The sequence below is a fragment of the Cricetulus griseus genome, chromosome 2, assembly GCF_003668045.3.
Source record: "Cricetulus griseus strain 17A/GY chromosome 2, alternate assembly CriGri-PICRH-1.0, whole genome shotgun sequence".
NCBI lineage: Eukaryota > Metazoa > Chordata > Mammalia > Rodentia > Cricetidae > Cricetulus > Cricetulus griseus.
The window spans coordinates 9,783,768-9,854,475 of NC_048595.1; the positions used below are offsets into that span (position 1 = coordinate 9,783,768).

The 70,708-nt window shown below is 46.6% G+C and overlaps 4 protein-coding genes across 4 annotated transcripts in view; all 4 read right to left on the bottom strand.

The window, feature by feature from the left end:
• Nucleotides 1-1,741: 1,741 nt before the first annotated feature.
• On the bottom strand, nucleotides 1,742-9,297 carry LOC100773383 (PRAME family member 8). The gene is made up of 4 exons (XM_027399001.2): nucleotides 9,170-9,297; nucleotides 5,261-5,573; nucleotides 3,977-4,570; nucleotides 1,742-3,136 (listed from the first exon to the last, which is right to left on the bottom strand). Exons 2-4 carry the CDS (start codon nucleotides 5,545-5,547, stop codon nucleotides 2,569-2,571), a joined length of 1,449 nt encoding a protein of 482 aa, XP_027254802.1. The 5' UTR covers nucleotides 5,548-5,573; nucleotides 9,170-9,297; the 3' UTR covers nucleotides 1,742-2,568.
• Nucleotides 9,298-26,972: 17,675 nt separating this feature from the next.
• Nucleotides 26,973-30,471, bottom strand: LOC113831948 (PRAME family member 8-like). The gene is made up of 3 exons (XM_027399989.1): nucleotides 30,188-30,471; nucleotides 29,160-29,744; nucleotides 26,973-28,431 (listed from the first exon to the last, which is right to left on the bottom strand). The coding sequence occupies exons 1-3, from the start codon at nucleotides 30,469-30,471 to the stop codon at nucleotides 27,861-27,863; spliced, it is 1,440 nt and encodes a 479-aa protein (XP_027255790.1). The 3' UTR covers nucleotides 26,973-27,860.
• Nucleotides 30,472-37,681: 7,210 nt separating this feature from the next.
• On the bottom strand, nucleotides 37,682-40,107 carry LOC100758729 (preferentially expressed antigen in melanoma-like protein 1). Its single transcript, XM_027399988.1, has 3 exons — nucleotides 39,815-40,107; nucleotides 38,925-39,491; nucleotides 37,682-38,075 (listed from the first exon to the last, which is right to left on the bottom strand). The coding sequence occupies exons 1-3, from the start codon at nucleotides 40,105-40,107 to the stop codon at nucleotides 37,682-37,684; spliced, it is 1,254 nt and encodes a 417-aa protein (XP_027255789.1).
• Nucleotides 40,108-62,316: 22,209 nt separating this feature from the next.
• Nucleotides 62,317-70,708, bottom strand: part of LOC113833884 (leucine-rich repeat-containing protein 38-like) — a 19,832-nt gene continuing 11,440 nt past the window's right edge. The window contains 1 exon segment of the mRNA XM_027399976.2: nucleotides 62,317-62,570. Coding sequence (XP_027255777.1) covers nucleotides 62,317-62,570 — 254 coding nt within the window.

The window sequence follows — 70,708 nt, forward strand, 5'->3', positions numbered from 1 at the left end:
ACAGAGATCTGCCTGCCTCTGCCTCCCGAGTGCTGGGATTAAAGGCATGCGCCACCAGCACCTGGCTCATTTTTTAATAATTTAGTGTTGTGTGTGCACACGACACAGCACTTCTGTCTCAGTGTGTGTGTCAGAAAGCACTTCCAGGAGAAGCCTGTTTTACTACATTAGGCTTGGTAGTGTGGGTCTTATGCCCAATAGGCTATCCCACCTACTCATTTTTTTTTTAATCCAGCCCCTTGAACTACAGTTACAGACAGTTGTGGATGCTGGGAATGAAACCCAAGTCCTCTGCAATTACTCCATGATCTTAATTGCTAAACATCCCCCCAGTCATTCACATTTATATAGATGGTTTTTTGAGAGACAAGGTTTCTTTGTGTAGCCCCTGCTGTCCTGGGACTCACTCTGTAGACCAAACTCAGAGATCCTCCTGCCTCTGCCTCTGCTTCCCAAGTACTGGAATTAAAGGTGTGTGTCACCACATCACCTGGCTCTCCCCTATATCCTTAACACATACACAAATGAAAAGAAAAACAGGGCATGAAACAAAATTCTTTATTGCTACCACAATATACAACGGGTAGACTTAGGTACTCATTAACAAAGTAAAATTTCTCCCTGGACATTTATAATGCAGTTCTTAAGGCCTGTCAATCCTTTAAGACAGGACAGGGACATTTGTCCATCTGCTAGATAACTTTCTGTTCAGGGACAGTCAGAGGGCTGGAAGCCCTGAAGAACAGGACCCCACAGAAGTCATTTACAAGCCGGCCATGGTGACATACTTCAGTAATCTTAGCATTTAGGAGGTTGAGGCAGGAGGATTTCAAGGGCAGCCTGCACAATATAAGACTATGAAAGAAAGAGACAGAGAGGGAGCAAGCAATGTGACTTATATCTCTGATTTTGTTTCAGCTGTCTGTGATACATCCACAGCATCTCCTAGTCTAAATGTACTAGACAGAATGCCTCACTCAGCTATCCCCCAAAGCCCTCATTGGAGAATTGCTCATTTTAGGTTGGACATTTTGTACACACAAAGCACTGAGCAGACACACAGTGGGACCTAACAGACACCCAGGCAGAAGTAAAGAAAAGACAATGTGAGGCTGGAGAGATGGCTCAGTGGATAAGAGCACTGGCTGTTCTTCCAAAGGACCCAGGTTCAATTCCAGGCACCCACATGGGAGCTCACAACTGTCTACAACTCCAAGATCTGACACTGTCACACAGATATACATGCAAGAAAAATGCCAATGTACATAAGGCAAAAATAAATAAATTTAAAAAAAAAAAGAAAAGACAATGTCTGAGTGCCTTCAGTTTACTTTGGTGATATATTACTCAGGATTCTCTAAAGGCTAAAGGAACAGAACTGACAGAAATATATATATACATATACATATATTACAAATACATGAAGTTTAGTAGACTAGATGGCAGGCTGTGGCCTAGGTAGTCGGACAATGACAATCACTGGCTCACAACAAAAAGACCTAGGATGTAGGAGTTGTTCATCCACAAGGCTGGAAGTCTCTGCCAAATCTTCCTTCCTTCTTTCTTTCTTTCTTTCTTTCTTTCTTCCTTTCTTTCTTTTTTAAATAAGAGATTTCTTTTTCTTTCTTTCTTTTTTTTTTTTGGTGTTTTGAGACAGGGTTTCTCTGTGTAGCTTTGGAGCCTATCCTGGCACTCGCTCTGGAGACCAGGCTGGCCTCGAACTCAGAGAGATCCACCTGCCTCTGCCCCTGCCTCCCGAGTGCTGGGATTAAGGCGTGCACCACCAAGGCCCGGCAGATTCCTTCTTTCTACACATGATGCCAAGGGAAGGCATGGCTTCAATTTAGGGTAGGTATTTCTTCAAATAATGTGGTAAAGAAAATCTCTCACCTCACAGGATTGCCCAGCAGTTTGGGTTCTACTGACAGTCATGCTGACAACCAGGTCTGTCTACCATTACAGATGTCTAGTGATCTTGGACAAGAGGGCAGACAACACAGGGTCTTTCCAGCTCAACAGTCAAAGGAAAACAGTGACCCTGAAATCAGGTTAATGGCAGGGAAGGACACCAGGAGAACATGCAGGTTTCAAAATCTGGCCCTTACTTTATCATGACCTGACAGAACTCTTTTAGAAAATGCAGAATTGGGGCTAGAGAGATGGTTCAGCAGCCAAGATGTTTCTGCAGAGGATCCTTGTTAGACTTCCAGCCCCCACATGGTGGTTCACAGCCACCTGTAACTCCAGCTCCAGGGGATCCAACCCTTCATCTGACCTCCACAGGCACCAAGCACACATATACACAGGTAAACCACTCACACATGAAATGAATCTTTAAGAAAGAAATACGAAATGCAGAACTATCTTTTTTACACCATAAACCCTTGTCCTCGGAGCCCCACTGTTTTCCATGTCAACCTCAGTCCTTGGGGTCTGTCCCTACTGCACACCATTTTGTTTCCTAAACACTGAGCAGTGAGTGTGTGGCCATAAGCTCTGGGTCCCCTTGATGGAATAAATACCTATTGCTAGGCTTTCATTTCTCAGCATCAAGCAACCTTCCCCCATTTACTGCCGACAACGACAAAGTCTGGTCTCTAGGTCATAGACACAGCGCTGACAACATTCATGGCAGACATATGTAGCAAAGGAGACTCCCTTGGGCTGCCTTACAGTAATGAGTGTATCCACGAGCTCAGAACAAAGTTGGGTGAATCTTCTCAAGTGGACATCACCCCTGTCATCATAGCATTCCAAAGGGGCAGGATACAGCTCCTGGGTCAGCTGTCTTAGGTTGGCTGTGTGATATAGGAGGTCCTTCAGGACAGCCATGGAGATGTCATTGTCATAGAAACTGACCCTGGTGAGTTGGGAGCACTGGCTCAGGGCAGGCAGGAGGGTAATGAGCTGGGAGTCCACCATCCAACAGCCCTCCAACTCTAGTGTCTTCAGAGTGTCTGCAACACTCTTTAGGAGATCATGGAAAGGCACGGGATATAAATCATTTAATTTCACAAGTCTCAGATTCAGGTGTTTGAGCTGATGGAGAGACTTACTCTGGGACAAGGAATTCAAGTCTAACTGTGAAAGCTTGCACATAGTGATGGACAGGGTCTCCAAAGGGGTCTTCAGGTACCTAAGGAGAGACCAAGTGATTAGTTGTGGCACAAAGGGATGGAGAGAGTTGGTGTAATGGTTAGCATAGACGTAAAGGTGACCATTTATCTTCAAGTCATGGGACCAATACCCAGCATGCTGCTTATTAGAGTCTCACTATTCTTGCAGAGAGAGGCCTGTCAACATCAGTATGGGACTTACCCAGTCCATGGGTGTACAGCTCCCATTACTATCAAGGAGAGCACCTGTGCTGGCCACATTAGCCCAAGGCACACACAGGAAGAACTAACCCATGAAAGATCTGGAAAAGTCTTCAACTATTTTCTGCCTCTCCCAGTACAGTCTCTGTCCTTATTTAAAGTTCTTCACCCCTACCTCTCACCCACAATGGCTACCACTCATTTCTACCCAGGCCCTACCTGGGATCAAAAAGGGATTTCACACAAACACTAAGCAGAGTTCTCCTGGGGATCTGTGTAGTGGGTGTGGGTCCTCTCCAGTTCTGGGCCCACTGTTCCGACCTACTCCCTTCCCCCTTATCTTAGACATAATGCCAAGGAAGAATACACAGCGCACGCTTTACTGTACACATCTATCTGACCCACCCAACTGACCTAGCAAGGTGGCTCTCTCCACACCTTCCACCCCAGCTCAGCCTCTACTTAACAAGTAGTCACTGAACTAACTGAGCTCTCCTCTTGACTCGTGTAAAATTGAAATAAAACCCTACTGAGATGCTCTAGTGACACTTGATTGTGAAATCCACAGTGGCTAGCTGACCTCACTCAGGTGCCCACTTCTCTCTAAGGAAGAGGAAGGTTTGCCATGGTAGCAGAAATCGTTCTCCATCCTACCTTACCTGAACAACTGTTTCATGTGCTCACTGGCAAAGTAGATGCCATTCATTGAGAGATGCTGGAGACAGTTGAGTTTGGAGAACTGAGAAACGAACTTGGTGATACACTTCTGTATGTCTGCAGGGGTATTTAGAACCTTGAAGGTGTTCTTGTGGCTCCGTGTTAAGAGGAGTTTTTGAAGGTTTCTCATCTGGTCCAGGTAAGATACAAAATGCACCAGAGCGGACAGACTCCAACCTGTATTCAGTTCCAGCTCCTGGATGCTGTCAGGCTGGAAAACCATCAAGACTTTCCTGACTGTGTACACGGGCAATGCCCAAATCTGCATCTTCACACAGCACAGCCTGATGAAACTTCTCCTCTGCTGGGCCCACTGCAGCAAGTATGTTTGGTGTTCGTTCAGATGGAACCTGAGGCAAAGGTTGGCGACCACCTTCAAGCGCTGCCTCAGTGCGTATCTAGGGCAGGGCTTTGCTGTTTGCTTTTTTTCACACACAGTCTCTTGTGAGCAGGCTCCACCCTCCTCCACTCCAGCACAAATATCCCAGAGACCGTGGTGCACACTCCTCAGGTCCAGCACCTGAAGCTTCCGCTTCCTGTGAGCAAAACAGGGAGAAACGTGAGAAGGGGACGCTGGAGAGACGGCTCAGAGGTTAAGAGCGCCGGCTGCTCTTCCAGAGGTCCTGAGTTCAATTCCCAGCAACCACATGGTGGCTCACAACCATCCGTTATGAGATCTGGTGCCTTCCCTGGCCTGCAGGTGTACATGCAGACAGAACATTGTATACATAATAAATTAAAAAGAAAGAAAGAAAGAAAGAAAGAAAGAAAGAAAGAAAGAAAGAAAGATGAGAAGGTACAAAAGACCAAAGCCAGGCCAGCTTTTCCCCCACATCTCCGCTGCTGCCACCTGTCCCCTGCTCTCTGCTATGCATGTTTCTGCTTTTCAGTGCTGGGTCTCCACATGGCACCTCAATGCCTGCCAGGCAAGGGCTCTTTGCCTGAGCTGCCCCTAAAAACCTGCACTGCTTCCTCCACTTAGTTAAACTCTTGACTCTGTCTCTTCCACTTCCAGAACTCATGTGAGAGCCAGGGAAAGGTTTATTCCACTGAGGCTACGGCTGTTTAAGCTCCACTCCACACCCAACTGGCCTTTATACTGGGGCTCAACAGGGGTCAAGGCTCCTGCAGTCTTCCAACATGATACCATCAGAAGTCTCTGACTTTTGACCCCATTCTCCCTTACCCCAGTGTCTACCATTCTACCTTACTTGGGTCTTGCTTACCTGGGGAGAAATTTCTGTGTCCATAGCATGTCTACTCCATCCAGCACAGCCTGCAAGGTCTCCAGGTGGGGGGTCCTCATCAGCGATCCCACAGGGAGGCAGGGGAAGGGCCATACTGCTACCATAGCCCTCAGGATGTTAGTTTGTCTGTGATTGAAGGCCTCCTTGAACACTGGCGGGAACAGGACCCTGGGTAGCTGCTGCAGAGCAGAGACAGCCACAGTCTCGTCCCTCAGCAGGCTCTGTACTGCCAGCTGCATGAGTATGGGCGGGGCTTGGCCACTCATCCTTCGGGTCTTCAGTCTGAAGGAACCTGATGAAACATAACAGAGGCTGTCTTAGGAAGCCCCACTTCTCACCTGTCTTCATTATTGTGTTCTATTGTGATAAGACATCAGTACTGAGGCAACTTATAAAATCATTTAACTGGGGGCTTGATTACAGTTTCAGAAGGTAAATCCATGACCATCGTGGTAGGCAGGCAGGCACTAGAGCAGTGGCTTACATCTCATCTGCAAGGGAAATGCAAAAAGGGAGTCTCGAATGGGTTTTTGAAACCTTCTCTCACAAGGCCCCATCTCCTAGTCCTTCCAAAACAGTGCACCAACTGGGAACCAAACATTCAAATACAGGAATAACATATGGCCATACTTTCTCAACTGTGCTATCTAAATCCAGCCACTGTTCCTCCAAATTCAATTCCCACTGGGAAGGGGTACCCAGGAACCTAAGAGCTGAACCCCATCCCTTTATGGCAACTTTAGGAACACTGATTATTGACAAATTTTGAGTCCCCGGTTATTGGAAATCCACTGACACTGATATAATAAGCCAATCAAACTGAAATAATAAATCCAGGTTTAATGAAGAGAGCAAAGCACTCCTGGGTGACCTTCAGGAGGGTGAGAAAGGTAGCAGGGGGCAAATATGGCTGCCAGGTCTTAAGTAGCCTACAGGTGTAGTCTTGAGCAGCCCCCCAGGGGAGGAGCTGACCTTTGGCGGGCTTTTTGAGGGGTTGGAGTTTGGAATTGGAGATTGGGCTTAGGGTGGAACTTGTATCAGAACATTCCAGACTCTGGGTATATGGATGCCAGGGGCTGGGGTGAAGCTTCCACCAAAACAATCATCTCTCATAGCTGCCCTGGGTGGAACTTACTATGTAGCACAGGATTGCCTGCAAACTCACCATCTTCCAGTCTATATTTAAGAGTGGATTTTGTGTTTTGGTTACAATGCCTGGCTAATAGACTCTACTTTGAAAATATTGCAGTGAAACAGGGCATGGTGGCAAGAGACTTCCCAGCATTTTGGAAAAAGAACTAGGAGGGTTCCAGGTCAGTTAGGTCTATATAGTGTCTGGCCAGGCCCAGTTTAGGGTCTCAAAATAAAAATAAAAACAAAATATGGTTTAGCAGTTAAGAGCACTGGCTGCTCTTCCAGAGGACCTGAGTTTGTCTCCCAGCACACACATGGTAGTTCACAGCCATCTGTAACTTCAGTACCAGCAGATCTGCCCTTTTCCAGCCTTCATATGCCTCAGGAATACACTCAGCAGGCAAAACACCTATACACAAGTAAAACTAAAAAACAGGACAGAACAAAAAATAATTGAGGTGAGGCTGTTTGGTACTAGGGGTCTGATCCTGGGGCCTGCCCATGTGAGACAAATGCTCTAGCAACAAGTTACATCCCAAACTCATTCATTTCATGGAGAGACAAGGCCACTTTGTGGACTCACAGAACAGCCTGGAACTGGAGTTCTTTCTCCATTGTGTCCCTAGTGCTGTGATTCTAGGAGTGTGCTAGCAGCCCACCTGGCTTTGTTTTGAGACAAGGTCTTGTCAAATTGACCAGGCTGAACCAACCACATTCCTCCAGCTTCAGTCCCCAGAAGAGATGGGACTTCTGTCATCAAACCTCGTTCCCAGGACTGTTTAAAGACATTCCAGTTTATAAAGCCACAAAACAGTAGCTTAAGGAGTATAATCTAAGGGCTTACAAACTAATTAATCAAATGTAGAGTTGGAAGGTCAGGAGTTCAACACAAGCCTAGGCTTAATAAGACTCAGTCTTTTTGAGACAGGGTTTCTCTGTAAAATGTTGGAACCTGTCCTGGCACTCACTCTATAGACCCAGCTGGCCTACAACTCATAGATCCACCTGCCTCTGCCTTCCAAGTACTGGGATTGAAGGAGGGCACCTCCACCACCCTGCAGGTCTTATAAAACTTAATACAACCAAAACAATACAGCAAATTCCATTCAATGGGCATTTCTCATTGCAGCCTGATCTACAGAGCATGTTCCAGGAAAGTCAACGATACAAATTGAAACTCTGTCTTGAAAAAACAAAAAATAAATAAAATCCAAACACTAAGGAGGTAAAATTAAGAGAATCAGCTGTTAACGTAAGGCTAGACCACATAAGACTATGTCTTCGGGCTGGAGAGATGGCTCAGAGGTTAAAGGCACTGACTGTTCTTCCAGAGGACCTGAGTTCAATTCCCAGCAACCACATGGTGGCTCACAACCATCTATAATGAGATCTGGTGCCCTCTTCTGGCCTGTAGGCATACATGCAGGCAGAACACTGTATACATAATAAATTTTTTTTAAAAAAAAGACTATGTCTTCAAAGTAAAATGAAATAAAAAGAAAATGAAAATTGAGTCAGATACGATGGGACAGTCTTGTAACCTGCATCCCAATTCTTGGAAGAAAAACCAAGAATTCGAGGCCAGTTCCAGATATATAGTGAGCTCAAGACCATCCTTGGCTACATAAGACTCCATTTCAAGCGAGATAGGGTTTTTCTATGAACCTTTTGAACCTGTCCTGGAACTCGATTTGTAGATCAGGCTGGCCTCCAACACACAGATACCCCACCTGCCTCTGCCTCCCTAGTGCTGGGAGGAAACTTGCGCCACCGTCCGCCTGGCTTCAAGCAAAAATTTTATGTGAGTTCTACTTCAACCTGTTGTACATGTGACTGTCTCCATAAAGAGAGGGAAATTTCAAAATAAGTCTTTAGCAGTGAATGCGGATTTTAACTTTTTTTTTCTTTCCGGAGACAGTTTCTCTGTGAATCTCTGGCTGTCCTGGCACTTGCTGTGTAGATCAGGCTGGCCTCAAACTCAGAGTTCTGCCTGCTTCTGCCTTAAGAGAGCTTGGACTAAAGGTTATGTTTTTGTTTTTCGAGACAGCGGGTGTGTGTGTGTGTGTGTGTGTGTGTGTGTGTGTGTGTGTGTGTGTGTAACAGTCCTGGAACTCACTTTGTAGACCTAACCCAGAGATCTGTCTGCCTCTGCTTCAAGTGCTGGGATGAAGACATGTATCACCACCTCCAGGCTCGGGTTTTTGTTATTTCTGTCAGGAGGATGAGGCGGTCTGAGGCCATCCTAGAGACTCTCTGTGAATAACCAAAGAACGTAAATTTTAAGTTGACACAAACCAAGGCATAATTCTATATATTCAAGTAACTCCCAGCTTGCAGTTTCAGCATACATGGGGAGGCAGAAACGGGAACTGCCAGGGTTTCAGCTACGAGTGGAGTGGAACCTTGTCTCAAAAAACAAAACAAAAAAAATTGAAATTAACTAGAGCTTGGTGAAACACACCGAGGTAGTCATGCACTACGGAGGCTGAGGCAGGGGGTGGGTGGTGGGTGTTTCTTGATTTCTGGCCCAACCTGAGCTACATTCTAGGCTAGCCTGGGCAGCATAGTGAGGTCCCGCCCCCCTCCCCCCAAATTAATAAAAATCAAAAGACATCTAAGGTGATGGCAAACTTCATTATTAGTAACCCCAATGCCAACAATCTGTCCGTGTGAAGAGAAGAAATCAGAGTTCCCTTGGCATCTTGAGTCAAACGCCCCTGAATCTCTGTGCCCTGATGGAGGTGGTTGACTTACCAGAAACAAACACTAATTACAGAACTGGGGAACCCAGAAGAACCAGGCAGCCACTCCGGGTTCGGGCTCCAAGGCTTTGAGTATCTTCGCCGGCTCCTCTGAGGATTTATAGTCCATCTTCACTTCACACTTCCGTCCTGAAGCTGTCTCATTCGTGTCCCGCCTTACACTTCCGGCCTGAAGCTTCCCCTCCCCCTCAGTATTCCGTCTCACACTTCCGGTTTGCAGCCCCGCCTGCCAACCACAAGCTGTCAGCCGATTGGATGATTGAGTCTCCGCCCTGTCGCCCTGTCTGAGCTCTTCCAGTCTCCCTGGATTCAACACAAATTCTCTGTGAGAAAGAAAAAAAAAAAACAAACAAGAAAGCCCTGCGAAATGGCTTATGCCTTTGATCCAAGCCCTGGAGAGGCAGAGGCAGGCAGATCTCAGTGTGTTAAAGGCCAAATTCTTTGAAAAAAAAAAAACAAAAAACTGAAAACCGCGGGAAATGGGGCATGCCTCTAATCCCAGCCGATTCAGGCAGATCCCAGCCTGCTCTAAGCACAAATTTCCAATATAGTCAGGTCTCTATAGTGAGACCTAGTCTCAGAAAAAAACAACAAAAACCTGAGATTCTGTGGAAGCCAAAAGCCCAGATGCACTCCCTCTTAGTTTGATCTTTATTTCTCTTATTTGTTTGTTTATTTATGCACTTGGCTTTGGATTTGTTCCTTGAATGAAAACAATAAAAAGGAAAGGAGGAGAAAGTTATTGTAGATAAAAGGGAGAGCATAGCCAGAGGCACAGTCTGGGAGAGTCCAGAGCCTATGTGACTGAGCCATGTGAGGAAATGGGAGAGGAAAGGAGAGAGAGGAAAAGGGGGAGCCAGGTGCTGCAGCCAAGAGGGCAAAAGGTTTAAAAAAGAAAAAGGGCAGGTAACCAAAATGGCTGAATTATATAGGGAAGTTCCCCTGGGAGAAGGGCAGCCGGATCCGTAGGTGGGAGAGTTCCGGGTAGAGGGTGCAAGCAGGAACTGAGGCATGCCACAAGATCCCAGTGGCCTTTTTGTTAAATCGGCACTTCAGCCATTTGTCCCAAGGTTTAAGACCTAAACTTTTTTTTTTTTTTTTTTTTTTTTTTTGAGACAGGGTTTCTCTGTGTAACAGCCCTAGCAGTCCTGGAACTGGCTCTGTAGACCAGGCTGGCCTGGAACTCAAAATCCACCTGCCTCTGCCTCCCAGTACTGGGATTAAAGGCATGCACCATCATGGCTTTTTTTTTTTTTTTTTTTTTTTTTTAGCTAGGGTCTCACTATGTAGACCTGGCTGTCCTGGAGTTCACTATAGCTCACTAGGTAGAACAGACATTGAACTCACAAAGGCCTGCCTGCTTCTGTGCCCCCTGGGTGCAAGGATTAACAGCATGGACCACCACCCCCTGTGAGATTTCCTTTTCTTTGAGATCTCAAAGAAATCCTACAACTTTAAGAAATTACCTACATTTAAGAAATTCTTCCAGGGAGGAGGGGAGGAAGAGGGAATTAGGATTGGCATGTAAAACAAGATTGTTTCTTATTTAAATTTAAAAAAAGGAAAAAAAAAAGAAATTATCCTACAATTTTAAGAAATTACCCTACAATTTCTTAAGAAGGAAGTTTATATTTGTTGCTGTCAAGTGAAAAAGGCCTGTTGGATTAGAATTTACTTTTATAGGGAGGAGACATTGTGGTTGTTATGTAAAATTAAGAAAAGAAACAGTTAAAGAAAAGAATATTTTTATTTTGGGGTCTTTTGTGAAAAAAGACCAAATCCACACATCCTATGCTGAGGATTAGAGACCTGAGCCACCAAGTCTGAAGGGATTTGTTTTCTTAAAATATATGTTCAACATGCACATGCCTTGTTACCTTGGAAAAGGATATCAGAGCATCCGCCCCCAACCAGAGTTACACACGATTGTAACCTGGCCTGTGAGTTCTGGGAACACAACTCAAACCCACCGCAAGAGCAGCAAGTGCTTTTAACCTCAGAACCATCTCTGCAGCTCTGTAGACAGCAGTTTTTGTTGTTTGGGGGTTTTTTTTGGGGGGGGGAGGGGGGCTTTCGAGGCAGGATTTCTCTGTGGCTTTGGAGCCTGTCCTGGAACTAGCTCTGGTAGACCAGGCTGGTCTTGGAACTCACAGAGATCCACCTGCCTCTGCCTCCCGAGTGCTGGGATTAAGGCGTGTGCCACCACTGCCCAGATACATGTGTTTTTTGAAAATACAGCCCTCTAGCCAGATGTGGTAGTTCAACCCCAACACCACAGATGGGAAAGCAAGGAGGTTACCAGACAAGAGCGATAGTTCAGACTTTAATCCCAGCATTCAGGAGGTAGAATGCAAGTGGATCTCTGTGAGTTTAAGGCCAGGATGGTCTACACAGTGAGTTCCATGCCAGCCAGGGCTTCATAGTGAAAATCCTGTCAAAAAACAAAAAACAAAAACAAAAACAAAAACAAACAAGAAAACAAAAAACGGAAGCGGTTAAGAGCACTGGCTGCTCTTCCAGAGATCCTGAGTTCAATTCCCAGCAACCACATGGTGGCTCACAACCACCTGCAATGAGATCTGGTGCCCTCTTCTGGCATACAAAAAGAAAAGAAAAGAAAAAAACAGAAGCAGTCAGGCGGTGGTGTCGCTTGGCTTTAATCCCAGCATTTTGGAGGCAGAGGCAGGTGGATCTCTGTGAGTTTCAGATCAGCCTGGCCTACAGAAATAGTGCCAGGACAGCCAGGGACCGGGCTATAAACCCAGTCCTGAGAAACAAACAAACAAAAAAACAAAAAGGTGGGGTGGGGTGATGCCCACCTTTATTCCCAGCACTCAGGAGGCAGAGGCCAGAGATCTCCATGAGTGTGAGGCAAGCGCAGAACACACAGCAAACTTCAAGCCAGATTCTCTCTCTCTCTCTCTCTCTCTCTCTCTCTCTCTCTCTCTCTCCCTCCCCCCCTCTCACACACACACAAAGTGTTTGAATCTGATCTGTGTTCCCCAAAGGGAAAGAATTAAGATGAGTTAAAGTCAAGACACATTCATGGATTCACTCCACAGAGATTTTTTTCAGTATGTGAGTGCCACAGTTTTGAAAGAAAGATAGCAAAGCTTTAGTCTATTTCTCAACAGAAAAAGAAAAAGCGACCAGACAGTGGTGGCACATGGCTTTAATCCTAGCACTTGGGAGGCAGAGGCAGGTGGATCTCAGTTCAAGGCCAGCCTGGTCTACAAAGTGAGTTCCAGGACCCACAGGACTATTACACAGAAAAACCCTGTCTTGGAAAAACAAAACAACAACAACAAAAAAGAAAGATATTTAGTGAATCCCAGGCCAGCCCTACTCCAGGCTGTAGATAACAGAATGGCTTAAAAAAAAAATGAGTTAAAGGCAGTGTTAGACTTACGCACTTCTACCCCAAGATTCCAGTGCAACATGGGAAGGCCTCTATGTCAGATAGCTTTAGAATCTCCATCTTAATCCAAAGTGAAGATGCAAGCACTCAGGAGGCAGAGGCTGGGGGGTCTCTGTGACCTCAAGGCTAGTCTATACTACAAAGGGAGCCCAAGGCCAGCCAGAGATACTTAGTAGGACCCTGGCTCAAACAAAACAACCACCACCAAGGCCCTCCATTTCAGCATCTGGGACCATGCTTAAAAGCAATTTTTCTTCCGTGCCTTCACAGCTGGCTTTTTGAAGACTGTGTAAAGGCACTTGCCACCGAGCCTGACAACCAGAACTCCACCCCCTGCATCTGAATGGTAGAGTTTCCCTCTAGCTCTTGCAAGTTGTCTGTCCTCTGCATTGGAGCTGTGGCATGCAAATGCCACACACATACACTGTTTTACCTCTGTACAAAATTAGAAAGCCTTTCTTTGTTACACTAAATGCACACACACACACACACACACACACACAAATGAATAAATGTAAAACCATTATACTGTCATCCCATTAGAGTTACATTCCTGTGTTTGGGTTAGAGGCTGTCTTGCTGTGTACCCAGACTGGCATCAAATTCACAATCTTCGTGCCTCATTCTATCGAATACTGGAATGTAGCTAAGCACAACCATGGCAAGTGGGCACCAGGAGCTGGAGAGATGGGTCAGCAATTAACAGCTTTGTGATTGCTTTTGGTGATATTTTGTTTGGGCTCTAACAAATAAAGCTTGCCTGAAGATCAGAGGCAGAGCTAGCCACTAGTTAACCATAGAGGCCAGGTAGTGGTGGCACACACCTTTGATCCCAGCACATGGGATCTCATGCCTTTGATCCCAGTACTCAGAGGATGGAGATAGGAAATTGGTGGCTGGGTGGTAAGAGGAATATAAGGTGGGAGGAGACAGGATCTCAGCCCTTCAGTCTGAGAACTCCTTAGAGGTAAGAGGTCTCTCTAGTGGCTGGCTCCTTTACTTCTCTGATCTTTCAGCATTTATTTACCCTGATATCTGACTCAGGGGATGTTTTTTGGTTTTTTGGTTTTGGTTTTGGTTTTGGTTTTTTTTTTTTTTTTTTTTTTTTTTTTTTTTTTTTTTTTTGGTTTTTTGAGACAGGGTTTCTCTGTGGCTTTTGGAGACTGTCCTGGAACTAGCTCTTGTAGACCAGGCTGGTCTCGAACTCACAGAGATCTGCCTGCCTCTGCCTCCTGAGTGTTGGGATTAAAGGTGTGCACCACCACCGCCTGGCCCTGACTCAGGGTTATTATTATTATTATTATTATTATTATTATTATTATTATTGGTTTTTTTGAGACAGGGTCTCTCTGTGTAGCTTTGGAGCCTATCCTGTAACTCGCTCTGTAGACAGGCTGGCCTCAAACTCACATAGATCTGCCTGCCTCTGCCTCTGAGTGCGAGAATTAAAGGTGTGCGCCACCAACGCCCGGCCAGGGGTTTTTATTATTAAGAACAATTAGAATCCATGCTACACAGTTTGTTTGTGCTACTCTTCCAAATGATCTGAGTTTGGTTCCTAGTACTCACACTGGGCAGCTCACACCCCCACATGCAACTCCAGCTCTAGTGTGTCCTACTCCCTCCTGTAGCCTCTGTGGGCACCTGTACCCACCCACATGCATGAGTGTGTACACACCACACACACACACACACACACACACACACACACACACACACAATTTAATTGGTAACTTCACCCATTTCACAGATTGTTCTCAGCTATGCTCAGCCAGGTCCCATTGGTTGAATAGAGAGTACAAGTAGACTGACCTTTGCCTTCCTTTGAAGGGGCATCAGAGAGGGTTCACCTTTAAGGGTGGGGCTCAGGATTCAATCTATTGTTCCTACAGGACAGGATTTAAAGGAGCAGAGGTTGGGATTGGGTGGAATAATGGTGAAGTCAGGCTCACAGGAATGATTGAGTCCACCATGCTGCCTGGGAGGGCAGCACAGCTTTGACACCATCAGAGGCTGAGTGGAATGGAGGTCACTTAACATGTTCTCCATTGTCACAGCAGGGACTCTCACCCTGGTATGTTCCTGTGATGAGAGAGAAGGGCTCCTAAATCTTAGCCTGAAAGGATGTCAGAAAACAACTTGCTTCGAGGCGGTGGTGGCGCACACCTTTAGTCCCAGAACTTGGGAGGCAGAGGCAGGTGGATCTCTGTGAGTTCTAGGCCAGCCAGATGTACAGAGTGAGTTCCAGGACAGCCAGGACTATTATACGGAGAATGGAGAAGCCTTGTCTTGGTGGGGGGGACAGAGACAGAGAAAGAACTTGCAAGAGTAACTAGCTAAGAGGAAACTTCTGCCATTCAAGTCATAGCCTCTTTTCACAGCAATAAAAAGTATCTAAAACACCTGGTGTCCCAGGAGGGGTGGCTTTCTCCAGGGCATCATTGAGACTATAAACTTAATTGAATATATATGTGTGTACAGGCCTGGAAGAAGGGTGCATTCTTACAGTCAGATTCCAGTCACCCAAACTTGTCACTCTCTGACATCTCTATATGTATGGTGTGCATTTCCTCAAGGCCCATCTGGACCAGGTGCTTAGATGAGGAAGGGTGGGAAACTTTCTCCACAGTCCAGAACTGAGCCCGTCTTTGTCATGTTAACCATCAGTATATACCTGTGGCTCCCTAGCCACAGGGATAAAACATGAGACAAATGGTTCTCGACCTTCCTAATGCTGTGACCCTTTAATACAGTTCCTCATATTGTGGTGACTCCCAACTCTAAAATTATTTATGTTGCTACTTCATAACTGTAAATTTTTTGTTATTGTTTTTTGAGACAGGGTTTCTCTGTAGTGTTTTGGAGCCTGTCCTGGAACTCACTCTGTAGACCAGGCTGGCCTCAAACTCACAGAGATCCACCTTTCTCTGCTCCCCAGTGCTGGGATTAAAGGCGTGCACCAGGGGCTGGAGAGATGGCTCAGCGGTTAAGAGCACTGACTGTTCTTCCAGAGGTCCTGAGTTCATTTCCATGCAACCACAAGGTGGCTCACAACCACCTTGAATGAGATCTGGTGCCCTCTGCTGGCAAGCAGACAGAAGACTGTATACATAATAAATGAATAAAAATCTTTAAAAAAAATAAAGGCGTGAACTATCAACTCCCAACCGTAACTGTAATTTTGCTATTGTTATGAGTCATAATGTAATATGTTTTTCTGATGGTCTTAGGTGACCCCTGTGAAAAGGTCATTTGATCCCCAGGTTGAGAACCACTGCATTAGACTAAGGAGAGTCATTAGACTAAAGTCATGTCCAGGTAGATGGCCTAGAAAGGGTCTCCAGCTGTTGGGGAAACAAACTCAGTGAGGCTGAGTTGTCATTTCCTCCCTGCGAAGTCTGTCTAAGCCAACGGGACAGGACAAGCAAGAGAAGACAGCACTGGGGAAGGAGGCTCACCTTCACAGCTCCCAGGAGCGGCTGCAAACAGGCACCAGGCTGCCTCAGTCTCCCATCTGTGAAAGGCTGAGCACAGCTGGGGGCCGAGCAGACTAGTAATGAGTGACACAAGGAGTGAGGCTGAGCAATAAAGGTAAGCCTCCTCACCAGGAGCAGAGACTGTGCTGCTCTGTGGAGGCAGGGCTCAGTGGGCCCAAGGTTGTCACACCCAGGGAGGGTGCCAAATGTCTCCTCGCTGGTCCTTCTGAGTTTTCCTGCTGACGTCATCCGTCCACTGGTTGTGGTTTTGTGCCAGACAGTGGAAAGGAACTGCAGAGCTGGGGACTAAGCCAGTCAGAGTGATGAAGTAGGTCTCTGCCTAGAGTGAGGTGACTTTCGTAAGCCCATCAGGGAGCATCCTGGGCTTGACCTTCATACTGGGGTCAGAATGTCCTTGAGGCAGGCTTTCCTCTTCCTCTTTGAGGTTGTATCCCAGTCTCCACTACTCTCCTTAACCAACCTGCTTTGTCTCTCTTCTCTCAAAATCACTCCCTGCATCTTTACAGTCAAAATTTGCTTGTGCAAGGACTCAAGTATCCATCAGCTCAAACACCTCAAGTAGAGTGGTGTCAAAAATTTCCAATTAGGCCAGGCATTGGTGGCGCACTCCTTTAATCCCAGCACTCGGGAGGCAGAGGCAGACGGATCTCTGTGAGTTCGAGGCCAGCCTGGTCTCCAGAGCGAGTGCCAGGACAGTCTCCAAAGCTACACAGAGAAACCCTGTCTCGAAAAACAAAACAAAACAAAATTTTAGACCCCTCTAAATTCTACTAGGAAGAATCACAGACACTCTGCAGACCCTGGAAGATTGTTGTATGCAGGACTCCCAGCTCAATGTCCACCTGCCAGCCCTGGACTGATGTTCCCAGATCACTAAGGTCAATTTCCATGGAAACTATATCTGCATGCTTGCCCTAAAGAACCTGATACACGGCACTACCAAGCAAGCCAACCGATCCTAGAGTTGTACCCTGACCTTTTCAAATGCTGTGATGGCACGAGTGGTTTCCTTGTAGAGAGATTTATTCAGGTTGGTCCCGAGCTCATGGATACACTGAGGGCTATAAGGTAGCCGGAGACAGTCTGCTTTACTACAAGTATCTGCCTTCGGTGTAATGGCCATTCCATCTATGACCTGGACATGGGTCTGTGTTCCTGTTGACAGTAACTAGAGGAGGGGTACTTCTGGGCATTGAGAAATGAAATTCTAGTCCATGTGTGGGAAAATCTTGATACAGCCTTTTCAGATTAGATGGGGAATAGTTGACATGGAGAACAATGGGCTGTTGTGGACACGTGTTTTCTGGAACCAGAAAGACAATCCTGAATTTGTAAATGTGTTACAGAGACAGCTCAGCAGTTTAGAGCTCTTGTTGCTCTTGCAGAGGACCTAGTGTCTTAGTTAGGATTTCTATTGCTGCAATGAAACACCATGAATAACCAAAAAACAAGTTTGTGTGGTGGTGGCACATGCCTCTAATCCCAGCCAGCACTCGGGAGGCAGAGGCAGGCAGATCTATAGAGTGAGTTCTAGGACAGCTAAGACTATTTCACAGAGAAACCCTGTCTTGAAAACAAAGCAAGTTTGGGAGGAAATGTTTTATTTGGCTTACTCTTCCATATCACTATTCATCATCAAAGCAAGTCAGGACAGGAACTCAAACAGAGCAGGAACCTGGAGGCAGGAGCTGATGCAGAGGCCATGAAGGGTGCTGACTACTGACTTGCTCCCCATGGCTTGCTCAGCCTCCTTTCTTATAAAGCCCAGGACCACAAGTCAAGGCACGGCACCACCTACAATGGGCTGGACCTTTCCTCGTCAATCACTAATTAAGGAAGTACCTTACAGCTGGATCTATGGAGACATTTTTTTTCTCAACTTGAGGCTCCCTCCTTTAACTTGTGTCAGTAGACATAAGTCTAGCCAGCACACCTGGGTTCAGTTCCCAGCACCCACACATATAAAACTCCAGTTCTAGGGGTTCTGACCTTCTCCTTCCCAGAGTACCAGGCACACACTGGCACACATACATACAAGCAGGAAAGTGCTCGTATAGTAAAATAAAAAGCCTAAAAAATAATTAACTATGGCTCCTAGCATGACTAGTAATGTGTCCCTGGAATGGTAGTGGTAAAGTCACAGCCAGATGTTGGACGCTGCCCCCTGGTGTCCATCACTCATTCCACTTGTGCAGCTGTTCAGTGGATCACGTGAACAAAGTCTTCACTTACGGTGAGTGGTGCAAGGTGATCACAAAGGAGGTTTTGTGAATGGCAAGGGGTTGAAATTCCGAATACTCAGGCTATAAGCATTCAAAGACACACGAAAGGTGCTTAGTTAAAAGGAAAAAAGACCCAACACAGGGAATGAATGGGATCTGCAAAAGCACATGAGATGTCATCAGGACTCAGTAATCTGACGAGTCATCCCCTGGCCCAGAAGCCAGTGGTTGATTAAGGAAGGTAATGCCACACATCCTTACCAGCCTTGGAGGAGTCACTGAACCAGCTACAGTTCAGAGGGCTGTAGTCATTCCCTGGAGGTCTGAGGTCCCTGCCATCTGGCCCACATTTGGTGACTGGATGCCCTCAAGGAAACGTTACCCAGTATACTCTCAGCCAGCCTCCAGGTAAAACACAGAACATTCCTGAGATTTTTCGTGTGTTTTTATTTTCAAGACAAGGTTTCTCTGTGTAGTCCTGGCGATCCTAGAACTCACTCTGTAGACCAGGCTGGCCTCAAACTCAGAAAACTGCTGGCCTCTGCCTCCAGTCAGAGTGCTGGTATTAAAGGTGTGTACCCACAAATTAGAATTTTCTGTAGTATTCTGGGGTGTATTGTTTAGATTAAGGCATGAGAGAAGAGTAGGTTTTGATACAGCTAAACTCAAAGCCGCTCTACCTTAGGTATGCAATGGTTAGATGTTTTAAATGTTTTTAAATATGTGTGTGTGTGTGTGTGTGTGTGTGTGTGTGTGTTCACTTGCATATGCAAACAAAATCCATACAACAGGTTTGGAGGTCATAGAATAACTTGCCAGGATCTGTTACAAGATCCAGACCACTAGGCTTGACACTATCTGCCTTTGTCCTCTGAGCCATCTCACTGCCCCAAGATGTCACTTTAGACATCCTTCTTTTATGTCTTAAAGAAGACAAGTGCTGCCAGGCATTGGTGGCATATGTCTTTAATCTTAGCACTCAGGAGGCAGAGGCAGGCAGATTTCTGTGAGCTTGAGGCTAGCCTGGTCTACAGAGCAAGTTCCAGGACAACCTCCAAAGCAATACAAAGAAACCCTGACTAAAAAAAAAAAATAAAAAAAAAGGGTCCTGCGGCAGGTGCCCGAGCCTCAGGTGAGTCTGGGCACTTCTCTGACCACCCCCCCAAGCTCCCCCATCAACCCCTGCTCACTTCTGCCTGAACCCCACCCCCTGACAAGAGTGGACCTGCCCAGACCAGAAGACCCACCTGAGTCTGGACACACCTCACCCCTGTCTACACTCTACCCTCTGTCCTGCAGTGGGCGCCCAAGCCTCAGAGGCTGAGCCCTCCACCTGCCACTGGAGAGAGGGAGAGACCCAAACTGCACTCACTGGAAGAAAGGGTGGGAAGACAGAGTAAAAACACACTCAACAACAGAAAAACCAATATGACACCACCAGAATTTAGGGACTCCACACCAGCAAGATCTGAAAAGCCCAATACAGAGGATGAAGAAGAGATGGACCTCAAAAATTATATTAGGAAGATGAAACCTTTAAAGAGGAAACAAGAAGATCCCTTAAAGAAATAGATGAAAAAACAATAAAAAATTACATGAAATAGAGGAAAAAACAAACCAAAAAAAAATCAAGAAGTAAACAAGTCTCTTAAAGAATCTAAAGAAAGCCAAGAAAAAAACAACCAAACAAGTGAAGGAAGCACTAGAAACAGTTCAAGGCATGAAAGCTGAAAGAGACACAATAAAGAAAACACAGAACGAGGGGATGCCGGAAATAGAAATGCTCAGGAACTAAAGATGTGAGTATAACCAATAGAATTCAAGAGATGGAAGAGAGAATCTCAGTTGTTGAAGACTTGCTAGAGGATATACAGTCATCCACCAAAGAAAATCTCAAATCCAACAAATCCATAACACAAAATATCCAGGAAATATGGGACACCGTGAAAAGGCTGAACCTAAGAATGATATAGAAGGTGAAGAAATACAGCTCAAAGGTACAGAGAACATATTCAACAAAATCACAGGAGAAAACTTCCCCAACCTACAGAAGGATTTGCCTATGAAAGTACAAGAAGCGCCAGGCATTGGTGGCGCACGCCTTTAATCCCAACACTCGGGAGGCAGAGGCAGGCGGATCTCTGTGAGTTCGAGGCCAGCCTGGTCTCCAGAGCGAGTGCCAGGATAGGCTCCAAAGCTACACAGAGAAACTCTGTCTCGAAAAACCAAAAAAAAAAAAAAAAAAATTATAAGAAGCTTACAGAACACCAAACAGATTGGACCACAAAAAGAAGTCCCCTCCGACACATAATCATCAAAACACCAAACCTACAAAATAAAGAAAAAAATATTAAGAGCAGCAAAGGAAAAAGGCAAAGTAACATATAAAGGCAGACCTATCAGAATCACACCCAACTTCTCAATAGAAACTTTGAGCCAGAAGGTCCTGGATAGATATCCTACAAACACTAAAGGAGCTCGAATGCCAACCCAGAATACTGTACCCAGCAAAATTTTCAATCACTATAGATGGAGAAAACAAGATATTCCATGACAAAACCAGACTTAAACAATACATATCCACAAATCCAGCCCTACAGAAAGTTCTGGAAGGAAAACTCCAACCCAATGAAGATAACTACACTCACAAAAACATAGGCAATAGATAATCCAATTTTACCAAACATGAAAAGAAACAGGAGGGTGAAATACACACACAATGACACCACCAACAATAAATCCAAAACAAACAATAACCAACCATCAATGGACATTAATATTCCTCAATGTCAATGGTCTTAACCAGCCCATAAAAAGATACACGCTAACAGAATGGATACGAAGACAGAATCCATCCTTCTGCTGTATACAAGAAACACACCTCAACATCAACGACAGGCGTTACCTCAGAGTAAAGGGTTGGGAAAAGATTTCCCAAATGAGACCAAGAAACAAGCTGGTGTAGCAATCCTAATATCTAACAAATTAGACTTCAAACTAAAATCAATCAAAAGAGATTAAGAAGGGCATTTCATGTTCATCACAGAAGAAGTCCATCAAGATGAAGTCTCAATCCTGAACATTTATGCCCCAAATACGAAGGCACCCACATTTGTAAAAGAAACATTACTAAAGCTCAAACCACACATACTTATAGTAGGAGACTTCAACACCCCCTTTCATCATTAGACAGGACCACCAGGCAGAAACTTAACAAAGAAACAAAGGATCTAACAGAAGTTATGACCCAACTGGGTTTAACAGATAACTATAGAACATTCCATCCAAACACAAAAGAATATACCTTCTTCTCAGCACCACATGGCACCTTCTCTAAAATTGACCACATAGTTGGCAACAAAGCAAACCTCCACAGATACAAGAGAATTGAAATAACCCCCTGTATCTTATCAGATCACCATGCTTTAAAGCTAGAATTCAACAGCAATACAAATTGCAGAAAACCTACAAACTTGTGGAAGTTGAATAACACCTAATTGCACCATTCCTGGGTTGAGGAAGAAATTAAAAACTATCTAGAATTTAATGAGAATGTAGACACAACATACCCAAACTTATGGGACACTCTGAAAGCAGTGCTAAAAGGAAAGTTCATAGCACTAAGTGCCCTCATGAAGAAACTGGAGAATTGACAGAACAACTGAAAGCTTTAGAGCAAAAAGAAGCAAACTCACCACGGAGGAGTAGACGCCAGGAAATAAACTGAGGGCTGAAATCAATAAAGTAGAAACTAGGAAACCATTACAAAGAATCAATGAAACAAAGAGTTGGTTCTTCCAGAAGATCAACAAGATAGACAAACCTCTATCCAAACTAACCAAAAGGCAGAGAGAGAGCATGCTAATTAACAAAATCAGAAACGAAAAGGGGGATATAAAAACAGACACTAAGGAAATCCAGAGAATCATCAGGTCATACTTTGAAAACCTGTACTCCACAAAATTCAAAAATCTAAAGGAAATGGACAATTTTCTGGATAGATATCACTTACCAAAATTAAACCAAGAACAGATAAGCAGTTTAAATTGACCTGCAACCCCTCATGAAATAGAAGCAGTCATCAAATGCCTTCCAACCAAAAAAAAGCCCAGGGCCAGATGGCTTCACTGCAGAATTCTACCAGAAATTCAAACAAGAGTTAATACCAGTACTCCTCAAATTGTTCCACACAATAGAAGCAGAAGGGACATTGCCAAACTCTTTTTACGAGGCTACAAACACTTTGATACCCAAGGTACACAAAGACACGACTAAAAAAGAGAACTACAGACCAATATCCCTCATGAACATCGATGCAAAAATACTCAACAAAATATTGGAGAATCGAATCCAAGAACACATCAGAAAAAACATCCACTATGATCAAGTAGGCTTCATCCCAGGGATGCAAGGATGGTTCAACATATGAAAATCCATCAATGCAATCCACTATATAAACAAACTGAAAAAGGAAAACCACATGATCGTTTCACTAGATGCTGAAAAAGCCTTTGACAAAATCCAACATCCCTTCATGATAAACATCTTGGAGAGAACAGGAATAACAGGAACATATCTAAACATGTTAAAAGCAATATACACCAAACCAACAGCCAACATCAAACTAAATGGAGAGAAACTCAAAGCGATTCCTCTAAAATCAGGAACAAGACAAGGCTGTCCACTCTCTCCATATCTCTTCAATATTGTACTTGAAGTTCTAACTAGAGCAATAAGACAAGAAAAGGAGATCAAAGGGATACAAATTGGAAAGGAAGAAGTCAAACTTTCACTATTTGCAGATGATATGATAGTCTACATAAGTGACCCAAAAAACTTTACCAGGGAACTCTTACAGCTGATAAACACCTTCAGCAAAGTAGCAGGATACAAAATTAACTCAAAAAAATCAGTAGCCCTAGGCCGGGCATTGGTGGCGCACGCCTTTATTCCCAGCACTTGGGAAGCAGAGGCAGGCAGACCTCTGTGAGTTTGAGGCCAGCCTGGTCTACAGAGCGAGTGCCAGGATAGGCTCCAAAGCTACACAGAGAAACCCTGTCTCAGAAAAAAAAAATCAGTAGCCCTACTATATACAGATGATAAATGCAATGAGAAAAAAATCAGAGAAACATTACCCTTCACAATATCCACAAGCAAAATAAAATATATTGTGGAAACACTAACCAAAAAAGTGAAAGACCTGTATAGTAAGAACTTTGAGTCTTTAAAGAAAGAAATTAAAGAAGATACCAGAAAATGGAAAGATCTCCCATGCTCTTGGATAGGTAGAATCAACATAGTAAAAATGGCAATCTTACCAAAAGTAATCTACAGATTCAACGAAATCCCCATCAAAATCTCAACATAGCTCTTCACAGACCTTGAAAGAACAATACTCAACTTTATATGGAAAAACAAAAAACCCAGATAGCCAAAACAACTCTGTACAATAAAGGATTTTCTGGAGGCATCACCATCCCTGACTTCAAGCTCTATTATAGAGCCATAGTTCTGAAAATAGCTTGGTATTGGCACAAAAATAGACAGATAGAACAATGGAATCGAATTGAAAACCCTGATAATAACCCACACACCTAAGAACACCTTATTTTTGACAAAGATGCTAAATCTATACAATGGGAAAAAGATAGCATCTTCAACAAATGGTGTTGGCACAACTTCAGACATGCAGAAGATTGCAGATAGATCCATATCTGTCCCCATGCACAAAATTTAAGTGCAAATGGACCAAAGATCTCAACATACATCCAGCCACACTGAATCTTCTAGAAGAGAAAGTGGGAGATACCCTTGAACGAATTGGCACAGGAGACCGCTTCCTGAACATTACACCAGTAGCACAGATACTGAGATCTGCAATTAATAAATGGGACCTCCTGAAACTGAGAAGCTTCTGTAAGGCAAAGGACACAGTCAGTAAACAAAACGACAGCCCACAGAATGGGAAAAGACGTTCACCAACCCCACATCTGACAGAGGACTGATTTCCAAAATATACAATGAACTCAAGAAGCTAGCCACCAGAACACCAAACAATGAAATTAAAAGATGGAGTACAGAACTAAATAGAGAATTCTCAACAGAGGAATCTGAAATGGCTGAAAGACACTTAAGAAAGTGCCCAAAATCCTTGGCCATCAGAGAAATGCAACTTAAAACAACTCTGAGATACCATCTTAAACCAGCCAGGATGGCTAAAATCAATAACACCAATGACAATCTATGTTGGAGAGGATGTGGAGAAAAAGGAAACTTAATTGCTGGTGGGAGTGCAAACTTGTAAGACCACTTTGAAAATCAGTATGGTGACTCAAGAAAATGGGAATCAGTCTACCTCAAGATCCAGCAATTCGTCTCTTGGGCATGTACCCAAATAATTCACGTTCATACAACAAGGGCATATGTTCAACCATGTTCATAGCAGCATTGTTTGTAATAACCAGAACCTGGAAGCAACCTAAATGGCCCTCAAGTGAAGAATGGATAGAGAAAATGTGGTCCATTTACACAATGGAGTACTACTCAACAGAAAAAAGCAATGGAATCTTGAAATTCGCAGGCAAATGGATGGAACTAGAAGAAACCATCCTGAGTGAGGTAACCCAGTCACAAAAAGACAAACATGGTATGTACTCACTCATATATGAATTTTAGACATAGAGCAAAGGATTACCAGCCTACAATCCTCTTCACCAAAGAAACTAGGAAACAAGAAGGACTCTAAGGGGAAAAATGCATGGATCCCAGGAATGGGAAGGGGCAGGAACTCCTGAGCTAATTGGGAGCGTGAGGGTAGGGGAGAGAGAGCTGCCAGAATGAGAGCAGGAGAGAAGTGGAGAGGATGAAAAGGAGGAGCAGAAATGTTGAGTTGGGGGAAGAATAGAGGAGAGCCGGACGAGAGATACCATATCAGAGGGAGCCATTATAGGTCCAAGGAGAGATCTGGCACTAGGGAGACTTCCAGAGATCTACAAGGATGACACAAACTGATAATCTAGGCAATGGTGGAGAGGATAACCTAAATGCCCTTCCCCTATAGTGAGACTGATGACTGTTTTTTTATGCCACCCTAGAGACCCTCATCCAGTGGCTGATGGAAACAGAGGCAGACACCCACAGATATACCCTGAACTGAACTCTGGAATCTAGTTGCAGAGAGGGAGGAATGAAGATCAAAGTGGTCAGTACAGGCTGGTGAAACCCACAGAAACAGCTGGCCTGAACAAGGGGGAGCATATGGACCCCAGACTGCTGTCTGGGAGGCCAGTACAGGACTGATCCAGACCCCTGAACATGGATGTCAATGAGGAGGCCTCTGCACTCTAGGGGGCCCCTGGTAGTGGATGAGTCTTTTTCCCTGGTGTAAGGAGGGACTTTTGAGAGCCCATCCCATGTGAAGGGATGCACTCTTGCTTGGACACATGGGGGAGGGCCTAGGCCCGGCCCAGGATGATGTGGTGGACTTTGAGGAGCCCCCATCGAGGGTCCTACCCTGCCTGGGGAGTGGAGGGTGAATGGGGTGGGGGTAGGTCTGGGGTAGGAGGTAGGGGTGGAGAGGGAGAAGGGATTGACATGTGAAACAAGCTTGTCCCTAATTTGAACTAATAAAAAAAAAAATAACAAACACCAAAAACAAAACAAGGTAAGTCTGGCCTGGTGTTGGTAGCACACACTCGGGAGGCAGAGGCAGGCAGATCTCTGTGAGTTCGAGGCCAGCCTGGTCTCCAGAGCAAGTGCCAGGATAGGCTCCAAAGCTACACAGAGAAACTCTGTCTCAAAAAAAAAAAAAAATTAATAAGTCTGCATGAGTGTAGTAGTTTCAGACCCTAGTCACACTGAAGACTGAGAGGCTTCATCTCCTACTCAATATCCCTGATGGTTTTTGGTTTTCCATCCTTCAGATAACTGTGGATGGTAGTTGTGAAAGAGGAAACATCTGGCCAGGCTTGGTTTGACCAATCTGTAATTGTAGGAGTTGGGGAGCTGAGGTTTAAGATTCAGGTATCCATGCCATGACAAGTTTAGCTACATAGAATTAGAGGCCAGTGTGGGCTTGAGTTTTTATCGCAAAAAGGCAAGATACAAAGCCATTTAGAACCAAGCCTGCCGGTGCATGTGTAGTCCTAGAACTCAAGAGGCTGAGGTAGGATCATCTTGAGTGCTAGGCCAGATAGAGGTCCATAGAGACCTGGACATTGTGCCCTTCCCAAACCATTCCCACAAAAGTATAAGGTCACAGAGCAGTGTGATGACCAGGATGAGGGACTGACTCCCCTTACTAAGACAGACAGTGATCTCAATGGAATAGCTGATCTTAAAAACCCACCACAAGTTCAGAGGTCCAATCAATACTTTAGGAAGGCCACAAGGGAAATCTGCCCATCAGTTTGGAGGCCTTTGTGCTCAGGTGGCCAGCTAGAGGTGGGGAACAGTATAGCCCCACAGAAATGTAACTTATGGTCTAGGCATGGTGGAACATGCCTGCGATCCCATACAAGAAGTAGAGGCAGCAATTTTTTTTAAAGATTTATTTATTATGTACAGTGTTCTGCTTGCATGTATGACTGCAGATCTGAAGAGGGCACCAGATCTCATTACAGATGGCTGCAAACCACCATGTGGTTGCTGGGAATTGAACTCAGGACCTCTGAAAGAGCAGTAAGAGATGTCTCTCCAGTCCCTCGGCAGTAGATCTACACAGCTGCATTCCAGTTTATCTTTTCCACAGCCCTCGTGGATGTGTGAGCTTGTCTGGGTTACAGTTGGAGAAGACACAGTTCATGGAGAGAATGGCACAGTATCAAGAGTCTGAGGCAGCTGGGCATGCAGTGTCCAGTCAAGAAAGAGATGAATGTGAATGTTCTACTCACTTTTCTGTTCTTAATTGACTTCAGGGTCACACCCCACAGGGTGGTGCCACCCACACTACGGTGAGCCTTTCTTCCTCAGCTAAATTTCTCTGGAAACAGTCTCTCAGTACAAACCCAAACTTGGCTCCTGATGATGCTAGGTCTTACCAAGTTTACAAGGTTTATGTCACAATGGGCAGATGGTCTCTCACAGTCTCCTGCTCCTCCTCCATACTGGCCCAGTGGGCCTTACTCCCAGCTTTCAAGTCTGTACATGATGCACTAAACAGAACAAAAATATGTGACTGACTGTGTATTTTGATGCTAAGGATTCTTGGGCTTCAGTCTCATTGTGTTTTTGTCTTCCTTATGGTCACAAAACAATATCCATAGGGCCATTGTTCTATGTCAACACGACCTCTTTTTCTTTTTTTACTATTTAGCCTTGACTGGCCTGGAATTCACATAGATCTACTTGCTTCTGCCTCCCAGGTACTGGGATTGAAGGTGTGAGCCACCATTGTCCAGCTTATAGCATGACTACTCCTAATAAAAAAATCCAGTGTTATTTTTCTTTCAAAGAAATTTAACAGTGCCTAAAGCCTACTTCTCTGTGCCCCCTTGATGACACAAGAAACCCCTGGATTTCATTTCTCAGTGTCCAGGAGTAACTTTTTCAATCGGACTGCCAGCAGGAACATAGTTTAATTTCCAGGCTATAGACACAGCGTTCATTACACCCAGAGCAGAATCCAGCACCAAAGCTGACCTTCTCAGGCTGCCTTATGGCCCGTAGTGTAGTCATGAGTGAAGAACAAAGTTGGATAAATCTATCTAAAATGAGGCTACCATTATCATAGCACTCCAAAGGGGCAGGGTATAGCTCATGGGTCAGCTGCCTCAGTTTGGCTGTGCGATGCACAAGGTCCTCTAGGACGAGCATGGATATGCCATTGCCGTAAAAGTTGATCTTGGTGAGCTGGGAACACTGGCTCAGGCCAGGCAGAAGGGCAGTGATGTGGGAGTCATTCAGCTCACAGCCTTCAAATTCAAGGGTCTGCAGAGTGGCTGTAATGCTCTCTAGTAGAATTTGGATGGGCTTAAAATGGAAAAAAAATAATGGAATACCACTCAGATTCAGGTGTTTGAGCTGCCAAAGGCTCTGACATTGAGGTAAGAGGTTTAAGTCTGACTGTGAGACTAGGCTGAGAGTGATGGACAGGGTCTCCAAGGGGTTCTTCAGGCACCTAGAGAGAGACCAAGAGGTTAGTTGTGGCAAGTGGTATAGGAACATGTTCTTGGCAGTGTTTATCTTGTGTAGAGGGGACCACTTGATCAAAGGTCAGTCTGACTACATATTGGAGGTCAGTATCAAGGATACTGCCTATGAGAGTCAGCAGACTCAAGTTACCCTTCTAGGCTAAGGGGTCTAACTATCACTGTGATACTGGTACAGCCCATGGCTCTACAACTCGCTTTAATATTCAGAAAGCCATGGTGCTGTCTACATTAGGCCAAAAGGACACACACACACACACACACACACGATGGACCAACTCAGCCAAGACCTATCATGGTGTACCAACTGTGGGGTTCAATGACTCCCTATATCCTAAGAACAACACTGTCCCTGTTCACAGTACTTCTTCTCTGTCTCTTACTCTCAACTCCAATGTCACTCATTTACCACCTGTTCAGATGTCATCCGGGCTCAAAACAGCTTTTCACACTTGGGGAATTAGAGTCAGACACAGCTGCTGGCCTGGAAACTGCAGGAGTATTAGCTTCTTTCTGTGCTCCGTTCTCTTCCCTGTTCTCATCCCCTTAGCTTAAACACACTTCCTATGGAGGAAATCACAACCCACCCCAGCTCTGGCCTACCCTCCTGGCCATCTGTCACGACCACCAATCTCTACTGCAAACGAGAAAGGTCTGCTGTGGTAACAGAAACAGTTAGCTCTCCACCCTTCCTTACCTGACCAAATGATCCATGTGGCCACTGAAGGAGTAGACCTGATTCATGTAGAGATGCTGGAGACAGTTGAGTTTGGAGAACTGAGAGAGAAACTTGTGGACATACTCCATCTCTGTAAAGGTCTTTCTAAGACAGTGATCCACATAGACTCCTGCCATAAGGAATTTTTGAAGATTTCTCATCTGGCCTAGGTAAGGTGCAAAGTGTGCTAGGGCTTCCAGCCGCCAACGTGAATTCAGTTCCAGCTCTTGGATAGTGTCTGGTTCAAATACTTTCAGGATCTCTATGATAGTACAGACAGGCAATACCTTCATCTGCAACTTGGGGCAGCAGAACTGTAGGGACTTCTTCCTTGGCTTGGCCCACTGCAACAAGTGGGTATGACACTCATCAAGTCTGCAGAATTTGAGGCAAATGTCTACTATTATCTTCAAGGGCTGTCTCTCCTCTGATTTTGGAAGGTCCTCCAGTTTTTGCTGCTTCCTTATGACCTGTGGTGAGCAGGCATGATCTTCTGCTCCACCCCATACATGCCAAAAGTTGTGGTTCACGGCCCGAAAATCCACCACTTTTAGCTTACAACTCCTGTAGTTAAAACAGGTGTCAGTTTCAGAAGACAGGCCAACATGGTTCTCAGCCTCTGGCTTTAGTCCACATCTCAAAGTCAGCTGTTCCCTTTGTGCACTGCTTCCGGGGAATGCTTAAAGGTTTTCATACATGGGCTTTTGTAACCCTTTATTTTATTCTCTCTATTCTATCACCCTTGAACCCAGTCTGGTCCCACTTCTGGTTTGAGTTTGGGAGGAGGCGTGGATAGGCTCTTTTCACTTTGGCTGCATCTGTTCTAAGCTGTCCCCCATATCCAGGAGCCCCTTACCAGATAGCTCAGCAATAGCCAATACCGCTACAGTTCAGCAAAATATGCCATCAGGTATCGGGTCCATTTTTACTCTTATTCTCCCTGACCCCAGTTATCTCTTCCTGGCACTGCCAGAGACCTCCTTCTTCACTACCTGAGTCTCACTCACCTGGGCCAAACCTGTGTGAGCAGCAAGTCTACTCCATCCAGCACAGCCTGCAAGGTCTCCAGGTGGGGGTTTTTCATCAGCGATCCCACAGGGAGGCAGGGGAAGGGCCATACTGCTACCATAGCTCTCAGGATGTTAGTTTGTCTGTGGTTGAAGGCCTCCTTGAACACTGGTGGGAACAGCACCCAGGGCAGATCCTGCACAGCAGAGATGGCCAAGGCCTCGACTCTCAGCAGGCTCTGCAACGCCAGCTGCACGAGTGTGGGTAGGGTCTGGAAGCTCATCCTGATGACTCTTCAAGAAGTATCCTACAGAACTTTCCAGAAAAAAAAAAAAAAAAAAAAAAAAAAAAAAAAAAAAAAAAAAAAAAAACATGCTTTCTAGCCAAGGGCTCAGGAAAGTCTTTTACTTCCTCACAGCAACCAACTCAGGGCCACAGTCACTACTATGGCAATGAAGAAGATCTCATTGGTTTAGTCCTTTCCACTCAGCATCTCTTGGTCTCAAGGCCAAACCCTTCTGAATGACAATTTGGGGATCCTTTCACAAATACCCACATTCCCCACTATGTATCCAATCAACCACTGTTTCCCTGAATCCATCCTCACTGAGAAGGGGTTACCTGGGAGCCTGAAGGCTGAGGCCTGTCCTTTGATTGTGAATAGACTGTGCTGAGCATGTTTTTAAGTCTAGCACTCAGGCCTGCGAAGGAGGTAAAGGAAACACCCTGTACTAAACCTTCCCCCAGTGTCCATCCACCCTGCTGACCCTGTCTGGAACAACTGAGAGAATTTGGGGCAGCATTCTAGATTATCTTCTGATACTCCCAAGTCTGCTGTGGTGGTCCTCACCTGAACCAGCATTTGGAATTAGGCAGGAAAACTGTAAACTCATGCTAACCTGACACAGAGAGAGTCTGAAATGTAAAACCAGCAACAACAACAAAAACTAAAGAAAGTCAGTAAACCAAGAAGTTAGAAAAGGAAATCAGTTACATACAGCTTCGAGGTGCTATGTGGGTGCTAGGAACTGAACCTGAGGCCTTTTCAATAGTAAGTGCTCTTAACAGCTGGGCCTTTCCTCCGGCCCGCTCCCAAAATAAGTTGGGTGGGCTTTTTTGTTGTTGTTGTTGCTTTGTTTTGCTTTGTTTGTTTGTGTTTTCGATTTTTCAAGACAGAGTTTCTCTGTGTAACAGCCCTGGTGGTCCCGGAACTCAATTTGTAGACTAGGCTGGCCTCAAACTCACAGAGATCCGACAGCCTCTACCTCCAGAGTGCTAGGATTAAAGGCATGTGCCACCACCGTCCAGCCAAAATAAGATTTTAAAAAAGTCCTCAGGCTGGATTGGTGGGGCACGCCTTTAATCCCAGTACCCAGGAGGCAAGTGAATCTTTGAGCTGGAGGCCAGCCAAGTCTTCATAGACAGTTCTAGGCCAGCCAGGGGTCTCTCTATTAATTAAAACTCCCTTAGTCCCTTGGGCTTTTGGTTCCAACACAGGATGGAACAGGTAGAGTAAAGCAAATTTTGAGGCCAGGTTGGACTTCACAGTGAATTCCTGTCCTTCGGTTCTTCTGGTATTAAAAACAAGGAAATAAACTGTAAAATGCTTGGGGATTGGGCCTGGTGGCAATCAGAAGGCAGAAGTAGGCAGATCTCTTGAGTTTAAGGCCAGCCTGGTCTACACAGAGTTCCAGGATGGCCAGAACTACATGGAGCAGTGGTTCTCAACCTTCCTAATGCTTCAACCCTTTAATACAGTACCTCATGTTGTGGTGACCCTCAACCATAAAGTTATTTTCATCGCTACTTTATAACTATAATTTTGCTACTCTTATAAATTGTAAAACTGGAAATAGAGAGTCACCAAAGGGTTTGATACACCTAGGTTGATAACCACTGACAGAGACCCTGTCTCACCTGGCAGTGGTGGTGCATGCCTTTAGTCCCAGCACTCAGAAGGTAGAGGCAGGCGGATCTCTGAGACCAAGCCTGGTCTACAAGAACTAGTTCCAGGACAGCCTCCAAAGCCACAGAGAAACCCTGTCTCTCTACACAACCTCTGCTGCCCTGGAATTCACCAGGCTAGCCTTGAATTCAAAGACCTCGATGCCTCTAGGATCAAATGCATACCCCACTGTGCCGCACACATTTTTAATTCTAACACTCAGGAGACATAGGCAGGAAGGATCATGGCAAATTCCAAACAGGCTGAGCTACATAACCAGTCCCAGGTTAGTATGAACAACTTATTGAAAGGGAAAAACGAAACTCAAAGGCTTCACTTCAAATAATTTAAAAATAAATTTATTTTTAAAGCCCTCTGCTTTAGCAGCCATGACAGGCTACAGAACAGACACATAGGCCTCTGACACAAGGAAACTCTAGATCCTCTGGCCTCCTGGAGCCCAGGGACAAAACTGAACACAAAGAAACTCCAGACCCCTCCCCCACCCCAACTTTGTAGGTACTTGGATCCTGGGAACTGTTTGGCCACAAAAGAAACTCCAGGGGAGACCAAAAACCTCCAGGATACAGTTCTGAAAACTATTGATATCCATGAACAACAGGCCACCTACAAGTAACAAGACAAAGCCATAGGAACTACAGAATGTTCCCTCTCAGCATCGACCAATAAGAATACCTGGTACACAGGTATTTCATGCCAAAATATGACTTTGAGAAATTTCTTGACTGTTCACCAAATGTCAACCAATCAGAAACCAACCCATACCTACTGATGTAATCCTGTAACTTTTTTCTTTAAAACCTAGCAATAGACAGGGAACTTCACCCCCTCTGGAGGCTGCTGTGTCAGCTTGCTAGATGGGTCCCTCCCTCAGTGTAGGATAAACAATTTAATAAACCTTATACATTTGCATCGGTGGTCTGTCTCCCTGGTCTCTTTGGAGATCCTTGTGACTCAGGCACAACACTTATCATAGCAAGACCCTGCCTCAAAAACATAAAACACAGCAAAATACCTGAGACAAAGGCGAGCCGCATTTACAGTCAAAAGCAATGTCTACAATGTACTCATCAGAAGAGAAATCAGGATTTCTTGTGCCAGCTTAGCTCTCATATGCCCAGTGGAGTGGCTAGACTGGGTGAGACAGAGTGTCCTGATAGAAGAGAGTGACTTACCAGATTGGAACACTGGCGGCAGGTTTGGAGATCCCAGCAAGGACAGGAAGTGACTCCTTTGAGCTTTTGTCTACCTTTTTCCTCTCATCGCATATCCTCTTTGCAGCCCCACCTACTACCATCCGGTTGGACGTCTGAGTCTCCACCCAGTTCATCCTATCTAGATAGTGACTTAATAATATACCCATGCAAGAAAGAAGACACACTGACTCAGGTGAAAGTCCAGTTTATGGACTCATTCCGTAAGGAGGTTTTATTGTTGCTGCTTCTGGACTCACTCCACATTGAGTAGGTGTTTTGTTGTTTTTCCTTTCTTTTTTCTTTCTCCCTCCTCCCCCTTCCTCCCTCCCTCCCTCTCTCTCTTCCTCCCTCCCTCTCTCCCTCCTTCCTTTCTTTCATTTTTTGTTTTCCAAAACAGGGTTTCTCTCTGTAGCTTTGGAACCTGTCCTGGAACTCGCTTTGTAGACCAAGCTGGCCTCAAACTCACAGAGATCTGCCTGCCTCTGCCACTGAGTGCCGGTATTAAAGGTGTGCGCCACCACAGTCCGGCCACAGTTGAGTTTTATTAGTAACTAATGTTACAGTTTTGAATATGCCAGCGAAAGGTTTAATCTGTTGTGATAATTAGAAAAAGAAAAGCCTCAGGCTGGAGAGATAGGTAATCAATTAAGAGTACCACTGCCTGCTCTTTCAAATAAATTCAATTCCCAGCAACCACATGTTTGCTCACCATCATCTGTAATGAGGTCTGGTGCCCTCTTCTGGCCTGCAGGCATACATACAGGCAAAATAACACGGTTTTTTTTTTTTTTTTTTTTTTAGTTTTTCGAGACAGGGTTTCTCTGTGGCTTTGGAGGTTGTCCCGGAACTAGCACTTGTAGACCAGGCTGGTCTCAAACTCACAGAGATTCGCCTGCCTCTTCGAGTGCTGGTACTAAAGGCGTGCGCCATCACCACCAGGCTACAGAGAAGGATTTCTGTCCATCCTGAAATTACAGATGTGTTCTGGAGTTAAAAGGTTTTAAATCCCAGCACTTGGAAGGCAGCGGCAGACAGACCTCTGAGTTCCAGGCCAACATGCTTTACATAGTAAGTTCCAGGACAGCCAGGGCCATGTAGAAAGACACTGGGTTTAAAAAAAAAAAAAAAGAAGCCAAAAAATAGTAAGAAGGAGGGAGAGAGGAAGGGAGAGAGGGAGGGGAGGAGGGGGAGGGAGGAAGGGGGGAGGAGGGAGAAAGAAAAAAGAAAGGAAAAACAAAACACCTACTCAATGTGGAGTGAGTCCAGAAGCAGCAACAATAAAACACCTCCCATTCAGCATACTAAGGCAAAACTGCTGGAGCCCACTATCCTTGTGGAACAAAGGGAATACAACCTCGGTCTCCCCAGAAAGTAGATGGTGTTTCGGATGGCATTAGATCAGCCCAGGCCCTTCGGAGGGTGAAATCATGGGGCCCATGGCAAAGAGCATCACGACTCAGAGAAGTGGATTGTGTCCAAACCTTGAAAGCTCCTGAGAGTGCCAGCTGTGGCAATTTGGAGTGTTGGAAGGATAAAAAATGAGGAGTATATCCCAGGCACCCTGATGGCCACCACCTGGAACCTTCAGATGTAGCCCCACAGGGGATGAACCCTGGCAACAATGAGTCCCAGAGTCTGTTGCTCTTGAACCTACAAGGATGTTCTTTCCAACCCAGGTGAATGTTAATTAATGAGAGCAGGACTCAGAGATACAGGTTGCGATCTAGGAAGAAAGCTGAGGCAGGAAGAATGCAAATTCAGTAAGTTCAGAGTCCAGACTGCTCTCAGCGGAAAGCTCAGAGGGACCCTGCGAGATAGCCCAGAGTAGCTGGACAGAGTTCACCTCTGTGCCTGGCTAACGACTGCAAGATGCTTCAGTGGTAAAGGGCACTTGTGTTCTCGAAGAGAATCTGGGTTTGATTCCCAGCACCCACATGGGAGCTCACAGTAACCCCAGTTCCAGGGAAAGACGCCCTCTTCTGGCTTCCCAGGCACTGCAAGCGCATGGCACACATACAGACACGCAGGTAAAACACTCATACATGCTCGCAGTGAGCACACTTTTCAGAAACAGATACACACAGTCCTTAGAAAACATCAGAATTTATTGACTAACAATAAATCCACATAGTACATCAATTTTGTTGTCTATAATACACTAAATACTATGATTTCACCTGATAGCCATAGCCACTAACAATCCAAAAATTTTTCCAATTTAATTACTCATTATACTTCAAACAATGATATGCAGGCTACAGTGTAGCTAATGGTGAAAGAATTGGAGATGCCAGACTTGGTGGAACAGGCCAGCACTGAGAGGCAGAGGCTAGCCATGGTTTTCTGTGAGTTTAGTCCAGCCTGGTTACATACCAAGTTCCAGGACTACCAAAAGAAACAATCTCAAACACACACACACACACACACACACACACACACACACACACACACACACAGAGGCAGGCTGTAGATGTAGCTCATCGCATAGGATGCAGAATGCTTGCCTGGCAAGCATGGAACTATATAGGTTTGGGCCAAAGAGTTGGTTCAGTAGGTAGACAGTGACAACTGAGTTCAATTCCCAGGTCCCTCTAGGAGAACCAACTCCTGCAAGTTGTCCCGACCCTGACCCTCCCCTGAAACACACACATACACCACTGTACATGTAAACACACACTGTGTCAATGGAAAGCTCTGGGCTTCTTTTGCCCAGAAAAAGCACAAAAACCAAGTATAGCATTTACATTTGTAACCCAACAGGCAGGAGGCAGAGACTATCAGAAACTAGAGGAGAACGCTAAGAATCTGGGCATAGGAATACAGCTCAGTGGTACAGCTCTTCCCCACAGCCAGGGAGGCCAAGTTCAGTTCCCACCACTAAATTAGGAGAAGCCAGTCAGTTGCAGCGGTGTGGCGTTCACAATTTGACTCCGAGGCCAGTCTAATCTACTTAGTGAGTTCTAGGACAGCCAGGGCTATGGGGAGATCCTGTTTCAAAACAAACCAAAGTTCAAGCATGGATGCGTGAGGCTATAACCCCAGCATAGGGTCGGTAAAAACAGGCAGACCCACGGGAGCTCTCGGGGCAGCAGGTTCTGTGAACCATCAAGCCTGTTTCCATGAGACCCTTGTCAGGGGAATCAGAGTAAAACACAGGACACCTGATGTTTTCCACAGCCTTGTTTTTAGACATACACATTCAACACACACACACACACACACACACACACACACACACACACACACACACACACACACGCACACACACACACACACACAATTAAAGAGGTCTGTCAGTCAGAGTACTGTGCTGTAGCCCAGGGGCAGAGTTGGGAGCTCACTGCTATCCATGGTCTAATGACACACGTCAGTGGATACCGCCATGGCCCAGTGCTAGATGCTCCTCTTTACCTGATTGTGTGAGGGGGAGAGAGCTGCCGTCTTCAGTGTTCTGGAGTGTTTAGTAATGTCATAAAAGCTGACTTTCTGCTAGGGTTTATGTATCCTTGCCCATATATTCCTGGTTCCATTAATAAGTGCAAAGGTGGCAGTATTTTATGAGTGTCAATGCATGATGGATGGTGTGTCACAGTAATGCTGGGTGTCGGCTGACTCACAGACCAGACAGCCATCCGGCCTCAGCAGTACAAACCAATTTTGAAATTATTTTAGATGTATGTGTTGTGTTTTGCCTGCATGGGTGTCTGTGCACCACATGCTTGCCTCGCGCCCCCCAGAGGCCAGAAGAAGACATCAGACCCTCTGGAACTAGAGTTAGGGATGATTGTAAGCCACCATGTGGATGTGGGAAATCCAACCTAGGTCCCCTGCAGGAGCGGCAAGTGCTCTAAATGGGGGAGCCATCTCTCTAGCCCCCAGAGTACTGCTATATAAAATGCTACTCTTCCACTGAGGAACACAAGACACAGCTACAGAATCAGTTAAAGGGTAGAGAACCAGGTCTGAAGGTACAAGCCTATATATATACTCAGCACTAGGAAGATAAAGGTAAGACAACCAAAAGTCATAGGACTTTAGTAGATTTGAAGGTGGAAACCAGCTTCAGCATCCAGGCAGAAATGATGGTCCCAGTCTAAAATCATGTGTTAGCTATCCTCCCACCAGACACCTGTGTGTTGCCTTTTGCCTCCCAGTGTCCACGGGAGAGCCTGCTGTGTATGTGCACCTCATTGAATAGGTGGCCAACAAGTCCCAACATGTCATACACATAGCACGACTCAAAGGGGGAAGACAGGCTCTGGCTGCCCAATAGTTCTCCCTGCAGCTACACACTCGACACAGGCTCAAAATTCACCTCGAGGCCCTGGTCACTAATCATCACAGCTTGGGACAAGGGTTATCTGTGACCCTTGGTGTCTCAGCTTGATCTGGTGATCTGTCAAATCCCTCAAGAAACGCTTGGAGGCATAGTTTCCACTCAAGTTGAACAGGGTGAGCTGGGTACAGCGTCTCAGAGCCGGCAGGATGGCACTGAGTTGGGAGTCCGTCAGCTGACAGCCCTCCAAGTCCAGGGTCATCAAAGCAGGTGCAGTTTTTAGCAACAGAACTCGCAGGGGCTCTGGGCTGAAATGAGTTAGTTTGACGCATTTCAAAATCAGGTGTTTTAGCTGGCTCATGCACAGGAACTCAGCCAGATGGGTCCAGTCTGATTTTGAGAGAAAGCAATGGGTCACCGACAGGGTCTCTAAGGGTGCCCTTAACCACCTAAAAGAAAGCAAGAAGACAGTTCTGGGAATATGCGTGTGCTCCAAGGTCTTTCTAATCACATGGTCAAAGCCAGTAGCCACAGCACTTCATGACAGCCTGCTCCCTCAACTCGCTACTGAGAGGCCTGTCACTGTCGCGGTAGGATCGGCCCAATCCCAGATTGCAAATGCCTTTCCACACATGGAGGACCAACCAAAATCAATGCGGGCAATATCTGGCGATGTGCCTGTGGGTTCACTGACTGGTCTCTTCACAGCCGGTTCCTGTTCAGAATGCTTCACCTTCACCCCGATTCTCAACTCTTGACGTCACATTCCCCATCTACTCAGCCTCTGAGGTCAAAACAAAGCCAGGTACGGTGGTACACACCTGTGGTACTACCAGGGAGCCGAGACAAGAGGAGGACTGCAGGGAGGACAGGCCTACACAGGATGACCTCGCCTCAAAAAACAGCCTGTCCCTGATGAGGAACTGGAGGCAAGCTGAGCAGAGCTCAGCATGCAGTGCTCCCCTCTACAATGCCCTCCTCTTTTTCCCTTTTCCAATGTCCCTTAGACACTTGCTAAGAACGAAATCTGAGCCCACTCTTACTAAATCTCATTCCTAAAGAGGTTTCCTAGCATGGTACCCCTCTCCAAACCACCAACCCCAGCTTGGCCCTACTCCTTTGTGTTAGTGGCTATGGGAGACCCTGCTCCAGGACAGCAGACACAAAGCGATGCCTTGATATTCTAATGCTTTGGCAGCACTAATCTACCAGTAGCTGCAGCGAGCAGGTAGCCACTGTTGAGAGGCACAACAAGGCTTTGCTTTACTTCAACGAGACCCCTGACCATCCCTCCTTACCAGAACAGCTGGTCCAGGTGGCCCTCTAGGAAGAAGACATTATCCAGGTGCAGGCTCTGGAGGTGCTTCAGCTTGACAAACTGCGAGGTGAATTGGGTAATGATCTGATCCTTCTCCACTGGGGTGAGAAAGACACCCGACCAGAGGCTGGAGAGAAGGAGACTACGCAAGTTCCTCATACGGCCCAGGTAAGGGGAGAAGTTTAGCAGGCAGGTAGGATTATTCATGCAGAGCAAACTCAGTTCCTGGATAGAGTCCAGATCCAACCTCTCCAAGACTCCTCTGTGGTAGCTGATGGCCATAGACCAGATCTGGAGCTTGTTACAGCACAGGCGCGTCTGACCCTCCCTCTGACCCACCCACTGAACCAGGAAGGACTCTGCGGATGTTAGTGGACCTTCCTTGAGGACCAGGTCGATCACCACCTTCAGCAGTGGCCTCGCCTCGGTTCCTGCCTCACCCACCGCTGCTGGATTCTCACTGGGGTCATGAGCCATGAACACGGACCACGTGTCCCACATCTTCAAAGGCATACCGCGTAAATCCAGCACTTGGAGTCTGCACCTCCTGTGGGGAAAGCAGGGAGGAGCCTCAGCACGATGGCATTAGCCACTGAGCTAGTCCCATGCCCTTCTGCTTGGGTCCAGCCCAGTCCCACTTCTAGGGCCTGTGGAAAGCAGGGACAATCTTTGGCCCTCTGCTGATTGCGATTGCTGCACACTCCACAGCCCTTTCCCAGACGGCTCAGCAATGGCCAAAACGCCTGTAGCTCTCTAAGTTGGTGCCACCAAAAGCCTCTGTTCCATTCTACTGTCAACTCTCTTCTCCCCCATTCTATGTGACCCCAGCTGGCTGCTTTTTTATTCCTAGGGCATGTGGGTCTCACTCACCTGTGATAGGCCTTCTGGAAAAGCAGACCATCAAGCCCCAACAGGATAATCTCTAAAATTCTCCTATAGGCAGCTTTCCTCCTGATCATGGCTCCCAGTGGGAGGCAGGGAAAGGGCCAGGCCTGCACCATTGTCACCATGATGTCAGAGCAGTTCTTTCTGCAAGCCTTTTTGAACAGGGATGGGATGAAAACTGAGGGCAAATCCTCCAAAGCAGAGATAGCCAAGGCCCGGTTCCTCAGGAGGCTGTTCTCTGCCAGCTCCTGGAGTGAGAGTGGGGACTTAAAGCTCATCCTGACGAATCTTCCGGAATAAGGTACCTGGGGCAACACTGAGAAAGACGTCCTTTCAGAGGCAGGCAGATCTCTGTGAGTTCGAGACCAGCCTGGTCTACAAGAGCTAGTTCCAGGACAGCCTTCAAAGCCACAGAGAAACCCTGTCTCAAAAAACCAAAAAAAAAAAAAAAAAAAAAAAAAAAAAAAAAAAAAAAAAAACAGGCAAATTAAAAAATAATAATAAGAAGAAAGACGTCCTTTCAATCGATTGCTGAGGATTTTCTCACCTATGGCGGGAGCTAACTCAGGGCCACAGTCAGGGCTCTAAGAGCGAGCAAGCAGCAGAAACCTCAGGTTAGCTCCCTCCTCTCAGTGCTCCAGAGGACCACAAAAGCCACTGAACTTCCTGCTGGCCCCAGGAGTATGGTCTCTCAAGGATCCACGGCCCCAGCTCATCTCAATACTATCCATTTCCAGCTTTGGCACTGGATTCCATTCCCAGTGAGAAATGAGTCCTATGCACTCTAGAAGCTAAACTCCAGCTCCCTGGGGAAATGGCTGGGAATGGTGGCGCACAGCTGCCATCCCAGCACTAAGGAGGCAAAGGTTTACCTTCAGTAAGAGCCCAGCTTTTTTGCTGGGGTGGGAAGAGGGAGTAGCAATAACTATTAGAAAGAAAGGGCAGTGGGCTGGAGAGATGGCTCAGAGGTTAAGAGCACTGCTTGCTCTAGCAGAGGTCCTGAGTTCAATTTCCAGTGACCACATGGTGGCTCACAAGCATCTATAATGAGGCCTGGTGCCCTCTTCTGGCCTGCAGGCAGAACACTGTATACATAATAAATAAAAAAGAAAGTAGTGAGAGTGATGATAGGCCTGTAATCTCAGCAATCGGAAGTTAGAAGAAGCAGGGGTTCTGGGACAGCCTCAGCTACATAGAAAATTAGATGTTAGTCTAGGTTACATCAGATCCTGTCTTAAATATGAAATTGTAATACTATGTCTCCAAGACAGAGAGTTCTTAGAACGTAATTTAAGGACATACAAACTAAACACAGCACTCAAGAGTAAGAGGGATCACCTGAGTTTGAGGGCAACCAGGGCTCAAACACAGCGATACCTGATCTCAAAAAACAAAGAAATATCTTCCTTAACTCAAGTCATAAATAGAAAACATTATGAATCCCCAGGCAGTTTTAAGAACAATGAAGAGGAAGGTTCCCCTTCTCTGTTGCCTTTGCTCAGACACCCTGGGGTCTGCTGGTGATCAGTGATGCAGACTATTCTAAAACACAGCTCCTGCATCCATACTGGCAGCTGGATAGCTATGCTAAGATCGAAATTTTTGTTTCTGTTTGAGACAAGGTCTCCCGATGTCTCCTTGGCTGGCTTCAAGTCACCATGTGGGCTGGACAGTTAGCTCAGTGGTTAAGATGACATATTGCTCTCGCAGAGGGTGTGGGTTCAGTTTCCCCAGTACCCACCTGGTGGCTCACAACCATTCATAATCCCAGTTCCAGAAGATCTGATGCCCTCTTTAGATCACCAACATTCATGTGGTGCCCGTATTTTTTTTTCTTGGTTTTTCGAGACAGGGTTTCTCTGTGGCTTTGGAGGCTGTCCTGGAACTAGCTCTTGTAGACCAGGCTGGTCTCGAACTCACAGAGATCCACCTGCCTCTGCCTCCCGAGTGCTAGGATTAAAGGCGTGCGCCGTATTTTTAACAAATGCAGACAAAACACTCACACATACAGTGAATGGCTTTAAAAAAAAACCACTGTGTAGACTAGTCGCCCACGCCCCACCCCCCAACCCCCAGTGCTGGTATTAAAGGCTTGAGCACAATTTTTTTTTTTTTTTTAAGACAGGGTTTTTACTATGTAGCCTCAGGGGTCTGGAACTCAGGTATCCAACTGCCTCTGGAATTAAAGGGAATATTTTGATCCAATGTGTTAATTGTTTTTTAAACATTTATTTATTTATTATGTATGCCTGCAAGCCAGAAGAGGGCACCAGATCTTGACAGATGGTTGTGAGCCACCACGTGGTTGCTGGGAATTGAACTCAGGACCTCTGGAAGAGCAGACAGTGCTATTAACCTCTGAGTCACCTCTCCATCCCTAATTGTTTTATTTACCTGTGGTAAATTCTGTTGTTGTAAACTTCAGTATTATACGTGAAATGGCAATCCTACCTTGACTAGGAAAGTAGGTGTGCACTAACAGCTAAACTGAATTGTTACTAAAGTATTTGAGTAAGTACATTTATATTATTTGTGGTGATGAGCACTGTCATACATGTGAGAGCTTTTTTTTTTGGGGGGGGTTTTCGAGACAGGGTTTCTCTGTGTAGCTTTGGAGCCTATTCTGGCACTTGCTCTGGAGACCAGGCTGGCCTTGAACTCACAGAGATCCACCTGCCTCTGCCTCCCTACTGCTGGGATTAAAGGCATGCGCCACCAATGCCCGGCTGAGAGCATTTTTACTAGTGAGCTACATGACCAAACTCCCAATTCAATATTTGTTTTTCTAGTTATTTGTTTATTGGTTCTTTGAGACAGGGTTTCTCTGTATAATAGTCCTGGCTGATCTGGAACTCACTGGCTGGCTTCAAACTCAGAGGTCAGCCCACTTCTGATTTAAAGCCATGTGCCAGGACTCCTGGATCCAACAATATATTTTAAATACCAGGGATTGAATTTCTGTCAGAGCAAAAAGCTTCTTGAAAGACCAGAGTGGTGATTCACGCCATCACACAAACACTCATAAAGCTGAGTTAGAGGGACCTACACAAGTTCCAGGCTACCCAGTGTGTTGGTACAAGCCTGTTACCTCAGCACACTCTGGGGAGAGATGCAGGATTGGAAGGAAGCTCAAGGTAATCTTGCCTAGTGGGTTCAAGGCCAGCATGGGCTGTAAGACTGTCTCCAGGAATAAAACTGGAAATAATCAAAGTGTGTTTAAAATGAAGGCTCTTGGGGCCAGTGGCAGAGGCAAGAGGATTTCTGTGGGTTCCAAGAGGACAACCAAAGAGACAAAGTGAGACCCAGTCTCAAAAAATAAAATAAGGCAGAGTTCCATGACAACCAGGGCTACACAGAGAAAGCCTGTCTCAAAAACCAAACACACAAAACACAAAAACAAACAACAACAAAAATTAAAAACAAAAAAGATGGGAGCTGGGCGTGATGGTGCAAGCCTTTAATCTCAGCCACCCAGAGGCTGAAGCGGATCTTTCAGTTGGTGGACCACCTGAGCTACAGTGAGGTCCAGTCTCAGAAATACATAAACCTGGCCTCGCAGTGGTGGCACACACTTTTGATCACAGCACTCAATGGTAAAGGCAGTCGGATCTCTTGAGTCTAAGGCCAGCCTTGTCTGCAGAGTGAATTCCAGGGCTACACAGAGAAACCCTTCCTAAGAAAATGAAAATATACACAAATCTGTAAATATATGAATTAGATAAACAAATAACATCCCATCTTCATAGATCCACCTATCTCTGCCTCCACCTCCATTCTGGGGGTTAGAATTAAAGGCTCCTGGCAATATGCCCACTTTTTTAAAAAGGCAAGTACCACCTCACCTGGCTTGCCTAGAACATTGGGAAAACATGAACAGATAGATATCTGCTCATCTCAGACAAGATTCCAGCAAGAGACCAAAGTCATGAAGGACCCTACCCAGGTCAGGCTTGGTGAACCCAGTGAACTGAGCAGACTCATTGTATCGAAATGTAAATATCTGATATGTACTCGACCCACAAGTCGGGAACCTGACTGGCACCTTGAACCCATTAGCAACCAGAGCAGTACACATCCCTGGGTGTGTGTGTGTGGGGGGGCAGAGACCCAGGTTCACATGAAGGTCTGAGGACCCAGCTCCTCTCCATCCTTCTAGGAGGGAACAAGCACCTATCTAACGAGGACCTTAGCATTAAAACGGTAATGGTTTTTGTCTAAGAGGACAGAGTTCTAAACAAGCAATCTGTGATTTCGGATGCAGCCTGGTTGATTGAGTGCAGGCCTAAGGTCCAGCACAAACAGGATGTGCTAGTCCACACCTATAATTCCAGCAACTGTGCAAGGTACAAGCTGGGGAATCAGAAGGTCAACTCACGACGGGTGGTGGCAGAGCTCACCTTTAATCCCAGCTCTCAGGAGAGAGAGGCAGATAGATCTCTGTGAGTTCGAGACCAGCCTGGTCTACAGAGCAAGTGTCAGGACAGCTAGGGCTACACAGAGGAACCCTGTCTCAAAAAACAAAAATAAAAAGGTAACCTTCAACTCATTCCTCAGTTATATAGGCTCAATGACCCAGCATTTAATGCGCACTCTGGAGAATCTCGTTTGGATAGTCAGTCTCCAGTGGGCACCTAGATTAATATGGGACGATCAGGTTTAAGTAATCCTCCCGCCTCAGGGAGTAAGTAAAATTATCGTCTGCTTCCACTACAGTCTTGACGAGGTAATTATGGAACAAGGTGACTTACCAGAGATGGACAGAAGAGAGAGGTGTCTCCTAATCACAGCAGGACGAAGATGCTACTCCTGGCTCGAGAACTCTGCCTTCTTCGGTTCCTCTGTTGCCCTGGCTGGCCTGAAACTCAGTACGTAGACCAGGCTAGCTTCACGCTCTCAGGGCCGTGCTCGCAAGCAAGCCTCGGGCGCACTTCAATCGCCTTTGAAGCTTTTCCACAGCTTTCCACTTCCACACCCTCTAAGCAAGCCGAGGCCCCAATATAAACCGCCACCTGATTGGATATTTTAGTCTCCACCCACTTCGTGCGGATTTTGTTTTGTTTTTCTCCGATAGCTTGAATCCAGAGCCCGGTGTGATGGAAATACCTTTTAAGACCAAGGCTCAGGAGGTTGTCGACCCCTGCCTGGTTTTAACTAAATATTAATTTCCAGGCTCTACCAAGGGATATTTGATGAAACCCTGTCTTAAAAAAAAAAAAAAAATGGGATGGCCGGTGGTGGCAAGCGCCTTTAGTCGTCCCAGCATTTCCGAGGCAGAGGCAGATGGGTCTCTGTAAGTTCGAGGCCAGACTGGTCTACAGACCAGTTCCAGGACAGCCAGAGCTGTTATACAGAGAAACCCTGACTCAAAAACAACAACAACAAAAAAAAAAAAAAAAAAAAAAAAAAAAAAAAAGAGTGGGGCGGGATGGTGCCGGCCTTTATTCCCAGCACTTTATTCCCAGCAGAGGGGCGGAGATCTCCGAGAGTGTGAGGCAAGCACAGTACACACTGCAAACTCCAAAGCAGATTCTCTCTCTCTCTTTCTTTCTCTCTCTCTCTCTCTCTCTCTCTCTCTCTCTCTCTCTCTCTCTCTCTCTCTCTCTCTCTCTCTCATCCCCACACCCACCACCCACCACCCACCACCCACAGAGAATCTGATCTGTGTTCTCCAAAGGGAAAGAATTAAGATGAGTTAAAGTCAAGACACATTCATTCCGCAGAGATTTTTCAGTATGGGAGTGCCACAGTTTTGAAAGAAAGATAGCACACCTTTAATCCTAGCACTTGGGAGGCAGAGGCAAGTGGATCTCTCAGTTCGAGGCCAGCCTGGTCTACAAAAGTGAGTTCCAGGACAGGCAGGACTGTTACACAGAGAAACCCTGACTTGAAAAAAGAAAACAACAAAATACAAAAACAAGAGGAAAGGAAAGGAAAAGGCTTTGAGGATAATGACAGAGCACTTTGCTACATAGGTCCAAGAGGATCCAGGACATACCAAGCTACATGCTAACAGTCCAGCCTGGGCTACAGGAGACCCAGTCTCAAAACTAACTGATACACCTGTCATCATTCTTGCAGGATTCTTTGACCACTTGGAAACAGTAAAGATATTCCACAATGAAGCAGCGTGAGGAGTCTGTCCACAGAAAGCATTAGCAACTCTTCTATCCGACGCCATTGGGGCTTTTCTCTTTTATTTGTGTTACAGAGACAAGGCTTTAGTATTAGCAATTCAGGTTGGTATGGAATTTGCTATGTAGATCAGGCTGGCCCCCAGAGGTGATCCTCCTGTCTCAGCCTTGTGTAATGCTGGCTCACAGAGTAGAAACATCACAGCTGACGAGCCAGGTTTAGGGGGCACGCTTCACCGTGCCTGGTGTTTTTAGATGCTGGGTGTTAAATTCAAGGTTTCCCCAATGCTAAGTGAGATTTCTCCTAACTGAGTACAATCTCAGGATGTAGGCGTTTATAGAGGAACAGAGATGCAGGGTAAAATCTGCCCAGAGGTAGACATTAGAGCCTTGGTAGCTGTGAAAGGACAGCTTTTTTTGGGGGGGACGGACAGACAGACAGGGTTTCTCTGTGGCATGCGTCACCACACCCACCTTAGACTTGGTTTTTAAATATTAGTGTATCAGCCTTTTAGAGTAATACTAGGGCAAAGATGGGATGTAGCTGAATGGACGTCCTTGCCTAGCACGCCTCTGAAGCTTGTTGACCAACTAGCCTAACCAGTGAGCTCCAGACCCTCTGCCTCTTAAAAATAAGGTACACATGACCAGGGAAGATCCCTCGTATCAACCTCTGGTCTCCATATGCACACACACACACACACACACACACACACACACACACACACCCTATTCTTTAAGTGAGAGCCTTGCAGTTTGACCTGTATAAAAGGCAATGAGATGATGCTCATTTAGGGCTTGATACACAGTGAGAGCTCACTAAGGGCGAATTCTTTCCTTCTGGCAGAAATCCACACATTCCCCATCCTTCAATCTCACCTCTATTCCTAATAATGGAGAAGAGAGCAGAGCCACAGGCAAAGGTTGAACTCTGCCTCAACGTTCCCCATTTAATCATCTTTCACTCCCAAAGCAGGCTATCACCAGCCCGCTGAGGTGGAGCAGGGAAGAGGGCTCAACTCGGCTTGTACCTCCAGGAAGGCCAAGATGAAAGTTCTAAGATGTAGGCTTTGCTCGCCACCTGCTGGACACTCGGAGCATAGTTTTTTTGTTTGTTTGGTTTTTTTTATGGTCACCAATATTTTACACAGCAGTTTTTGTTTTGTTTGGGGGTTGGGTTTTTAAGTTCAGAGACAATTTTATTAGTGTTCTAAAGAGAAACCCAAGGGCAGACAAGCTGGAAACCTCAAGCAGCTTCCTGGAGAAGAAGAATGGTGGGGAGAACAGAGGAACCCATGTCATTTGAATTCAGACACAGGACAGCAGGCAGGAAGAAGCGCTTTAGGAAAGGCTAAGGGAGCCTGGGGAAAGATGCTTAGAGCAGAGGCGACATAAGAGAAGTCAGCCTTGTAACTAACCCAGAAAAACAAGCCTACTTGCCAAGCTGCGATGCCCAAGGCCTGCGACTTCTGCTGAATGACAGGGTTTTTTTGTTTTTGTTTTTGTTTGGTTTGGTTTGGTTGTTTGTTTGTTTAAGAAAGGGTTTTTCTGTATAGTCCTGGCTGGCCTGGAACATAGTATGTAGACTTGAACTCAGACATCTGCCTCTCTCTGCCTCCTGAATGCTGGGACTAAAGGCATGTGCCACCACACCCATTTTTTAATGATCACTATTAGGAAATGTTGTTTGAGTATAAATATTCATGCTGCTGGGGTTTTTTTTAGGAGTAAGAAAGATATGAATTGCCAAGTAATACAGTGTGTCCCTGCTTCCCTTGCTTCCATCTGTAGCACCACAAATAAATATTAAAAAATTATTTAAAAGGTAATTTTTAAAATTTATTTATATATTTTGTGTATGAATTTTTTTTTGCTCACATGCAAATTAAGTGCACCGTTGGGCAGTGGTGGCACACACCTTTAATCCCAGTACTCGGGAGGCAGAGGCAGGCAGATCTCTGTGAGTTCAAAGCCAGCCTGGTCTACAGAGTGAGTTCCAGGATAGCCTCCAAAACAATACAGAGAAACCCTGTCACGAAAAACAAACAAACAAAAACCAACAGCAAATTAAGGGCACCATGGCCATGCAGTGCCTACTGTGGCCAGATGAGGGCGCCCGATCTTGGGCTCTGAAGTTAACAGGTGTTTGTGAGCCGTCAAGTGGATTCTGGAAACTGAACTCAGGTTCCCTGTAAGAGCATTCCAGTCCCAAAGGACTGGAGGAAAACGAGGACCCTAGAGAAAGCCAAATTATCAGGAGCTCCACCAAAACAGAGCCAGCTTCCATCAGACCCACAGCAATCTTTGGAGCATTAACCCTGCAAACAGAATCTGCCCGACAGCAGGCTACATGAGCGCTTTCGTGTTCCCGAACAGGAATCAGGGTGGTGCCATGACTCTGGTAGTCCTATACCTGCTGGGGCTGCTTCTCTAGAATCGAGAAAATTGAGACTAAGGCTTGTGGCTCAGTGGCAGAGCTCTTACCTGGCACCGGTGAGGCCCTGAGTTGCCCCTCGGCATCACAAACTATTAAACAGTAGAGTTGGGCGGCACTGTTAAGTCACATTAACGGGATGTGCATACACAAGATTTCAATGGGACACTGGCAGTCCAATTCACCAAACCAAGGAGAAGGCTCTGTGGGCCCTGCAAAGTAACCAGAATGCCGGACTTTCAGGGCAAAGGCAGATGTGCCAACAGGCTAGGTGACTCCAGATTTAGGGCCCAGGTACCTGCCTCATTGAACAAAACTAAAGTGCAAGAGAGAGACACTTTGAAGATGACATTTGAACCTGGTCTGTAGCTCAATTGACAGAGCAATCACCTAATAAGCAAACTAAGCCCAGGGTTCAATTCACAACATAAACTTCAGTGCATCTGTGAAGGTGGAAACTGAAAGATCAGAAGTCAAAGGTACATATTGGGTTTGAGCCCTTTCTGAGATTTTGCCTTTAAAAAAAAAAATAAAACTGGGACTGACGAAGAGGTGGCTCAGAACTGCAGAGCATTGGCTCCTCTTGCAGAAGACTTGGGTTCAATTCCCAGCACCTACATTGAGTGGCTCGAAACCTCCTGTAACTCCAGTCCCAGGGGATCCGACACCATCTTCTGTCCTCTGGAGGCAATGAACACTTGTAGTTCACAGACAAGCAGGCACACACACGTTTACATAAAGAAAGTCAATTCATTTAAAAACTAAAGCACCAAAGATGACATTTGAGGCTGAGGCTACAGCTCAGATAAAGAACACTCTCCTAGCATGCACAAGGCCTCAGACTCTCATCCCCTGTACCACAAGAAAGAGACACTTAAAGAATACTGTGAACTGTGCAGTAATTGCTTTTCATTCCATCATTTTTTAAACATATCCATATTCATGAGAGAACACCAGCGGGTTGTCTGAAAGTTAAATTGCTGTCAAAACAGGGAACCTTTCCCCTGCCACTTAGCATTGCGATCTGACTCCCCATGGCCTGCATCTCCATACAGTCCAAAGACTTCTGGGTGAGAAATCATCTATTAACTTCCCATCGAGGGCTGGGCAGGGTGCCAACTCCCTCTCTGACAGGGAAATTTGTGGGAGCAGACTCATGATCTATTTTGATGTGGCCAGAGAGAGAAGGCTCAGCCTTGTTGGAAGTTCAAATCTGTCTTTCGTCTGGAGAGAAAAATGTGGATGCTGCCCTGGTGCAGTGGCTCCCACTCTCTTTGTTATCCGGAATAGTTCTCAGCGTCTCATTGCCCAGGAAGAAAGAGAAAGAAAGCAAGGAAGAAGGAAGGAAGGAGGGAGGGAAGGAGGGAGGGAGGGAGGGAGGGAGGGAGGGAGGGAAGGGAGGAGGGAGGAAGAGGAGGGAGGGAGGAAGGGGAGGGAGGGAGGGAGGGAGGAGGAGGGAGGGAGGGAGGAGAAGGAAGGAAAGCCAAGAAAAGGACTCTGGGGATAGGGGTCAGAGGAAGAGCACTTGCTAGAATGTACAAGTTCCTGGTCTCTATCCCCAGGTCCATAAAATATAAAATACAATTAGTTGAATTTATCCCCTAGGGAAAAAGAGGGCGGTGGGGGAAGGAAGGAGGGGGAAGAAAGGAAGGGACATGAGGGTAGGGGGGAGGCTAATTGCAGAGAAGGGGGAGTTGGCAGGAGCCTCCATGGGCACCCACACCTACATGGCACACACTCCCACAGACATACACATGTATGTGTAAATAAAAATAAATCTTCATTATTTTAATTTTATGTGTGGAGGCATTTTTCCTGCACATATGCATGTGTCCATGGAGGCCAAAAGAGGGCACTGGCTCCCCTGGACTGGAGTTACAGACAGTTGTGAGCTGCCATGCAGGTCCTGGGGATCAAACCCAGGTCCTCTGGAAGAGCAGCCTATGCCACCACCTGTCCAGCCCACACAAACAAATCTTTAAAAAGTTGAAGCCTTGCTGCTTTTCCCCCTGTGTTCCTTCTGGCAGCTAAGGAAACACATATTATCATTCATCCGTGGAAGCCTGCATCCTAGTCTGCATATCTATTCACCCCTCAGCTCTGAATCCTTTGATGGGCACAGGGAGACTTGGAGGAGCTTGTTCAGCAGTCAGGGTGACCTTGAGTTCCTTCCTCATCTGCCTATGGCCTCCTCCTCAGTGCTGGGACTGTGGGCATAGACCAGGTTTGGGGGCCAGGCTTTTGTTTGTTTGAAACAGGGGCTTACTGGCTCTGAGCTCTCTATGTAGACCAGGCTGGCCTCAATTCACCTACCTCAGCCTTCTGAGTGCTGGGATCAAAGGTGTGTACTACCTCACAGGGCAAACAGGGTGGGATTTTATTTGTTTGCTTGCTTGCTTTTATGAATATCATCCTCATAATTAATATTACATCGTGTGTGTGTGTGTGTGTGTGTGTGTGTGTGCTCACGAGACACAAAGTAGGTGTAAGTGTAGAGGACAACTTTCCCAGTCCTTCTGGAGTCTGCTTCCATCTTGTAGGTCTCAGGGATCAAATTCAGGTCATCATCAGGCTTGGTGGCTGGAACTTTTACCCACTAAGTAATCTTACCCATCTACCTCGCCAGGTTTTATGCACTGCTAGGGATGGAACCCAGGGCTCCATGCCTGTCAAGCAAGCATTCTACCAACCGAGACACATCTCCATCTTAAGGTTTTTGTTTTGTTTTGTTTTTCCTGACATGATTTTAGTGAGCCAGAGATCCAAGACAGGCACAGCAGGCAGTGTAGTATGGTCTCACTTGCCGGGCCTGTGTGGGGAAAGAGAAAGTAAAAGCTGGTTCTGAAAAATAAAACAGCCATTTATTTCCAAGGTCAGACACTTCCAAATTTGGTGCTCTATGCAGCCACACGTGGGCGCTCTTGCTCTCTCATGCTCTCTCTCTCTCTCTCTCTCTCTCTCTCTCTCTCTCTCTCTCTCTGTGTGTGTGTGTGTGTGTGTGTGTGTGTCTGTCTCACTTGCTCGCTCTCTCGTGCGTGCATTCTCTCTTGTGCATGCTCTTTATCTCTCTCCTTAACATTTTTTAAAATTATATGTATTTTTTGTGGGTGCTGGTGACTATGGCAGTCAGAAGTAGATGTCAGACCTGGGGCTGGAGTTCCAGGCAGCTCTCTGCCGACTGTCATGGGTGCCAGAACTTGAACTTGGATCCTCTGAGAGAGGAGTACATACTGTAACCTCTGGCTGTTTCTCCAGTACCCTCACTCCTTAACTTCCTTTGGCTGCATTCTGATGCCCTTGGAAGTCTAAATCTCCACTGTGGCTTCATCAAGGGGCACGATCCAAAAGTTTGGTTTTGTTATTGGGACTGCAAACTGGATTCTGCAGAGTGACCATGGTGCCCTTGACTGCCTTGAGACTGTCTGGCCAGAGCGATAAGTAAGTCTGTTCCTCAGGCAGCGCCCGTCCTCCCAGGATCCGGATGCTGCTCTTCTGTCTGCATTCAGCCCAGCTCTTTCAGCAGCTCAGCCATTCTTTCTGGTATCCACAGATCTTTCCTCTCCCCATGTAGCTTTTTCTCCTGAATGAATTCTGGTTCATCCGGGTGCACTCCAGGTCTATTGAAGCTTCAGCCTCCTAGTGGGCAGAGAGGTGTGCCAGGGAAAGATAAACCCCAGATGTACATTACAGGGGACACTGAGTTGTCTCCAAGCCAGACAGAGCTGCCTCTCTCCCCCAAGATTGAAAGTCACCTACTGCCCAGGCTGGAGCAGCAGCTGATTCAGGGAACAGCAGCTAGCTCCCTTGAGCTTGTCTCTGGGTGGATGGAGAGGCAAGCAAAGGTCTGGGGGGCGGGGGCAGCACTCTACTCTCTGCTGTCCCCGTGGCTACTTCCATGTCCCCTGTGACAAGGTCCACCAGGTCTTAGCCCTTCCACACCACCTCTGAACACCTGACCACTGTTCCCCTCGCTCTTGCTGTGGGTGTCATCTGCAGAGAGTCACACTGAACGTTCTGGTCTCTCTCAGGTGGCCAGCTCCAGGAGGCAGAGCCCCATCACCTTCATCTGAGCAGGCCCTAAAGTGGCTCTGTAACCTATGAGCACCGACAGTTCTGTATTCACATCAAGTTGTAAGGAAACAGGGGTCCAGCGAGTGTGGACTTTCTGCATCATCCTTACTACCATGACAATAGGATGGGATGGGGATGGTTCTGCAACCCAACAGAATTTCTTTTTGTGGGGTGGGGGTTCAGCTCTGGCTGTCCTGGAACTCACAGAGACCTGCCTGCTTCTGCGACCCGAGTGCTGGGATTAAAGGCACTGAACTCCCCATCCAGGCTTTGACAATGGGAAGGCAGAGGTTATGAAGGAGAGGGAAAGAAACGAGAAAAGTACTTTTGGGGCTGAGGGGTGCCAATGTCCTCAGAGCATCTGAGCAGTAAAGGGCAGGTGAACCCCCACTTTTTTTCAAGTTCACCCCCAGGCAACTCTGACTAAATAGCCAAACATAAAAAGCTTTATGGGATTTTTGTTTGTTTCGAGACAGGATTTCCCTGTGTAGCTTTCAGAGCCTGTCCTAGAACTCACTCTGTAGACCAGGCTGACCTCGAACTCAGAGATCTGCCTGCCTCTGCCTCCCAAGTGCTGGGATTAAAGGTGTGCGCCACCAACGCCCAGCTGGTTTATGGGTTTTCAGTTCAATAAATCCAGAGTGTCGGGAGTGGTGACATGTGCCTGTCATCCCAGCAGATGGAGGATTAAGCATTCAAGCTCACCTTCAGTTTGAGCCTAGCCTGGGCTCCATAAAACCCTGTCTGAAAACAAACAAAAAGCGTAAAACTCAGACGTTTCTTATGCCTGAACCAGTCAGACCTAGGTAGGAGCTTGCGTCTGCCCTGGGGAGGAGCACAAGCCCTGTTGCCTCTGTGGGTACAGAAGGAATTCAGCTAAAGAATCCAGCAGAATTCAAAGGACAGTAGAGGAGAAAAGAGACAACGAGGGGAAAGCAGGCAGGATTTGCCTGTGGGAGGAAGGCCATGGCCTGCAGGTCTCAGGCATCTTCCACAGTCCCCCATCTGCAATCATAATGAGACTTCAGAAAGCACACCTTGTACCCTGCATCCGTGGTCCCACTGAATCCTCACAACAGCCGAATGAGGTTAGCTGGACTTTATTCCCATTGTATGGAAGAGAAAACTGAGGTCTAAGGAGTAAGAGGAGTACTAAGTAAGAGGACAGCTAAGGCTCATATTCACTGTGAGTATTCTAAGAGCCTTTGTTCTTGTATCAGTGTAGGTCATAGGAGAGGATGATAAGCCCAGAAGGCTAGTACAGGCAGATCACATCATCCATTCATTCACTCATTCATTCTCTCCTTCATTCATTCATCCCGTGTTCCATTGGACAGGGCAGCACCACTTCTGTCAGTTCTCTGTGCCCTTGCCTGGATACTAATTAAACACTCCTGAGGCTCGAGGTACATTTCCAGGTTATCTTTGGGATGGAAAATTGGCCCATCTTCAAGTCCCCCACACCAAACTCTCCCAAAAGGAACAAAGAAATTAATCTTAGTGACTCTCTTCAACTACCCTGCAAGTACTTCTGAAACAGATGCCCAACAAGCACCGTGGGGTTGCAGAGGCCATTAAGGAGCTCTATCCATGATCATCCATCCATCCATCCATCCATCCATCCATCCATCCATCCACCCATCTTTCCATCTATCCACCCATCTGTACATCCATCCACCCACCCACCCATGCACCCACCCACTCACCTACCCACCCATATATCCATCCATCCATCCATCCATCCACTCATTCATTCATTTACCCAATAGCAGTTTCCCAGCAGAGAGGGAAAACGGACGTTCAGGACGATGGGAAAAATTAGAACAGGGAGCCCAGAGCTAGAGCTATCTTGGGGCCAGACCTGGGGAAAGGTTCCTGGTGAGAGCTGCAGAACACTTAGGATTAAAGATCCCTCCCAGTGTCTCTATAAAAAGGTAGCTAGACTCTAGCGTGGCTTCTGGCTTGCATTCGTTACTTTTCCTACTTCTATGACCTGGGACGTATCTGGGTGATGCCTATTTAGTATAAACAAAAGTTTAAGTTTATTAAGATAAAGATAGTATTCTTATTTTACTTTTATGTATTTATTTATTTCTATGTAAGGATTTCACTCTTGTTCAGGATTACTTGTTGTTGTTGTTGTATTTGAGGCAGGGTCTTATTAGAAAGCCCTGGCTGGCCTGGAATTTGCTATGTAGACCAGGCTAGCCTCAAACTCACAGTGATCAATTGGCCCCTGCTCCCTGGCTAGCATTAAAAGCATATGCCGCCACACACAAGTAAGATAACTTTAAAACAGTTTTTTAGGTGAATGAGAGTTTTGTCTGCATGCATGTGTACCACATGTGTGCCTAGTGCCCTAAGAAGCCAGAAGGGAGCATCAGCTCCCCTGAAAATGGAGTTACAGGTGGTAGGGGAGTGCACGTGGATGGTGGGAGTTGAACCCAGGTCCTCTGCAAGAGCAACAAGTGTTCTTAACTGCTGAGTGTCGGGTCATCTTTCCAGTCTTCTCTAGGATGGTTTTGAACTGCTTTACACTTGTTAAACAACAGCCCAGGCTGTTGGAGTGTGTGTGTGTGTGTGTGTGTGTGTGTGTGTGTGTGTGTGTGTGAGAGAGAGAGAGAGAGAGAGAGAGAGAGAGAGAGAGAGAGAGAGAGAGAGATGAAAGTTAGAGGACAGATTTCAGGAGTGGATTCTCTCCTTCCCTCAGGCAGGTTCTAGAGATCGAACTCAGGTCATCAGTCTTGACAGCAAGTGTCTTTACCTGCTGAGCCATCTTGACAGCCCCTTTTATATGTATGTTGCTGTTAAAGATGTTTTGTTTTGTTCTTTTTGAGACAGCGTGTCACTCTGTAGCTTAACTGGCCTGGAATTCATGGCTGGGATTACAAGCATGTACCCCGACGTCCACTGAAGTGCAGGTTTTATACCCTGCTGACCTGTCCTTGGGCAGGGCTGCTCCATATTGGCTTTTCCTTGGACGAGGAGTTGGGAGGGGAGCTCAAAGAACCGAAGAGGTTAATGCCATGTTGGACAGATGACAAGGAGCCTTGTCCCTCTACCTCTCCCCCTTCCTTTCCCACTGTCACACTTGTTCCCCTGTAAGCAGTCAGTCACTTTAGAAGACATAGGATTAGCTAAAGAATTAGCTCTTACTGGGACCCATCAAAATGACAGGTTGACCTCGGTCTTGGCACAAGAGTCAATGAGAGACTAAATCCCTGGGAAACCAAATAACCTGAACCCATAGTCTCCTTTGAGAGCAGGTGGTGGACAAGGACAGATGAAGGACATCCCTTCCTACTCCCCTTTTTGAGAAGAAAATCTGTCCAAGTAATTAACAGAAGTAATTAGGGGTCAGATGGTCACAAATGAAAATCACTCAGCACACAGTCACAATGCCAAGACTGTTTGTGCCAGGCAGACTGGGCTGGCCTGATGGGTCCTGGCAGTGTGACCCAGGACTTTGTTGTCCCTGCTTTGAAGGGAAAGGCCCTGCTGAAGTCTGAAGTCACATCCATAGTCAGCAGTCAAAGCTACAGTAGAGATGAGCAAATTCCCAGGACAGAGGCTTTCACTTAGCTCCTAACATCATAGTAGCCCCGAGCTCAGAGCTATGTCTTCTGCAGGGCAAAGGGGGCTTTTCCGTTAACATGCACAGCCCTGGTCTTCTTGGCTGTATTCCTCAAAGGGTAGCCTTCAAATCCTTGAAAAGGAAAGGAACTTTGTCAGACATCTATCTGTTCAGTCACATATTACCCGTTCACCTGCCTATTCACTCAACCTCCCCACCTCCCCACAATTGTCCTACCTATAATCTACCCTCCTGCCCATCTACACAACTATCTAGTCACCATCCATATGCAGCCCACCAGTTCCCCACCCACCCCATAACCCACCTGGATGGACAAGTACTCACCCATGTATTCGCCCATCCTCTTACCCTTTCTGTTGTTGTTGAAGACAGGGTTTCTCTGTAGCTTTGGAGTCTGTCCTGGAACTAGCTCTCATAGATCAGGCTGGTCTCGAACTCACAGAGATCCGCCTGCCTCTGCCTCCGGAGTGCTGGGACTAAAGGCGTGCACCACCAACGCCCGGCCCCATCCACCCATTTTCATGAATCAATGTGCAACCCACCCATCCAACAGTCCATTTCCTCCATCCATTGACTTGGCAAATATAATATCTATTAGAATGATGCCAAGTTCAAGGCAGGTCTGCTCTGGGCATGTATAGTGAGAAGAATAATCATAGACTTGTTCCTGCAGTTCATAATATGGTCCAGAAGAATTGTGCACAAGCAAGCACATCCCAGCTCACAACTATGAGTGCTATAAAGAGAACCATACAAGTTGTGTAAGGAGATTAGAGTTTTCCAGAGAAATGGGACATACATACATACATACATACATACATACATACATACATTCGCACATGTCTATGTGTATACACAAAGATATATCAGAGGGGTTTCCTAAGGGAACTGGCTCACTCAGTTATGGATGCTAAGTTCCATTATGTATTATCTAAAAGCTGGAGTCCCAGAGAAGCCACTGTCCAAAGATCTGAAACTCAGGAGCCAACAGTGCAGGTCATGGGAGTCCAAAGGCTGGAGAACATGATGTTCAAGGGTAGAAGATGAGAGTTCCAGCTCCAGAAGGCAAATAATAGACCCATGTTCTCTCTGTCCTTTGTTTTCCTTGGACCCTCAGCTATGGGCTGGACTTGTCGACACTGCAGGTGGGTGATCATGCACTGACTCTGCCCAGATAGACCCTCTCAGACACACCCAGGAAGGATGCTTCATTGCGTACCTGGGCATCCTTTATCCCAGGCAAATTGACACCCTAGTTTAGTCATCACAGAGGGTGGCAAGCTGGGGCTCTCATGGCTGAGCAGGCCAGGAGAGGCCTCCCTGTATGGGAATAATGAGGTGAGCCCTGGATGCCAAGAGAGGATAATGACCTAGGCGAAGAGGAGACAGAAAGGACTCAGGTAGAAGCCTCCCACCCTTTGCTGGGACAAGCTGGAGCTGTGCAAGGAACCTGAGGAGGCGGTGGGTAAAAGGGTGTGAGTGACTGTAGAGAGATGGGAGGGGGTTGTGCAAGTCTGAGACCCCAGTTGTACAGGACTATCCTCTGAGCAAACTGCTGCCATCTTCAGGAATTCTGCTGGATCCACTTGCAAAAGAAAGTCACAGCTGGGCTCTGTTGACTGTTGACATTTTCTCACAGAAAGAACAGACAGGGAGGGTCATGGGACCATATGCAGCCACCTCCCAAACAGTTACATGCTGCTCTAATTCTTCTTATTGCATGTGGCCTCGAGGTCTTGGGAGAGGAACTAGAGGATATAGGTGGGGAAGGATGAGGGGCAGAACTCTGTTTGCAAAGCCATGGGAATCCATCATCCCTGCTGGGTGCAGACTTGTCCTGACCTGCAGGATGTCAACCTGGGGCAAGAGAGTCAGGGATAGGGAATGGGGACAAGAGACACAGAAAGAATGACCACAAGACAGGATTCTGATCAAGTGGCAAACTTTATTTTTCTCAGGCTAGCTTATATTTTCAGTAGAGCAGGATATGGGGAGGGGTAGAATGGGTTGTTTGTGCACCAGGTGTTACTGTAGGCAGGATATTAGGAAACTACAAAGAGGATGTTTGGCAAGGTAAAGAGTTCATGAGTAAGAGGTCCAGGAAGGGAGCCTGTGGGTGGAGGACTGGGTTGTTTCTTTTCTTGAGCTGAGGTTCTAAGGAGCTGCTATGTAAAGGTTAACTATGTGGCCTGCCAAGCATGGCCTAGGATCTCATGTCAAGCCCTGAGATCTTTGGCTCCCAACACAGACTGTCCAGTGTGACCACTTTGCCATTAACTGTGCTCCAACCATGAGTAACCACTCACCCATTACTCTATAAAGAAGCCTAACTCAGGTCACCCAGGTGAACTTTGGTGGAAATGTGCCTCCTACCTCGGCTTGTCATTGTTGGGTGTTGTTTACTTATCTCCCAGGGAAGGGAATCTTCCCTCAGAGAAGCACCACAGCTTAAGGACCAGTGGGATGGGCCTTAGACACCAAAGTGGAGACTATTACATTACAATGTTATCTCTAAATGCAACACGGCCCCTTCAGGTTTACTCTCCCCAGTTAAGGTCTCACTGATATCTGTGATGGACAAACAAGAATTCAAGCAACACCTAAAGGCACATGGCAATCAACTTCAGTTTGTGAATATGATCTACTCAGCAGAAGTCGGCCTAATTAAAGGGTCAGAGCCCACTTAGGTGTTGAGGTTGCCTTGGAAACCAGATGGATGCTGCTTACCCAGCATCTACCCAGCCACTATGAGAAGTCAGTCCCTCTGCATAAGACCATATAGCTGGACAGCAGAGGGGTGACTGAGACTCTCACTGAAATTTCTGGGGACAGAGAAGTGAGTGTAGCGAGTCTAGAAGAAAAGGACAGGGAAAGGGAGGCTAGGAAGAGAAGAGGGAAAGAGGGGTTCAGCTTGAAGCCACCCAAAACCCAATCGGAGGCAATCTAGGAGGCGGGGGTTGGCTTCATGTGTCCAGTTGACTGGGCTGCAAGGTGCTCAGAGAGTTGCTTTGTTCTAAATGTGTCTGTTGCCGCTATTCCTGGCCAAAATCAACACTCGAATAGAGTGAGTGAGCAACATTATGTATCATCCAATCCATTCAGGGCCCAAGTAAACCACAAAGGCAGCAGAAGAGAAATTCACTGTGTCTGACTGCTGAACTGCAGCATCAGTTCTCCCGGCTCCGGCTTGCCAACTGCAGGACGACACGGTACGTCTCGCCAGCCATTATGTGAGCCGGGTCATCTCTTGATACAGCTCTTGGTACATCTCTTTATTTTATTTTATTTATTTATTGTATACAACATTCTGCTTCCATGTATATCTGCACACCAGAAGAGGGCACCAGATCTCATAACGAATGGTTGTGAGCCACCATGTGTTTGCTGGGAATTGAACTCAGGACCTCTGGAAGAGCAGTCGGTGCTCTTAACCTCTGAGCCATCTCTCCAGCCCCCGGTACATCTCTTGATACAAGATGTACACCATGTTTCTCAGGAGATCCCCCATGCATATGACATCCAGACACGCTGGAAAGCCTCCTTTGAGTTATTCTCTCTGCTGGGACTTCATTTATTTCCGTCTTGGAGTTTGCTACTGCTTCCCAGTGATAGTTTTGTTTACTTGTATAAAAAAATAAAAGCTACCTTGCTAATGTGATGGGCACATACGGTCTAGTACAAACTGGAACCTGGCACTCAGCAAGTGCTCAGTAATGATCAAGGACGGAAAAGGATTTCTCTCTCTTTGTATGTGGTGAGCTAAAATGTACCATGTGCATGTAGGAGCCCCTAGTGGCCAGAAGGGGGTGTTGGATCCCCTAGATCTAGAATTACAGATGGTTGTGAGGTGCCATGTGGGTGCTGGAAAGCAAACCAGGGGTCTCTGCAGGAGAAACAAATTATCTGAACTGAGGAGCCATCTCTTCAGCCCCCCCAACTTTTTGTCCTTTGGAGATAGGATCTCATGAAGTCCCCACTGGCCCTGAACACCTGACTCTCCAGCTTCTACCTCCAAAGTGCTAGGATTATAGGAGTGTCCCACCACATCTGGCTTTTAAGGTATACATTATAGACAATGAGCTAGTGGTTCCTTAAAATACCCTGGCAGTTCTTGTGAGCTTCTGGTCCAGGTTTGGCCCCCAACCCCACTCAATGTTGCCAACACAAATCATTTTGCATTAGCCCGCTGGGGCTCATGACATGTTTGCTTCATACTGTCTCTGAAGCAAAGTGCTGTCTCTGTCACCCCAGAAAACACTGTCTGTCACAGCCTATGTTCCAAGGAAATGTCACACATACCCTGAGGCCACTGATGCCACTGATGGAGGCTGTTCAAAGGCCAAGTCCCCGTGTTAGGTTTTTGTTCATTTGTTTTGTTTGTGAGATGGAGTCTCACTTGCACTATGTAGCCGAGCCTAACCTCAAACTTGAGGCGATCCTCCTGCCTCCACCTCCTGAGTGCTGGCTAGGATTACAGGCATGTGTTAGGGTGAGATACACACACACACACACACACACACACACACACACACACACACACACACACACACGGTTTCATTATGTAGTGTGTGGCCCCTGCCTGGCCTGGAACTCTCTGTGGGGTTCATAGAGCCCTATCTGCTTCCTTAGACTCAGAGTTTTGCCCATTTCTACCTCCTGAGTTCTGGGATTAAAGGAGTGTGGCATCACATCTATTTTTAATGTTTTTTGTTTTGTTTTGTTTTATGTTTTGGTTTTTTGAGACAGGGTTTCTCTGTGTAGCTTTGGAGCCTATCCTGGCACTCACTCTGGAGACCAGGCTGGCCTTGAACTCACAGAGATCTGCCTGCCTCTGCCTCCCTAGTGCTGGGATTAAAGGCGTGCACCACCAACGCCCAGCTATTTTTGATATTTTAATGTGGTTAATGAACACTTTGTTGGTCCGATGCAACCTGCTCATTGACCTCCTGGTTCCTGGGAGAATTTCCGAAAACTTCTTCAGCTGACAAGTCTAAGACCATACCAACACAGAAGATGACTCAGCTGTTGACTGAGGTGGAAATCTGGAAGGGGGACACCTGATGGCACTACAGAGGAAAGAACGACAGAGCAGAGTGGCCATCACAACTTGACACAAGGATTGTCTGTCTGCTGCAAGTTGTTACCTCCTAGGATAAGGGTTGGAGTCCAGGTGATGCCAGCATACATTTTCCCAACCTATTTACCAGTAGACTACAGGTACCCTTGATAATTCCAAGCTTTTATTCTTTTGTTAACACTTCATCTAAATATGATGTCTTGGTCTCCTTGAGCTGCTATTACCAAAAAAAAAAAAAAAAAAAAAGACATGAGGATTTATAAATAACAAACATTTATTTCTCACAGTTCTGGAGGCTAGTAATTGGAGGGTGGGGTACTAATACGGTTGAGTTCCATTTCCTGGTTCACAGATGGCTGCCCTCTCACTGGATCCTCACCTGGTGAAGGAGCAGGGAGGTCCCCAGAGTTTGTATTATCAGGGCACTAATTGCACTCCGAATGAATCCATTCTCATGACTGAGTCATATCCAAAGGGCCCTCTTCAAAACCCCCTGGAGCCGTGGGTCCCTAAAATACCCCCAGGAAGTTCTTGTGAACCTCTGCCTTGGGTATCTCAGCCCCCAGCCCAGCTCAGTGTTGCTGGCTCAAGTCATCTCACATTCGTCATGTTGGGTATTAGGCGTCAACACAACAATGCAGGGGAGACACAGACATTGTCTATTGCATGGACATTTGCTTGTTCTTGGTCTAACATCCCAAAGTTGCTGGGACCTTGTGTAGAGGAAAAGAATTCCTGCTCCCATGGAGAGTGAGCTGAACTTGAATCTCCACGGAGAGCTCTGCTGTCTTTTAGGAGGAAGATGACTCATGGGCCATAGTGCAGCTGGTAATAACAACAGCACAAACATCTCTGAGGTCAGAAGCTGCGTGAGCTCTCACTTCAGCTTGGGAAGGTCGGAAAGCTGTAAGCCATGAAGCCTGACTTGATTATCTTCACACACGTGAATGCCCCAGCCCGGTAGGTGGGCTCTGCTCAGGAATGACTCTCTCCATCCTTCCTGTATCTCTACTCTGCTGATTCTATGCTCTGGGATCGGCTGTCCCAGCAAATGCTTAGGCAAGCTCTATCCCTTTCATGGCCTGGAGGGATGGGAGGCTTCTGTCTTCAGCATCCCTGTCTCCCTTGGAGAGGTACCACTAGCTGGGTGTGGGAAAGCAAAGAGCAGGAAGAGGTGGCTCAGTCATCCTCGTCGTCATCCTCATCTTCTGTGTCCTTGTTAGGGGCACACCTCTGGAAACACTGCACCACAGTGGCCAGGAAGAAGCTGGAGATGATGGCGGCGATGGACACGGCCACACCGGAGAAGATGATGATGAACAGGTCTGTGAGGGACAGGCTGAATTTACACTCGCTAAAACTGGCTTCTGACAGCTCCCGCAGGGCCACCCTCCGGTCCTCCATGGGCAGCGAGCACTGGATGGCATCGAGGCCTGCGGAGAGACAGAATGAGAGAGGGTTAGGCTGCAGCCCAGGACTGCATAGAAGTACCTCATAGCAGGAACTCTCAACACTTCCTTTGGTAACATAACTTCACAGGTTCACATCTAGGCTTGGGAGCCCAGGCACTCAGCTCTGGGTGGATTTGTAAGGTGTACTTTTTCCAGGGTGAAAAGTGGAGACATTGTTTTGAGAGGAAGCTGAGCAACCATCACTCTTTGCTTACTTTTGGTGTCTTCAAATTCTAAGGAAAGCCTCTCCTGTTCTCTATTTCAGTGTTTCCAAGCTGCAAAGAGCTCACCCTCAACCCTTTCCTGGCATGTCTGAGAGTCAACTCTCTTTCTTCCAACTTTGTTACTTAACCCTCTTGTGTCCAGAAAACAGCATTCTCACTCATTGCCCAGCACCCCCAAACCACCCTTGGGGTTCTTACCAGTGTGCCTCTTCTTCTCCAGCTCAGAAACAAAATGGAGAAAGAATATTTGAGCTTCCTCCCTCCCTCAGTCCTGGAGCATCCCTTATACATCTATAGCCACCCCACCCATGCATTTCTCCATGGAAACAGTTGCCTAGCAACCATACTGCACTCTCTATTCTCCTTAAACAGATGGAGCTGCTTTAGAGTCTCAAGGATTTAGATGACCTAGAGCTCTTTGGGTTTTTTTTTCTTGTTTGTTTGTTTGTTTGTTTGGGGGGATTGTTGTTTTGTTTTGTTTTTAGGCAAGGTCTCACTGTATAGCCCTGGATGGCCTAGAACTCACTCTGTAGGCCAAACTGTTTTCAAACTCACAGAGATCCACCTGCCTCTGCTTCCCAAGTTCTGGGATTAAAAGTATGTGTCACCATGCCTGGCTTCCTTTTTTCCCCCCTTTTGTTTTTTCTAGACAGGGTTTCTCTGAGTAGCATTGGAGGCTGTCCTGGAAGAACTTCTTCAGCAGACAGTAGACCAGGCTGGCCTCAAACTCATATAGATCCACCTGCCTCTGCCTCCTGAATGCTGAGATTAAAGGCGTGCGTCACCACTGCCCGGCATTGTGTCTGGCTTCCTTATAATTACTGACACATTAATTTTACAAATTAATGATAATGACTTCCTATTCCTATATATACATATGCTGTACATTGATTCTGTCCACGCCACTGCTCCACTGCTTCTATTCACAGGCATTCTCTCTCTCTCTCTCTCTCTCTCTCTCTCTCTCTCTCTCTCTCTCTCTCTCTCTCTGTGTGTGTGTGTGTGTGTGTGTGTGTGTGTGTGTGTGTGTGTGTGTAGGTAGGGGCTATTCTAGAACTGCTGAATAGGCTGGAAATAGAAGGTCTCAAAGAGTAAGCAGTATGCACTTTTAGCTGCTGAGGCATCTCTCCAGCCCCTATTTGGTTAATTTTTTGAGACAGGGATTCGTCATATACTTGAGGCTGATCTGGAACTCACTATGTAAGCCCAGGCCTTGGTCTCCCAAGTGCTGGAATTACAGGAATGAGCCACCATATCCATTTTGATATCTACCCACTAGCCAAAGATACCCCCAAAACAAGAAAAAAAAAAGAGTCCTGCCTGGGGCATGAACACGAGCTCTAACAGCCACCGGCGACATGTAGCCCTCAAGCACGTGGCAGGTCACAGTTCAGCTAGTCAGTAGCCCAGCCTCGGGTACCCATTGCACGCACCTCCGAGCCCATTCTTCCCAGGTTGCGGCTTCCGAGTCAGTTCTGATCTCCACGCTGCTCTTTGTGCCTGGAGATTAGCCTTGGCATTTTTACAAAGCGACGTTTTTAGAAAATGTCATTTCACATTTCTCTGTGGCTGGAAGAAAAGGGCTTATTTGGGAAAACACTACACGACCCATCAGGAGTGGAGGCTGGGACTGCGCTCAGATGTGGTAAGACACCCCAACTTAATGGCTTCCCTAAAAATCCCAGAAGGCAGACAAACAAGAGGAACTGGACAAAGATGGTTGGCTGGGTGGACAGGGCCAGGCAGAAGAGGGTGGAGATCTGTCCCCGAAGCCATCTGCAGCAGCGCCTGCAACCGGTGCAGGGCTCCAATGTTGGGGTCCGTGACTTCAGGCTTCCCTTCCCGCTTTAACAATATCCTACCATAGACTGCGTCTCTCAACCTGGCACTGCTTTGTTTTGGGTTTATTGCTGTTGTTTGACAGTTTAATATATGTATATAATGCATTTAGTCATTTTCACACACACCCCATTCCCACTCTCCCCTCTCCAGAACCTTGCTTCCCAGCAAGTGCCCCACCTTTCCCACGTCTTCTTCCGTGTGTGTGTGTGTGTGTGTGTGTGTGTGTGTGTGTGTGTGTGTCTGAAATAAAGGTCAGAAATTCAGAAATATCACATCTGGAGCAGGAGTTACAGGCAGCCGAGAACTGCCTGATGTGGAAGCTGGGAATTGAACTCTGGTCCCCTGGAAGAGCCATGCACTCTCCTAACTAATGAACTATCTTTCAAGCACCTTGGGTTTTGTTTTGGAGTCTCATGTAGCCCAGACTAGCCTTGAACATATGCAGCCAAGAATGACCTCCAGCTTCTAATTCACCTGCTTCCACCTCTGGAAGTGCTAGGGTTATAGGCACGCTCCACCATGCCTGGTAAATACAGTGCTGAGGAGGGAGCCCAGGGCTTCCTGCGTGCTAGCCACGCACTCTACCACCTGAGCTGCATGCTACCCCCAAACCCAGCACTGTTGGCATGTGGGATAGGACTCCTGGCCTTGGCTTGAGCCGTGTTTAGGATAGTTGATATCCCATCCTCTTTACAGATGCCAGCAGCACCCTAGACAGTGGGGCAATTCAAAGCATCCTCAGGAGCCAGGTGAGTTTGTATTCTCAGCACTTGGGAAGTGGAGCCATGAGGATCAGAAGTTTAAGGCCAATCTTAGCTGCATACTGAGGTCTACATGAAATCCTGTCTCAAGCAAGCAAGCAAAAAAAAAAAAAAAAAAGACCTGAAAGGTATCTTATTTAAGTTCTTAGCCCACCATTTGAATATGGTAAGTATGTATACAATCTTTCTTTCTTTTATATTTTTATTTATTTTTATTTTATGTGATATGCCTCTATGTATACCATGTGCATGTCATGCCCTCAGAGGCCATGAGAGGGCATCAGATCTCCCGGAACTAGAGCAGTGGGTGGCTGTGAGCTAACACACTGGTGCTGGGAACCAGACCCAGGTCCTCTGCAAGGGCAGCCAGTGCTCTTAACCTTTAAACCATCTCTCCCGATTCAGTTCATATGGTTTCCAAAACACTAACCAAAAACACCTTGAAGAGGAATGGTTTATTTGGCTTTCAGGTTACACTCCATTATCAGAGAAGCCAGGGCAGGAGCTCAAGGCAGGAGCATAAAGGCAGGAGCTAAAGCAGAGGCCATGGAGGGATACTGCTCGCTGGCTTGCTTTCCATGACTTGCTCAGCCTGCTTTCTCATACAGCCTAGGACCACCAGTCCAGGGGTGGCACTTCCCACAGTAGGCTGGGCCCTCCCCTGTCAATCATCCACCAAGAAAATTCCCTAAAGACATGCCCACAGGCCAATCTGATTGAGGCAGTTTCTAACTTGGCATTTCTTTTGCCCGGATGACTCTAGCTTGTGTCAAGTTGACATACACTTAACCAAGATGTGTAACTGTTAGATGTGCCACTCTCCCTTGAAGAGCCCACACTTGGGTATATCTTACTTTCTGTGATTCCTGGAGCACATGCTCTTAGGTGTGTCTCGTCTGTCCTGCTGAGTCCCCTTCTCTTCTAACCTGCACACTTAAATCTATATTAAAATATCTTTAATAAAAATCTCCAAATCAGCTTCATAAACTGGCCCATCCTGGAATTCTTTTCTGTGTTGAATCAAAAATCCTGGGTTTACCTGACTGGGGGTCCCTAAAAGCTGGAGAGAACTTCTGCCAGTAGCTGAGAGTGACAATGGGGGGACTATGTCTCCTGTGCCTCCACTGACAATTCCACATGGTGTGGACTTGCATTATTTCTCTATAGCTGCTTCAGTAACAACCCATAAACAGGACCACCCAAACTAGTTGTAGCTGGTTATGGTGGCTCACACCTGTAACCCCAGGGTACTCAGGAAGCTGGGGTAGCCTGAGCTACACAGAGAGATCTTGTCTCAAAGCAGAATTTAAAAAGCAAAACAGGAGCCAGGCATTAGTGGCGCACACCTTCAATCCCAGCACTTGGGAGGCAGAGGCAGGCTGATCTCTATGAGTTCAAGGCCAGCCTGGTCTACAGAGCTAGTTCCAGGACAGCCAGAGCTGTTATACAGAGAAACCTTGTCTCAAACAAGAACAAAAACAAAACAAAAGGCTGGGGGTATAGCTCAGAAATAGAGCTCTTCTTGCCTGACATGCACAAGGCCTGTGTTCAATCCCCAGGACCACACACAACAAACAAAACAGGTTCAATCTAGAGCAGAGTAGAACATCGGACATCATGATACATGCCTGAAATCTAATTTGACACAGCCTGGAGTCACCTGGAAGACGGGAACCTCATTGAGGAATTGCCTCCAGCATCTCTGAGGCATCTTTGTGGAAGATTTTCTTTATTGGTGATTGATGGTGCTGTCTCTGGGCTTATGGTCCTGGGTGTATAAGAAAGCAGGTTGAAGCCTAATCCCAGCACTCGGGAGGCAGAGGCAGGCGGATCTCTGTGAGTTTGTGGCCAGCCTGGTCTCCAGAGTGAGTTCCAGGATAGCCAGAACTACAGAGAAACCCTCTCTGGGGAAAACAAAACAAAAATAAGGAAGGAAGGAAAGAAAGAAGGAAGAAAGGGAGGGAGGGAAGGAGGAACGGAGGGAGGGAGGGAGGGACGGAGGGACGGAGGGACGGAGGGAGGGAGAAAGAAAAAAAGAAAGAAAGAAAGAAAGAAAGAAAGGAAGGAAGGAAGGAAGGAAGGAAGGAAGGAAGGAAGGAAGCTGAGCAAACCATGGGGAGTGAGCCAGTAAGTGGCGATGTCCTCTGAAATCTCTGCTTCAGTTACTGCCTTTACTTCCCGGATGAGACTGTAACCTGTAAGCCAAATAAATCCTTTCCTCCCCAGACTGGTTTTCGTTGGTATTTTATCACAGCAACAGAAACCAAATTAGAAATGATAGCCAAAGCCATCCTTTGGTCTATATCCACACACATAACACATATACCTATATGTACATATGTATGTACATATATAAACACACACACACACACACACACACACACACACACACACACACACACACACACACGTACAGCCTCAGGCACACGCACATCCTCTCCCAGCCAGCAGACAGCACACAACCACAATGGGGTTAGTGCCTCTCTGCGCCAGGACAACACTTAAGTTCAAAGGAAAGTGGAGCCCAGTTGGTCCATCAGCCTTTCCTGCTGCCCCTCCCAGTGGGGTTCTGCTCTCCAACCCCCCAGAGCTATCTTCCCCTCACTATGGGCTTGTTTGAGGTTTTAGTTATTTTTGAGACAGGGTCTTACTATGTAGCCAAAGTTGGCTTCCCCCAGGCAATCCTCCTACCTCTCCCTGCATGGCATTTGTCAACCACACCCAGTTTACAGTGCCAGCGATGGAACCCAGGGCTTCCTGCATGCCATGCAAGCAGTCTACCAGCTGAGCTGCAGTCCTGCCTTTTTCTGAGTCCACTTCTTCAGCTCTAAGGACCAGCTGGCATCCTTCCATCAATAACCTTGCCTGTGTACCCAGTCAGGGCTGGTTCCTCTTGCTTATGCCCGCTGGTCCTGGGAGGGGTTATGGGAAATGGAATTCAAGGATGAGTTAGTCCCTGTCCTGACAGCTACTGTCCCGAAATCACACATGATCTGCAGCTGCTCAGATGTCCTGCAAAACCGCCATCTTGGAGGCACATTTGCTTCGGGGGGGCCATAGGAAAGACGTTTGTGCAGATCTTCTCCCCTCCTGGGGTGACTTCCTTGTGGGCAGCTTAAGTGACCTCCTGACTTCTTCCTTGCAGTTTTTCTTTCTTCTACCCATTCATCACACCAGCCAGCTCAATCCTGTTCTGGCCTAGCTTCTCTCTTGGGATGGGTATCTCGCTGCTGTGAGTGGTGGGGACCTCCTCCCACCCGCACCCCCAGGCTCCATCCCCTTGAATGATGACTTCTCCCCACAGCTGACACCTGAGTGGCGAGGGTGACAAACTGCCATCCTAGAAATAGATAGTGACACAGCAGATGGTGGATTGAGATTAATCTCTCAAGCCTGGCCCGGCCCCTCGCCAATGAACAGGGCTGGCCCAGATCTCTCAGGGGGCCTTTCTCCAGCTCTGGCCTCCGGAGAGCCTCTCAGTGTGAGTGGCCACAGGCTCCCCTAAGCACTTCTGTTGTTAAAGACAGGTCTCTGCTTTCCTAATTCTGCTTATTAGGCAAAGCCTGCACACACACACACACACACACACACACACACACACACACACACACACACCAGACACCAGCCATAAATGAACAGAAGGCAGATGCAAGAAGTCCTAAATACAATTTGCACAACGGTTTAGACATTTCTAAGTCCTGTTCTAGGTGTAAACATTCACAAATCTGTCTGGTAGAAATATCTCCAGCCTCGTGTTTGGTGACCGTATTGGAAATGTCCATTCGCCAAATACAACATACCACTTTCAGGCGTTGGTCTCACTGTCTCCAAAGCTGGTACCAAACTCTTGGCATCAGGAGATTCTCCCACTTCAGCCTCCCGAATCTTGGGACTATAGAATAAAATGCACCTTGGAAGCTAGAGAGATGATTGGATGCTAAATGAGCTTGCTGTGCAAGCATGACGAGCTGAGTTCAAATCTCCAAAGACTATATATATATACTTTTTTTTTCAAAAGGTAGGTGAGGCTGTTCGTGCACTTGTAATCCCAGCAGCAACATTTTTAAGACAGGAATAGCCACATGCACTCTTGTAAGACAAGTGCTTCAGGAGACAGAGACAGGTAAATGGCTAGAGCTTGCTAGCTACCAGCCTAGCCTAAATTCTGTGAGAGACTGTGCCTAAAGGAAACAGGTAGATCATGACATCGGTTATACTCTGGCCTCTGAATGTACTTTCTAGCTAGGGTGTATGTACTGCAAGTATATAGCATGCACTCACACACACACACACACACACACACACACACACACACACACACACCACATGAAGAGATGTACAAAGATACACATTTAATGGCTGTAGGGTATTTTATGGTAGAGGAGTCAAGATCTTCTTACTCTTTTCCCAGATAGTCCCAGGACTGTGCTTTCTCCTGTTAAGCTTTGTGCTACGTTTTATTTTTGTATTGTGGGTGGAGGGTGTTTGGCACAATGCACGTGTGGAGGCCAGAGGACAACATGCAGGGGTCAGTTCTCTCCTTCCACCAGGTAGGTCCCAGGGATCAAACTCAGGTCACCAGGCATGGCAGCAATGGTGCTTACCACCTGTAAGGTGAGCTCCAGCTCTCACTTCCCTCTCTGCCTCTCATCTGTAAGGTGAAGCCAACCCTTTCTCCCCAGGATGGTTTCATGGTATTTATCATGGCCATAGAAAGCTAAATAGGACAGTCACCTAGACTTTGGCCTGGACCCCAAGTCTCCTGATACTCTGATTAGTGTATTTCCAGGCACCTGTTCTCTGTCATCCTGACCTTCTGAAGAAGGTGTGTGTGCTGTGGTCTCAGCCGGAGCTATTTGGTGCCACAGAGGAATGCTGCACAGGAGCCTGTGAGGCTCACTCCTCACCTGGGGTGCCAAGGAACACAGGCTCTAATTTCCAATAGTGCTAACTTTTGTTTTCTACTGCCACTTTCATTAAATATCCAGCATCACACAGGGGAAAATTCCCAATTATCCTCCCTGTCTCGGCCGGCAGACACTCCGTCTGATTAAATAATAAGCTGATTTCATGGAGCGAAGGATGTATGGGCAGTATCAGGTCAAGGGCTCATCCTGGAGCACCCTGGCCCCGTACAGCCAGAGCTTCCTATAGCTTCAAACAGAAACTGTCCCCATCCAATGCCCACTGCTCAGCCCCTGGCCACCCCCTCTTCTTCCTCTTCTGTGAATTTCATCTCCTTGTTCCTCTACAAATGTGGAACTAACTGTCTAGGACTTGTCTTAATTAGGGT

Bases quoted from the DNA above. Each gene is read 5' to 3' on its own strand.
- LOC100773383 (XM_027399001.2), bottom strand. From the start codon at position 5,547: ATGAGTGGCCAAGCCCCGCCCATACTCATGCAGCTGGCAGTACAGAGC. The intron at 4,571-5,260 runs GTAAGCAAGACC...TTTTGCTCACAG, and splicing joins ACACAGAAATTTCTCCCCAG to GAAGCGGAAGCTTCAGGTGC. The intron at 3,137-3,976 runs GTAAGGTAGGAT...GTCTCTCCTTAG, and splicing joins CACATGAAACAGTTGTTCAG to GTACCTGAAGACCCCTTTGG.
- LOC113831948 (XM_027399989.1), bottom strand. From the start codon at position 30,471: ATGAGCTTCCAGACCCTACCCACACTCGTGCAGCTGGCGTTGCAGAGC. The intron at 29,745-30,187 runs GTGAGTGAGACT...TTTTAACTACAG, and splicing joins CTCACACAGGTTTGGCCCAG to GAGTTGTAAGCTAAAAGTGG. The intron at 28,432-29,159 runs GTAAGGAAGGGT...GTCTCTCTCTAG, and splicing joins CACATGGATCATTTGGTCAG to GTGCCTGAAGAACCCCTTGG.
- LOC100758729 (XM_027399988.1), bottom strand. From the start codon at position 40,107: ATGAGCTTTAAGTCCCCACTCTCACTCCAGGAGCTGGCAGAGAACAGC. The intron at 39,492-39,814 runs GTGAGTGAGACC...CTTTCCCCACAG, and splicing joins TTCCAGAAGGCCTATCACAG to GAGGTGCAGACTCCAAGTGC. The intron at 38,076-38,924 runs GTAAGGAGGGAT...GCTTTCTTTTAG, and splicing joins CACCTGGACCAGCTGTTCTG to GTGGTTAAGGGCACCCTTAG.